Genomic DNA, 72,089 nt, shown 5'->3' on the forward strand with positions numbered 1-72,089 from the left:
TGACCTTAGTGTTGTGTAGCTCCTAATGCTGATGACACTGGCTGCTGTTTGCGGCGACTATGGACATTCACATTTGACAGGACAGGAACATTTGTCTTGTTTCAGGGGATTGTTAACGTTGTCACCCTAAACCCTCTAATTTGGGTGTGTATGATCCATGGGGACGTTACTGCCATTGGCTACTTGAGCTGCACACACAGCGGAGGTGGTAGTGGCAACTGTTGTCAATGTTAAATTCCAGCTGTCGGTATGGCTAGAGGTTGTTAATTGGGCCCTAGTTAATGTAGGGGGTATAGTGGCTGACGTGTGACGGGATGTCAGTTTGACGTTGCGCCCTTCCCTCCTGGCGTGGCTTTACCTTTGCTACATCGTTGTCATGGCAGCATACCCCCATGGAACTGTTGTTGGTGTTGTGTTATGGTGTGCCCCAGCTTTTCTCTGTACAAGCCATGCCCCCGTGCCGTACCCCTTTACCCCTTTACCCATGCCACTCCGTGTATAGGATGACTTCCATGCATTGTGTAGTCAGTATTCCCCCCCCCGGTTGCAATTAACATTAGTGCATTTTAGTTTCCCATGCGACTTACCCTGCATGTGCATTGTCTCCTGGTAGTCTGCGCTGTCCTGTCCTTGAATCCCTGTGGCAATCTCCTCAGGGATGACGGCTGCGACCATCTCCTCCATGTGGTCCAGGGGCTCCTGGTGTGCTGGACTCCCACCTCCAGTCTGCAGTGCTGCCTTCCTGTTCCTGGCCATCTTTTCCTTGGTCCTGCGCTTGCAGTCATGCAAGCGTTTCTTGCACTCGATGACTGTTCTGCGTACTTCTGCCACATTGTTAATCTTGTCAACAACTTGTTGCCATATAGCCTCTCTCCCACTGATTCGCAACTTTGAGGTGACAAACAGTTGGTGCTGGTGTTCCGTCACCTCTTTTACCAGGATTTTCTGCTCCTCTGCACTGAAATGACACTTTATTTTCTTCTTCTCCCTGTCCTGGTTCTTGTGTGGGTCCTCCTTTATGGTTCCTGGTGTGTTGTCATCTGCCTGGGGTCTGTACAGACATCTGGAATCTATTTTGGCTCTCCTATCCTCAAATGGCTGTGTTTGCGGGGAATTTTGACGCTATTGCGTCAAAAAACGCTGCACATCCGGTTTGCGGTGTCATAAATCGTCTCACAGTCATTTACGCCACGTTAACGTCATTTTCCTTTACGACGTGACGCTGCGGTGTGCTTAAAAAAAAAGACTTACACCTGTGGTTTGCGCTGCCGGGCGTCAAAGTATAAATTTGATGCCTGCACGGCGCACAGTAATGGCGTTGGCCGGCGGTAATATTTTTGACGCGAAACTTCGTCAGCGCAGTTTTGCATCAAAAAGTATAAATATGGGCCCAAGTGCCTTGAGTAGGGAATGCCAATAAATAATGTATAGATTTCAGATGGAATCTAGTGAGTAAAAACCTATGCCGCTCAGAAATTATCATACTAAGATATATCGTTGGAAGTATTAGCACTGGAGACAAACCCAGCTGAGCCCCAGGCAGGTTGCCAGTTGAATCTGGGTTATAGTTAACGTGCCAGTACAAGTCCTTGGTTTGCTGTATAACCCCTCCCAGTAAGGAGTTAGGGTCCTGAAAATATTCCTCCATCCCAAGACGTGAAAACGTGGATTTTACATATCTGATCCAAGGAATATCCATAGAATGCATCAATGACAAACAGTCCATGATCACAGATCTACACAAGTGAGCTTCAGGATTTGACCATACTCTTAACCAGAGCAGCAAGGGTTGCTGTCTTATATGATCGGCTCTATCTCTCAATCCCACTTCATCATGGCAAAAAGCAGCCGCGGTGGATTGAGGGACTGCTAACAATCTTCTCAGACATTTGTTTTCCACTACCTGTAGACTAGAACAGTCCGTGAAGCCCCACACTCCAGCTCCATATAAACCGATTGAGAGACATTTACTTTTAAAAATAGTCATCATTTCCTTAACTGGTTTATGTGCCAGTTTCTTTGAAAACCTGAAAACTGCGTCAATGGCTCTTTAGAACTGCAAGATGTGAACATTTACAAAAAAATTCCAATTAAAATCAGCATCAATTGGGACCCCCAAATAGGTAAAATTAAGGACCATAAGTATTTCCACACCCTCCAGGACACATTTCTTGCTTTTTGATGACTTTGGACCACACTTCATCATGAATGATTTTGTTCTATTGATTTTAAGGATAAGATTTCCCACAAAAATATTAAAAGCATCTAAATGGGATTGCAGGCCATTTGCTGTCCTTGAAATAAGGACAGCATCATCCGCGTAAAGTAATATTGATAATGGGTGAGAATTAATAATAGGCGGGTCCTTCCCCATCTTACATAAACAATCTTCTAGGCCGTTGATATAGAGCAAAAAAATAAAAGGGGCTAGCATGCACCCCCATCAAACCCCCTTCAGGGAGGGGAATTCTTCAGTGAGGTCACCCTCCTGGCTAAAACGAACCCGAGCAATGGTGCAGGCATGAAGTCTGCTGAGTAGAGAGATCAGATCCCTATCAACTCCCATATCTGACATGACAGACTACAATTTATGTCTGTCAACTGTGTCAAAAGTGCAGGATAAGTCCATAAAGGCAAGATGGAGATGGCCTTTTTTGCCTTGCTATATTTCTGGACTATCAGAGTTAAGTTGAGGGTGTGTTCAATTGTACCCAGCCCTGGTCAAAACCCAAACTGGACCTTCAATAGACTATTGGTCTCCCTAGCCCAGTGTTCCAACCTGCTTAATAATACTCACCCTAAGATCTTAACAGAGCTATCTAAAATGGGGGAATGGGAGATAACACTGCGGATTCACTCTATCCCCCTTCTTAAAGATAGGCACGAATATCACCTCACTCCAGGCGTCTACCAAGGGGCCCATCATGGTAGCCCTGAGGACATTAGTGATGCAGCACTTGAAATATTCACTGAAGAATAACATGAAAGTATGATGATCTGAAACACAGAGAAATGAAATATTGAACATCCATTAAGCATTTTTGTGCTCAAGTGACACATCCTTACACATAATATTAATATATTTAACACTAAAACTACTGAAAACATTTGAAATACATTATTAAAGTACTAAGATGCATGCCCAATATCACAAGTGATTGCGAACTATGCCAAATGGTACACAAGGCAAGGGTGACATGTACGCCAAGGCTTTAACATGTATTGTTACTGCTACATGCAATACAGGCCTGGTGGCATGCTAAAATACTCACTCTTTGTGCATTTCCTGTTTTATAGTATGTGGTGCAGGAGGTGGCCACAAACCCAACATGGCAGTCGCACACTAACACTGATCCCATTGGTAGACCACTCAATCCTTAATTTGCTGGAGGCATTAGTCTCTTGTTTTTTCCATAGTGGGTACATCCATGCTTGGGACCCCGGGGGACTCCTTGGTGATCTGCTGTGGCTGCTGTGACCAAGGACAGGTGACCTGACCAGATATGGCTTACCTGCTGGATTGTCCAGTTACTGAGGGATATCTGAAGGGCCTCATATAATGCTTTACAGCGACCCCCTCCTTTCTTCTCCAAGCTGGCTGTACCTTTACTGGAGAGCATCTCCGTCCAATTTCAGAGCCCTTCAAAGTCTCCCACCTCATTGAGGGTGCAACAAGAGTGTGACTTCCTGGCCATTGTGTGACATATTGGAGGTGGAAGATCCTCCACCCTTCCCTGATGATTCCTCTTAGGTGGTGCTTCTCTGTGATCGCCTGTATTGTGCAAAGCCTGTAATTACACCTTATGTTCCTGCACATAGGCACAGGGGTCACATTGTCCTGCTTATAACAAGAGTAAATATAGGAATTCTCAATCTGTCCTTTGGCAGCAGATTGTGGCTCCTGAGGTAGGAAAGAGGCTGCTTCACTGTACTATTGACTACTGCCAACATACCTATCTAGAATTGGCCAGATGACCTCTCAGTGAGCTCCTGATTCTTCACAATGCTTGACTAATCAGCTAATATTTGGGGAGGTTGCCACTCCCACTAACTAACCTCTATACAAGAGCAATACTTTTCTTATGAGAGGTAGAGTTTGCCTGTGATTCGATGGGGAGCCCAAGAAGAGGACTACTCTCACTTTTCAGGGGCCCCCAAACTCAACTGGGTGCTGTGAGGCAGCAAACATTATTGTGCTTTGTAATTTACACAACTGGGTCTCTGCTGAGCTGGTTCTTGGTTTGATAACCAAGGGAATGCTCATGCTGTCCTTCTGTCCATCACGTTTGCGCAATTGGGTCCTGACTTTACTACCATATAATGCATCAATCTCCCCCCATTTCACACATTCATCATATGCAACATCCTCCCCCCTTAATGCTCCCTAAACCTTGCTGTTGACTGCTCACATCGATCCACTTTTATTTTTGTTCTAACTGCTTGACAAACATCTTTCTTCCTGAGGAAATGTGACACTACACCCATTTTTTGCCCCCTGATGATAGTTAAATGGTGAACACTACAATGGGGTAAACCCATCAAATGAAGACAGATGCCCCTCTAATACAGAAAAGACTGAGGAGTGAAATGTTGTTTACCACATTGATTGAGAGAGATAAATTGTATGAAATGTTTCAAGCAATCCAAACATCTAGAACATCCCTCAAATGAAGAGTAGATGCGATAGCTATAACTCTAAACCTACCCCGGGATGATCCTAGAAAACTGACAGAGAGGGTATGCCAGGTGGAGAAGACAATTCAAGAGCTGCACCCCAAGGCCTAGGAACATGATCAGCAATTGCAAGCCATCACTGAACTCTAAGCACAACAATATTCACATTGTCGGGATGCTGGGAGGAGTTGAGGGATACAATGCAATGGAGTTCATCTGTAAAGAAATTTACTCAAGCATATTGCTCATTATCTTTCTTTTCCATTGAGGTACCGCATCATTTCCCTCCCAAATGGCCACCTCCTGGAGTCCCTCTGTTCACTATGACTATTCTAGGAAGCCCCAGGGTATGCTATACTGGGATACCAATTTTTGCGAACATATAGGCCCTAAATATAACATTGGAGGTAAGTGCCGCCTACTGCCTCGGCAACGGCTGCGAAAAGACCATCGCCGCGGCTAACATCCGTCCGCCATAATATGACCACAGCTAGATTTCCACCACAAGAAGGGCAGAAATCCTGCTGTGGCCATGCTGGCGGATGGTGTTAAGGTGACGCTGCTACCACCAGCAGTGTCACACCAGTAGACCGCCACCAGCCGTATTATGAAAAATAATACAGCCTGGTGGTGTTCTGCTGGTGGGCGCTGCTGGTGGTAGCAGTGCCCCATCCCGTCCCAAACTGGAAGACCTCCTGGATACATGTAAGTCAGATTTCCAACAGGGGAGAGTGGTGGGGGTGTTGTGTGGGGGTGTGTGCATGAATGTGTGTGTGTACGTGAATGCGAATGTGTGTGTAGTATTGTTTGCATGTGGGTGTGCATGTGTGAGAATGCATGTATGAATGGAAATGTGAATGCATGTCTGCGTGTCAGTGTGACTGTGTGTACAGATGCATACGTGGGTTAGTGGATGCAAGCGTGTATGAATGCGTGTATGCCTGTGTGAGTGAGTGTGTGAATGCGTGTGTGTGCCTGCGAGTGTTAGTGTATGGGGAGATGGGAAGGGGGAGCATGAATGGAGGTGGTGGGGGCATCTGGGGAGTCTAAGTGGGGGTGGGGTTGCCTCCTACCATTGACAGGGAATGAGTTCCCTATCACTGGTAGGGCCTATCACCATGGTTTTTGTGGCATTACGAATCCCACAAAAACCATGGCAGTAGGCAGGGTTGTAATGCCGCCGGCGGTACAGTAGTGGCCACCAGGTTGGAGTGGAGTTTGTGTGAAGCCAACCCGCCAATGTCATAATGTGGTGGTATATATCCGCCAGCATGTTGACGGTACTACCACCACATTTACACCAACCGCCGGGGTCATAATTACCCCCATAATCTCTTGCCTCCTCAGCATCTGGACATTCCACTTTCACTCAGATATGCAAACCATATTCACAACAGAATATCCACAATTGTTCTTAGTATACTTGGTTGGGCATGTTGCTAAGTACCCCCCTAGATTTCACTGCTTCATTCTAGTTTTCCTAGTTGCAGTTGTTTTGGCTGTGCCTAGACCACTGAATCTTACTTAAGGAGGTGAGAAGTACGTTACCAAGGGTTTGTGGGAGAAAAAGTGGGGGCTTTATCATTTTTATACACCATGCCATCAACATTTTCAATGCCTCATTAAACAAATTATACCATAATTGTTTGGAATATTGGAGAGGTGATTTATGTGCTGAAAGCTACACAGTCCATTCCATCCTAAAGCACAGAGGATTGCACATAGCTTTCCTGCAAGAATCCCCTTACGACTCAGGAGGAAGCTAAGAAATTGCAACAGAGATGGCATGACCAGGTATTTAGTGCAATGTTTCCACATACAGTGGAGAGGTCATGGTTTGGATTACGGTGGGAACCCCTTTGCAGGGATCAATTCTGTGCTTGATCAAGAGGAAAGATTTGCCCTGCTGGATGGTAGACTTGATAGTGCTTCTTTAGTCATAGGTAGTATGTACTCCCCACATGTTGATCAACAAATATTCAAGTATTAATAATCCACTTATCTAGCAGATTCGATCCATATTTCTTGGCTTCTCAGGGGTGATTTCAACTGTGTATTAGATGGATTCCTAGATAGATCCCATACACCTCTCCCGTAAAAACAAACTGTCCTAAATTGAGAAATACTTTTCCAGTAGCTTCGCCATTTCTCCTTGACTGGTTCATGTATGCTGCACAATGGAAACACCCAACTCTACTACTTTTGCTTCTAGTCTACAACCTCTACATGCAACTGAATACAATGATTTGCACAAAAATACTTTGGCCCCAGGTCGTGACCTTGGACTATCTAGGCAGGGATTTTTTTGACCACAACTAAATACTATTGGATTTTGACTGAGGCATATGTGGTGACTCACTGTTGCTATGATTGAAGACAAAGAACATAGTAACATCCTACCATCCCAACCCACAGAAGTATTAGGTAAAAATAAAAGTTCAGCTTCTTTAAGAACAATACAATGGGTGTTGTGGAAGGTGGTTGCTTGGGGATGTTGTACACAGGACACAGTGAAGTCCCTTGAAAAGTTCTGCCTTGGGTTGAACAACCCTACCTTGATAATGAAAGATGAGTGGTGATTGATTCCTCAGTCCTGTGTATCATGGCTGAGCTCCATAAGGAAGAAGCTGTGTTGAACAAGAGGCTATGTTGCCGTGAATTGCCATCATACCATGCTTGCACCCATTCAGATGCTGACAAGGTGAGCCACCTTCCTGTCTGAATGCTGGCTTCTGGTGTTAAACATCTCCTTATCACTGTGTTCCATGACACGTTAGATTCTCACGTATCTACCCTCCAAGCTCTGGGTCAATTTCTCTTACACTATTAATATCAGCTATATAAAGTAAATCCATCTTACTCACTAAAAGAAGTGAGATGTTTCCTTGACTCCCTAGTGCTTTTAAAGCTCCTTGAAAACATTGATGTATCCAATACTCAGCAAGTAAAGGTGGGAAGCAATGAACTGGTGGCTGGGCAGGCCCCAGGTATTAATGTTCTATAAATAATGTACTATATACACTATATACCGAGATTCCTTGGCCCCTAAACTGTTTCAAATTCTCCAGGAAGCCCCAGAGGATGGAAGTCTACCTTCATTCTTAGAGGACGCCTTTAAAGTATCCATTCACAAAACCACACAGAGAACCTATTGATCAGGCCTCGTATCGGCTGATTGCCATTTTAAACTCAGACTATATAATCAGTGAAAAACTCTTCAGGACAGAGCTGGCTCTTTAAGGGGGCCCTTTGAAAAACTGGGGTTCTGAGCCAGAGATTTAGGGCCATATGTACCAACGCATTTTGTTACATCTGGCCCTTAGTGGGCACTGTAGATTGCCCATGGTCACACTGAGGTTCTCTGTTGATCAGGGAAATTTGGATGCTCCTAATTTTGAGGTCTATTACCTTATTGCATAGTTATAATGGCTATTTTGCTGGATCTCGGGGGTGTCTATGGATGAAACTGTTGCGGTCCATAGACCACTTCTCCTACCGAAATTATATAATTGAATGCTTCCAGAGACTGGGACTCCCTCTGACCTTCCCTGTGTGGTTCAAGTGCCACTCTGCTGTTGTGCACATCTCCACCTCCTTTACAAAATCCCTTTCTCCATATGCTCCCAATATCCTGCTACTGGGTCTTTCAAACCAACACTCTTTCTTAACCAAGAAATTCCTGATACATTGCAAAGCAGCTGGTATGAAAACCTTAAGTGACCTGTTCTGCCATGGCCTCCTACAGTCCTTTCAAACTTTACATGAACAGGACGCACTGCATGTAGGTGGTCAATGTCTGACGTATAGCCTCCTGCTTCACAAATTACACAACCAAATGAGAGATTTCAGATTCCGATCCTTGGACTCCTTTACCTATTCACAGTATTTATCCAATTGGAAGACAATGCATTAGGTGACTGTAAAAAGCACAGCAGACCCAACTGCAAGTACCTTTCCCACATCTGAGAGATATTTAGGAGCTTGAACTCGAAAGAGCCTTCATGAAAAAGAATGGGACAAGGCTACTACATATCAGACTGTTGTCTCTCCAAACGGCAGTTTCACACCAATGCAATTCTTTATCCTCCATAGAAGTTATCTCTACCTAATTGGGATAAATAGATTATTTTCTGGGCTCTTAGCCTCTTGTTTGCACTGCACCTGCCCCACCCCCTAATGGCCACTTTTATCATGTGTTTGCAGGATTGTCCATCCTTAGTAGGCTATTGGAGTAGAGTGTTCTTATCTGATCATACTCTAGTACCTCTCCCACAAATGTGTGCTGGGTTTTTTCAAACACTCGAACAAATGTAGATATGCTGTCCACTTTATAGATTTGGGTCTTCTACTGGGTAAACTTATGAACACATCCCGGCTAGACAGCACCCTTGGGCCCATATTTATACTTTTTGACGCTAAACTGCGCTAACGCAGTTTAGCGTCAAAAAATTTTGCGCCGTCTAACGCCATTCTGAAGCGCCATGCGGGCGCCGTATTTATGGAATGGCGTTAGACGGCGCAATCAGACCAGCGCTGCCTGGTGTGCGTGGAAAAAAACCACGTAGACCAGGCAGCGCCGGCGTTGGGAAAAAATGACGTTAGGGCGTCTTAAAATGGCGCAAGTCAGGTTGACGCTAAAAAATCGTCTTAACCCGATTTGCGCCATTTTTTCGATGCCCAGACGCCATTTCATGACTCCTGTCTTAGTAAAGACAGGAGTCATGCCCCCTTGCCCAATGGCCATGCCCAGGGGACTTGTGTCCCCTGGGCATGGTCATTGGGCATAGTGGCATGTAGGGGGGCACAAATAAGGCCCCCCTATGCCACAAAAAAAATAAAAAAATTATACTTACCTGAACTTACCTGTACTTCACTGGGATGGGTCCCTCCGTCCTTGGGTGTCCTCCTGGGGTGGGCAGGGGTGGCAGGGGATGTCCCTGGGGGCAGGGGAGGGCACCTGTGGGCTCATTCTGAGCCCACAGGTCCCTTAACGCCTACCCTGACCCAGGCGTTAAATTCAGGCGCAAATGCGGGTTTTTTTGACCCGCCACCTCCCGGGCGTGATTTTTGCCCGGGAGTATAAATACGACGCATTTGCGTCGCCGTCATTTTTTTAGACGGGAACGCCTTCCTTGCATCTCATTAACGCAAGGAAGGCGTTCACGCAAAAAAATGACGCTCTTTCTTCATACTTTGGCGCTAGACGCGTCTAACGCCAAAAAATAAATATGGCGTTAGTTTTGCGCCGAATTTGCGTCGAAAAAAACGACGCAAATTTCGGCGCAAACGGAGTATAAATACAGGCCTTAGTTCCTTCATTTGACTCCTGTCCCTCAACAGGATTGAATAGGGCCCAGGCTGAAAGCAGAGCTCTTCACAAAGAGGAATGCACAGGTCTCCATAAATATCCAATTGTTGATGATTAGGATGCTCTGGGGATGGCTCTGGGAGAGGAGCCAAGAGATGATACACTGCCCCCATTAACAATCCCAGTCAGTATATGGCTGGATGCTCCCCTCTTTCACACTGCAATGTCTATCAATGACCCCTCCCCAGTTTTCACTTCCCACAACCCCAGTAGTCTAACTCAAATCCACCTCCTCTGTATTGGTAGCTACCTCTCAGTTACTCCAAACCCTCTCATCAGGCGCCCCACCCACCCCACTCTTTTAATCATTGCCAGCTTTTGTTGTTCATCATTGTTGTTTTTTTTAAGAACACAGTAGTATTTCATATTGCACCAATTGTTCGTTTGCCTAAATGTTCTCTATGGTTTAGTGATTATATTACTTTATTACCTCAAGACATTCAGGTACGTATTATGCTCTATATCTCAATTACCAACGGATCTTGATTTCTGTTAGCTTCTATGGAAATTCTAAACAGAAGTAACACGAATGTACAATGTTTCAATGACTATTCAAAACTGTAATAAAACGAGTTTCACAAAAAACAGATTTATACTTTTTGACGCAAAAGTGCGCTAACGCAGTTTTGCCTCAAACTATTTAGCACTGGCTAGCGTAATTTTTTGATGCCACCTGTGCATCAAATTTATACTTTGACGCTGGGTGGCGCTAAGAATCTGTTAGAGTTATTTTTCCTGACGCTAACAATTGTTAGGCAAAGTAAGGCAAAATTACGTTAATGCAGGAAAAATGACTCTAATCCAGTTTGCAACATGAAAAAATGTCGCACAACGGATATGGCCCATTTCTCCCCACAAAAGCATCAAAAGGTGATGCAAATGGAGCAAACAGTGCTAAAGAGCCCCAAAATGGATCCCAGACGCCTGGAGAGACCCCAGACAACCAGGAACCAGCCAGGGGGATACAGACAAGACACAGGCGAGAGACAAGAAGAAGAGGAAGTGTCGCTTCAGCCCAGAGGAGCAGGAAATTCCAGTGAGAGAGGTGACGGAGCACCAGCATCAACTCTTCATCACCTCTAAATTGCCAATTGGGAGGAGAGAGGCAATTTGGCAACAGATTGTGGACACGATAACCAGTGTGGCAGAGGTCAGGAGAACTGTCACTAGTGCAAGAAATGATTGCATGACTGCAAGCGCAGGACAAAGGAAAAAATGGCAAGGAACAGGAAGACAGCACTGCAGACCAGAGGTAGGAGGTAGGAGTCCAGCACCGCAAGAGGACTTGGACGAGATGGAGGAGATGGTTGGAGCTGTCATCTCAGAAGAAATCGTCACTGGTATCGCAGGACAGGAAACAACACATATGCAGGGTAAGTTGCATGGGGACCAAAATGCCTAAATGTCAAGTGCAAGAAGGGGAAGGCACATACCTACTACACAATGCATGTCAGCCCTGCAAATCAGGCAGTAGAAAGGGCAAAGGGGCACGACACGGGACTCCCTGCACTGCCCATGCCAGGTACATGGGCTGTGCAGGGATATCCAGGGGCACAGCACAACACCAACAACCTTTGCATGGGGGTACACCGCCATGCCAAGGCTGGTGGAAATGCTGAAGTAGACCAGGAGAGTAGGTAGAACATAAAACTGGTGTGGTGTCACAGGACAGCTAGTATTGTCAGACTGTAAACTAAAGGAAGTACCCAGTCTCAGGCCATTGGCTCAAGTGGCATTTACCATTGATAACAGTTGCCACTACTACCTGTGCTCTGTGTGCTGGTCAATTAGGAAATGGCAGTTAGGTGCCCATGGCACAAACACACTCAAAATGAGGGTTCAGTAGGACTGCGTGATCAATCCCCATCAATTCCTATCCAAGTGCAACTCCTGTCAACTGTTCATGTCCATAGACTCAATAACCATCAGGCACTGTCACATACATAATGATGTACACAGAAGTAATCTCATACTCATGCCCATCCCTGGACTTACCCCTGTGCCTGTGTCACAATAGCTGTAATGCCACCATGCAACATCTCAGGTGTCATAGTGCTAAGACAACTGCATTCAGGGGGAAGACATATGTGTGAAGGAAGGCAAACACACCTGCACAGTCAAAAGAGAAACTGAACTCTGCCAGGCCCATCAATGCAATGCAATGTAGCACACATACGCAGACATCAGCATGAGGAACTACCAATGGTAACACCTATATTGTCTCATGGAAATGCCATACATGGTATAGTGCTAGTTCTCAGCACCGCATAGGTGTATGTGATGAATGATTGACTGGGACAGGGCCATATTGTTATGTGTGGTGCTGTGGCATCAGCATCCCAAAAATCATTGCAAGGTCTCACCATGATAATGGAAGCAGAGGAAGGGTTGATGAGGACAAGAAGGTGGCAAACTACAATTTGGACAGAACCCACACCTAGAAGATGTGACGCAGACAATTGCCCAAACTGCCCACACCACATGTGGCATGCAGGTGGGGCATAGGGCTGAGAGACTGCAAACATTAATGACAGGAACAATGCATGGGAACCAAGATAACAAAGTACCACCAATAAGAGGTCAGTGACATCACATTACAGCTGGCACAACACAGACACACTAATTGTACAACATCTCATTGCAGAAGACAATGGCTCTCCTGTGGATCTGCCTGTCATGGACCACCCTGATGACCTGGATGACCAGCTGACAACCATCAGACAGGATACCCTCCAAGATGTCCTGGGAAACCTCCAGACACCACCTCCAGTCAAAAAAGAGAAGCATACATGTAGCAGCCATCTCAGAGGACCCACCCACCACCCCAATAGTATGACCTGCCAGCTCAAACACAGATGAGAACTCTGATGACACAGGGACCACCTTTGAGAGGACAGAAGTGGGAGTACAGCAGAAGCTGGCCAAGGAGATGCGGGTGGGGATGCAAACTATGGCAGCCAGCCTTGATGGGATGCACATGTGTATGATGACGTCCACAGAACAGACAGCAGCCATACAAGTCACACAATCCCTACTGCAAGGAGTCTAACAGTGTGTGAGGGTCCTTACCACTGCTGTGAGGGAGTTGCCACAACACCTGCCCTCCCAATCTTGCTGCTGCATGCATGACAACAAGCTGGACTCGATGCACTGAGAACTGGCCTCCCTCAGGGCAGACATGGCTGCCTACCACAGAGATGCTGCTGCCATACTCAATAATCAGCAGCTCCTCCTTGCTGCAGGTATGCCAAATATAGTTCCACAGATGGCAGCTGCTGGGAATTTGGTGTCTACTTCTCCAACCACTGAAGTGTGTGTTGCCCCCTCAAACCCACCACCATCAACGGCAGAGGATATGACACTCACATCAGAGGATGAAGATATGGAACGGAGCATCTTCACCCATAGGAACACCCGGTAGCACCAGCCCATGCCACATGGGCCACATGGGCAATGATTTCCGTTTGTCCTGTGCTTGACAACATGCCAGTGTTGCTGCTGTTGGTGACATGCACTCTTCAACGATGCACTGTTTCCACTATGGACTGCAATTGTCTCTCACTACTCAATTGGCAATTCATGTTCCTCTGCACTGAACAACACTTCATCTCAGCATGTCAAATGACATGTCCCTCAACCTTGCACTTGTGTTGCATCACAATAGAATGCTTTACACTAATGGGGTCACATACCTGGACTATGTAAATATGGCACTACAGCTCTTTTAAATAAACATCACCTATACAACCACTTTCTGTCTGTGTAATGTGACACATCTACTTTGCTGGAGATTTGTGATGCATGTAACATGTCTATGGTCACAGAGTGTCAATATCAGCATGCTGAAATAATTTAGGAAGATATCTATGCACAAGGGCCCTGATTTTTAATTTTTCTACGCTGCATTTGCATAATTTTTTAATCAAAAGCAGCGCAAACTTAAAAAATATAATTGTATTTTGTGAGTTTGTGCTGCTTTACGTCAAAAAATGAGGCTAATGCAGTGCAAAAATAGTATAATTCAGGGCCAAGGTATCTACAGGATGAAAGTCAATGCTGACCACACCCCCTACAAGCAAGTCATTGTGCTTGAAAATATCTGCCTCACCCACCACATACAGCAGGAATGGCTGTGTAAGAGTGTTCGGGCAATAACGTCAGCTGGGGTTACAAGTAAAACACATCGGCGTGAAATTTGTATACTTGACCTCATCTAAAATTGGCACTAGTCAGTTTAGCAGTGTTCACATGATAATCAGGCTGCAGGCAGACGTCTCCAAGTGGCCAACATCACAACACAGGATCAAAACTATTACAGTTAAAAAAGCACACCTACCTGTCCAATAAATGGGAACCATAGTCACGCTGAGTGGTGGGTACAGAGGAAGCCAGATGCATTGAGATTTATATTTGTCATAGCTGTCAATGTGGCAGCTCAGTTGAAAGTGGGAATTAATATGTCAAGAGAGGGATGTGGATGCAGTACATAAAACACAGGGCAACAGACAATTGGCACTGTATGTCCCATCCTTCGGTACCCAGCTTCGACATCCAATATGTGTCTGTATCTCACTGCCCACTTCTGGAAAGTCCTGATCTCAGCTATATCCATGTTGGCAGCTGTAAAAATTAGACAGGCAATCATCAGTGTCATCATTGTGTGATGCATGTACAGATGATAATCTAACACTCTGCTCAATTTGCACATGCAGTCCAAATCACAGTTCAGATGACATAATGTCCCTGACAAATGAAATTACAGCGTTGCCTACCCATCAAGTATTTAACTCCACAGCAAAGCACAACAAGAGGTGGACCAAATAAAGTGATCTGCACATTGATGGATGTAGTGCAATTTGTCACAATGCAAAGGGAGCAACTACTTCATATGGGCTAGGCTGACTAATCTTCATCATCTGAGTCAACTTCAAGGCACCCAAAACCAGTGATTTGTAGATGTAATTGGCAGGATGGTATGCAGTTGCATAACGGGTCAGTGCTGTTTGGGACACATGCATGCTTGAATGAGATGACTGTCATCTACACTGTGACCATCACATCTAACTACATATATGTTGACATCATCACAACTGTCGAGGACAACCACAAAGCCATGTCCACTTCTACATAGATTTAGTGACTGGAAGACATGTAAGGAGGGCTGTCACCTAGGAATGAGGTATCCATAGGTCATTCACATCTACCTTCATGTGTCCAGTTGTGGACAACCATCAACACCTGATCTGCCAATACAATTCCCAAAACACCCACATTGATGACAACACACGTCTGGCCTTGACCGACATGCACACCTATTACATACCACATACGTGTCACGTAAATGGAGCTAGATGCTGGGGGACAGTTACCCATCCAGTCCTACATGTACATTAAAATACAGATATGCGCAGTTTTGTGTGGAAAAATGATGCATCACTGTCTTGTGAGAATGAGGGTATGACCCAGTGAAAATATTATGACAATGGAGCACTCCCAGGTCACATGTGGGCCTACATGTGGCTACTAATCACCTTGTTCACATCTTCAGTCTTGTGCTGCCTATTGTGCAGCACAAGACTCCCAAGATATAACTCTCTGCCTGTGAATGTCTAACCCTTGCACGGAACACTATGTCAGCATTCAGTCAATAATATATCAGATAACATGCCAGCTCATCATATCTTGCAATGAGTGCAACACACAAGAGTCACTCATACAACAGCTGCAATCACTAAACAGGACAGACATTATCACACTTACTGGATAGGTCTGGGACCTGAAATCGAGCCACTTCTCCGATGGTATAGGGGGCAGGTCCACCTGTAAGACATGGAAAGGAAATATATTCTCAATGTCGGATCACTGAACAAACGTGTGGACAACATATCACAGTGTGTAACATTTTATGAGTGAGCTGGTGATCCTGCATATAGGCACTCTAACAGATATGCCACTGCAAACTCACATTGACATTGCCACTCCGGTGAGTTATAGACACACATCTGCACACATGCACTGGGCTTAACAATCATGTGGTGCTAAACCTGACAACAAACATTTGTGGCTAATCCATTTCAGATAGTACTCTATGTCATGATTTGTATTTGGGTGACAATTGCAATGGCACTTCCTTGGTGTACTGCAATACAAGTGGCTCATGTATTGTGGCTTGTGCATCAAGGGACACTGAGTTACTGTATGATGGACATGTGGCTCAATTTTCAATCTGCAATTATAATGCATTCAGTGGTCTATAACAGATGTGGCACAGTTGTATGTAGGTAACAAATGCCCCATTGGCAGTGTCCCCTAAGCCGTGTATGCTCCTTTGCCAGCATAATGGCAGGGATCATGTGTGTGTAATGATGACAATGTTTGCTGTCCTGATACAGTGAAATGTGGTATGCTGACAGTGTCTTAGCTGATCATCACTGACAGAATGCTTGGGCACAGGTGTTGTAATTGCACCTGAAATGTGTTACTAAGGGCCACATGTACCATGATCAGGTTTTGTGAGTCACACATTGCGAGACTTAGCAACTAGCAACTTGCAAGTAGGATGATCTGAGGTACAACACCTGTCAATCACACTGTTTGCAAATGACCATTGGGGTAGCAAATTACCTACCTCATGAATTTTAAGGTCCCATTTTGCAAACCCCTTGGGAATGGGTGCATTCACAGGGATGCTGGCCTATTGGGTTCAGCAGACCACCATATCTGTGACTGTTTTCAAATAGAGATGTATCTATTTTTTTTAAATGCAGCCTTATTTTATCAAGGGTAAACAGAAAAGCATTTCAAAAACCAATATTATGACTTTCATAATTTTTTTGAAGCAGTCAGTAGTCCGTGGGACCACTTCCTGCTCTGAAACAATATTTGGGCATGCATTCACAAAGGGGAAGGGATCCCATGGGCACCCCTCCCCTTCTGCAAATGGGTTAGCAGCAACTTGAAACTGGTGGTAACTGCAATTGCTCAGTGCCAGCATTCGTGGTCACCAAACAATCAATCAGCGGACTGTGACTCGCTAATAGGAAAGCAATGGCACTTCCTAAATGCCACTAGCAAACCCTGTTGTGTGATTGGGCAATGTGATAGCAGAATGGCAAAATTGGGGATGTGCATTGTAATAAACATTTTTTTATTGATGTAAACACACAACGGTGGTCATTATGAACATGGCGGTCCGTAACGCGCCGCCGGCGGTGGAGGTAAAAACCACCAACAGAGGAGCGGTCCGGACCACCAAATAATGAACCAATCAAAACACAGGTATCCAGAAGACCACCCACTGCCAGTAGAGGAGTGCCGACAACGACGCCAGAGTCTGCCCACAGGCTGAAGGGAAGGTCCAACCCACCCATCAAATTATGAACCACTAGTCCGCAGCCAGTTGCAGGGCGGGTACCACCGACACGCAAAGCCAGGCGGAAATGAAGCAAATCCAATGAAACACTCACCGGAGGCCTACACAATGCGCCAAAGCAGACATGGATAGAGAGCTGCAGATCATGCCAGCCCTGCTCGTTGTCATATACCTCCACGACCAAGACCGCCGATGAAGACGATGACGGTAAGTACTGCAACCTATGAAACAAGGGAGGAAAGGGCACAGTTACATACCCACCCACTCCACCCACCCTGCAACGCCCCCCCAACCCTTCCCAGCAGCACAACCCATACACCCCACAGCAAGAGGTACTTACCCGACACAAGGCATATCCAACTAGACCATATTATATACAAATGCCCCACACCCACAAACAATGAAACAATAGACCACGGTGCAACAGTGTGCCGCCAAAACACAGGCCACACAGAAATATTTATTAAAGCTCACAGAGTCAACAACTCCAACAAGGCCAATGGCCAGTCCCTAGCGCTACAAGTGCAATGGGCCACAACGGACCCAACCTGACTCTCAAAAGTGCACGGTACTCCACCTAATGGGGCAACAAAGGGGCATCCAGGCACCTCACGGAACGGGGGCAGGGGGTGGTGGGGTGGGGACTTGCGACAGGGGTGGGGCTTGGACTTGCGCTTGGCAGGTGGAAGGGGTGTGGGTTTGTCCTTTGAAGGATGGGGGTTTCTTCGAGCGGTTGGTGCTAGATGGACTTGGCTCTGCACAGGGCTTCTTCTTCTCTGGGGAAGGGGCATGGGAATGAGAGGGGCGGACAAGGGTGGTCTGTGAAGTGGAAGGAGTGGAAAGGGCAAGGAGGTGTGCACGCTTAGGTACAAGATGGGGTGGGCCAGTGGGTTGGAAGAGGTCAGCACAGGAGAGGAAAAGTTTCTCCAGAGCAATTGGGGCGGTCCTGGATCAGGGTGTGGGAGTGGAGGCAGAGGGTGTGGACGTATGTGGTGTAGGGGTACGTGTAGTGGGTGCAGGTGCCTGGACAGTATGCTGTGGTGTGGTGTATGTGTGATGGGTGGGTGTCTTGGTGCGTTTGTGTGTTTTTGGAGGGGGGGTGAACACAGTGGGAGAAGACAGGCTGCCAGTGTGGATGTATGTTGTGTGGGTGTCTGCAAGTCTGGTGAGTGTGCTGCATGTGTCAACTACAGTAGTTGTGGTGAGTGCAGGTGTGGTGTCTGGGGTGCATATGTGGATGTCTGCTATTGTGGTGAGCGCAGTAAGAGGAGCAGCAACAGTGAATGAAGGTGCAGTGCATGAGGGTGTGGATGTAGAGGGGACAGACAGTGAGGCGGAAGAGGTGGGCACACTGGGGGAACTGGATGTTGTTGTGTGTGCATGTGTATGTTGGCTGTGTGAATGCTTGTGGTGGGAGGTGTGGTGCTTGTGTTTTGAAGTGTGCTTCTTGTGTGTTGATGTGCTTGACTACGTGCAAGATTGTGTGCTTTGGACGGGTGAAGGGAGTGGGGTGCTGGAAGGGGTAGAGGAGGTTGGAGGGGGGACGGAATGGCCAGGGAAACTGGCTGCCGTCCAAGAGGAGGCCAGAGCCTGAAAAGATCTCTGTAGGGCAGATACAGCACCGTGAATGCCATCCATATAGGCATTTGTCTGCTGCACCTCTGATGCTGTTGTCTGGATGGCATTGACAATGGTTGTCTGCCCTACAGAGATGGTTCTCAGGAGGTCAATAGCCTCCTCTTTGGGGGCAGCAGGGCTGACTGGGGCAGGGAAGGAAGTGCCTGGGGCGAAGGAGATGCAAACCTTTCTGGGTGAGCGGGCACGGGCAACTTGGTGGGGAGCAGAAGAGAGGGTGGTGATGGAATGGGGGGTGGCGGAAGATGTCACTGTAGTTGTGTGGCCACTAGTGTCTGCCACCGCCAGGGAGCCCCCATCGGAGGAGGTATTGGAGTCCAGTGGTAGTTGCTTCCCCCATGGTACTCCCCTCGCCCTCCCACCCAGTGTCCCCTTGGCGTCGGATGTCTCTGCCTCTGAGGATCTGTGGGCCGCTGCCTCCCCACTTGCCGGTGCCTTCGCTCCCTCGCCAGATGTTGATGCTGTACAAAACCAACACAAGAGAACAGGGATGGGGAGACAAAACAGGAGAGACACTTGTAAATAGCTGAATGGAGGTACATAGTGGCCAGACATACACCCACCCAGAAGACACACCCAACAGGCAGCACCGTTCACTATGCCCATGGCCATGTCCCTGACTACTGACCAGAACCCTGCTCTACACCCATCCCCTGACCTACCTAAGGACCCAAGGTATGGGAGACCTGACAAATACACTCCTATACCCTTTGGGGACCATCATGTAGATGGACAACAGTCAGAGTCCCTGCCTCTAAGCAGCATGAACCCTAATGCACACACAGACGTTTTTCCAGACTGAAGTTTGTGACATGAGTACTCATCCTCTTGTGACTGCTGTGCAGCCTTCAAGCGCCCATCCAGGTCTGGGTATGCCACCGCCAGGATACATTGCATGAGGGGGGTCAGTGCCCGACGGCACCCCTTCCATGTTGGGAGGACTTTCCCAGCTGGGCCTCACAGATTTTACGCGCCCAGCACTGCAGGTCCTCCCACCTCTTCCTGCAGTGGGTGCTCCGCCGGTTGTAGAACCCCATAGTCCGCACCTCCCTGGCGATGGCATGCCAAAGTGCCCTCTTCTGGTGGGTGCTGACCTAAAAGAGTGAAAAAGAAATGGAACACAGAGATCAGGCACTTGCAAGACTGGTACAGCTGGCTGTTCGTCCAATATGGGACGGACAGTACTGTCAGACTTACAGGACATGCGCACGCAGCATGCCATGCGCCATGGCCCATGCAGGCTCAGAGGTACACACAAATGTCCTTACAACACCATCCATTACACCCAAACAGTGCACCCCAAACCCAGACTCACTTATACCTCTGGCCGTCCGTAGAGTTTTGCTTTCAGGGGCAGGACCCCATCCACTAGCCTCTCCAGTTCCTCCTGGGTGAAGGCTGGGGCCCTTTCCCCTGCAACATGAGCCACATCCATGACCAGAGGCAGGACACAGCAGTACACACAGTGGAGTACCAGTCCGCACGAGATGAGGGAGTCAAGTGAAGTATAGATGATAAATTTGCGTACGTACCGCGGCGGTGTGCACCGTCTCTGCCGGCGGCAATCATGATATGCAAGGATTTCCCATTGGCATCCATGTTAACCAATGACGGCGCGAACGCAGTAAACACCGCCTTAGGCTGTTATGTCAACCGCTAGCGGTGTGAGCTCACTTCCACAGTGACAGGCCTGGATTACAGTGGGCAGACATTTTGGCAGTAACTACGCATCTATAAATAAAATCGTGCACAATGCAGGCCCTACTTGCCACATGAAGCACCTATGCATGTGAACCTTTCCTAATGTAACAAACATGCAAAACACTGTTCCCTCATTGAGATGTAGATGTAGTTCTGTCAAGAACTTGTTACTGTTGAGTCACTACAATGAAGTATGCAGTGCACAATTGATGACAATGTGTGCCTATGTATGTGTGTTCATCACACCTTTTTGATATCCCTCGTAGGTACTGACCCTTGTGGCGAGGAAGGGCACCATCGGTGTATAGACCACTTGTGGATATGAGGAACATGGTGGAGCATCAGATCATAATCAATTACAGACTCACCCGTGCAACAATTCAGGAACTTTGTGCATTACTGGATCCTGCACTAACTCCGGGAAATCGTAATCAGCATGCCATCCCTACTGAAGTACAGGTGCTCTCCTCACTCCATTTCCTGGCCACTGGATCATTTCAAGTGACTGTGGGCATGGGTGCTGGATTTTCACAGCCAATGTTCAGCATTGTACTGACCAGATTTCTAAATGTATTTGTACTACACCTGCAGTCCTATGTGAGATTTCCCCAAAACACTGACTTCCCTGCCATCAAGTCTGATTTCTATGCCTTTGCCAACATACCCCATGTGATAGGTGCCATTGATGGCACCCACATACCGATCATACCCCCAAGAGTTAGTGAACAGGTATAAAGAAACCAAGAGAACTTTCATTCCATGAACATCCAATTGGTATGTACTGCAGACCAGTACATCTCACATGTGAATGCCATGTTCCTAAGTTCAGTCCATGATTCCTTTGTGCTGAGGAACAGTAGTGTGCCACAGAAGATGGAACGACTACAAGAGGACAGAGGGTGGATCATAGGTAAGTGTTTCTGTCACTAACTGACACATAGCAGACAACCAGGCTGTCTGACTAAGGGGCTTGACAATGACTACTCTGTATTGCACCTTTTTCTAGGTGATTCTGACTATCCCAACTTGCGTTGGTTCCTGACAGCAGTGAGGAATCCTAGGATGGATGCAGAGAGGAATTACAATGAGGCCCATGGACGTACTAGGAGGGTGATAGAGCGCACAATAGGCTAGATTTTGTTGTCTACATATCTCTGCGGGTTCCCTGGCCTATGGGCCTGAAAAGGTGTGTAGAATAGTGGTGTCCTGCAGCATGCTGCACAACGTGGCAGTAAGACACTCTATCCCCCTCTTGGAGGTGGAGGGTGCTGTATGTCCTGACCAGCTACCTAAAAGAGGGGAAGAGACTGATGGTGATGATGAGGAAGGGGAAGATGTCAATTCCAGGACCCAACTGATACAACTCTACTTCCAGTAACTGTGTGGGACTAAGGGCTGACATTGTAGTTTGTGACATATACTGTCAATGTGCCTAGTCAAATAGGGGGGTTTTGAATCTGAGATGTGAAACAGGGTCCAGTTCTGCATGGTACAGATTTAAATTTAGTGCATTTACCTTGGGCCCACATTTAGGCCCACAGGACTCCTTTCATGCAACGATTTGACAATAAAGTGGTTATCAGCCAGTTGCATCCATACTTCACTTTGTTCACATTTTAACACAGGGGACAGTGTTACAGATGTGATATGTGTTTTCTTGGTGGCAGGGAGTGAATAGTGCTATTTACAGTGATGGCAAGTCGTAAGGGGTGGGTGCCCTCAATGCCAACATGGTGGCAGCCTTGTTGGTAGTATTGATGGGTCCATCATTTCTTACATTAGTTCATATTGCCTATTAGCAATGTGTGGTGGTTGATTGAGTGGGATGGTTGCTATGCAGATTGTTGCTGAGTTACATCTTGAAGGGGGCCATGTTCTGTGCTGGGGTTCCAGTGCCATATCTTGGCCTGAGGGTCCGTTTGGGCACCTACTGTTGATCTTGAGGGGATGACATGGTTGGCCCTTGGTTTTCCTGTGAGGGTAGTTCCCGGGATGTTTCTGATGATGGTGTAATTGCCAGGTCAGTGTCCGGTGCTGTAGTGGGGGCCTCCTGTCCTGTGTGGGCTTCAGACTTGGTTTGTACCAGCTGCAGCAGTGCTCCTGCTATGCTGGCCATTGTGGCGTTGTGCTGTTTCCACCGCTCCATGGCCTGTTGGTTGTGTTCCTGCTGCATCCTCTGACTGTTCTCCAGGGTGGATACTATCTGTGCCAACCTGTCATGGGTTTGCTGATAGGACCCCAATACCTCAGATATCACGTCCTGGGTTGCTGCATCCATCCTGTGGCCTCCCCCCTGGCCCACTGAGGCCCTAGCACCTACCTCAGCCCCTGTGCCTGTGTCCCTTGCACAGTCTGGCAGTGTCACTTGTACTGGGGCCATCGCCTTCTTGCATGTTGGGAGTGGGAGACTGTGGCCTCTGTACCTGTGTTCCACCAGTCTGTGGCCTGAAGATGTCAATTTAGTGGTGTGGCCACTAGGGTCTGCCACCGGATACACTGTTGTGTGGACGCTTGCGTGGGCTGCTGTTCTTGACTGTGTGGTAGGGGTGTCAGTGGTATCCTGGGTGGGGCTGCTGCATGGTGACAGTCCAGGACTGTGTGAGGGGCCTGCCTGCTCATCAGTGTCCTGGGATCCTTCATCAGTGTCCTGTGAGGTGCCTCTGTCTCCGTGGGGGGCACTGGTACTCCTTGTCCCGTTCGTGATGGTGGCATGGGTGGTGGTGCCTGTTTGTTACAAATGCATGAATGCTTGGGGTGCACAGGACTAGGCAATTTTGTGTTGGTGTTACTTTCTGTGTCCATCCAGGGTGCCTTTCTCAGGTTTACACTGCATTTTGCTTCGGGTGTGGGGTTGCATTGAGGGGGGGGGTGTAGTTCCATTGTGGATCCTTGAAGGGGTAGGTGGCTGTGCACAGGGGGAGGGATGTAGGTCTGTTAGTGGGTTTGTGGTCATGCAGGGGGAGTGGATTCAGTGGCTGTTGTCTGGGTGGGGTATTAGTCCTGGTGGGTGTGGGTGGGGTGGGGTGGTGCATGCATTAAATGTATGGTGTATATAGGGTAAGTGTGGATGACTTACCCGAGTCCACTCCTCCAGTGAGTCCAGTGAGTCCCTCAGGGTGCAGGATGGCCAGTACCTTTTCCTCCCAGTCGGTGTATTCGGGTGGTGTTGGTGGTGGTCCTCCCCCAGTCTTCTGGACTGCAATGTGGTGCCTTGATGCCATGCCCCTGACCTTCCCCAACAGGTTGTTCCATCTGTTCTGGATGTCATCCCTGGTGCGTGGATGGTGTCCCACTGCTTTGACCCTCTTCACAATGGTCTGCCATAGCTCCATCTTCCTTGCGATGGGAGTGTGCTGCACCTCGGCCCCGAATATTTGTGGCTCCACCTTCAGGATCTCGTCCACCATAGTCCTTATCTTCCTTTCTGTGAAGCGTGGATGTTTGGGAGGTGACATGTGAGTATGGTGAATGGTGTCGGGGCTGGAAACGCAGTGAGGGTGCTCTTCTGTGGGTTGGTGTGCGTCTCGTGTATGGTGGCGTTTGGTGTCTGCTTCTGGTGCTCTCCATCTTCTTTGTCCTGGTTTCGTTGCAAAGGACTTTAGGGTGTGTCTAGGAGTGATTTATGGGGTTATTGATGTGTGTCAGGTGTGTGGGTTTCACCCTTATCCAATGTTTGCACTTCTTGCTGTTTAGTCCACTTGCCGCCTGTGGCTGTCGGCACCGCCAACGGTCATTCGACTGCCATTGACCACCAGGGTGATTTGTGCATCATTATTTGGAGGGCAGGATGTGGGTGTGCTCGGTGGTGGAGGAGTGGTGAGGTCCAGCATTCCAGCTGACAAGGTCAAGGCGGGGACTGTTGGTCTGGTGATTTTTGTCGGGTGGGAATTTTCTATCATTCTATGGTGGGTTTCCATTCACCGCCAATGGCGGCCTTCTGTTCACCGATGCCACGGCGGTCGGCGGTGTTTACCGCCGTGTTCAAAATGACCACCAAAATCTGAAAAATAGGCTGTTTTGTGACAAATAAAAATAGCTTTCTACATGTGGCCCTAAGTAATAGTCGAACATGACTCAACAAAGCTCAGGACTGCATTGTTGACATGTATAGACATGTGGAATACACCTCATTACTGGGACACTGACAGTTTGTTCTGCTTTCAATCAACATGGCCACAAACATTGAATGCAGCACGTCAAGACATCTGCTACTGTCAGTCAGGAGCATTCTACTGTACACATTTGTCAATGTGCTACCCACCAACAGGGCTACCGATCACCACACCCAGGTAGTTCAGCAGATCCTGCTCTCTGGCCATCAGGTCAGCCCAGCGATGCTTCAGCTGATGCTCATTCCTGCTCATATGGAATATTCGTTTGAGTTGGTAGGGCACCTTGCCCCAGCACAGCCGCCTTGCCTCTGTGTGATACCCCAGTATCACACGCTCACCCATCTCCAGCATCAGTGGCAGAAAGTGGCAGACAAGCCACACAAAGCCCCCAAGCTCCTCCTCCTCCATGAGGTTCAGCCTCACCCTTCACGAGCTGTCCTTGCACAACAATGAAAAACAGAAAAAGTGTAAAAAGGAAGGAAAATAAATGTAAAAAAAGGAAACTTACAGCCAAAACTAGGAATCCCAACTAACCCAACTAATGTAACCCCCAAACAGATAACCGACAGTACAAATATAATCCAAAAGACACTAAACTACACAAAAGCACATAAACAGGTACAATATACAAATAGAATATACAAAAGACACAAGGGAGACACCACAAGATACAAGAAATGCAATCCAGACACCAGCAACACCGAGACACAGACACACAGTCAAGAAAAAGCACAGACTGTAAAGTGAAAGTGAAGTACACCCACTGTACCATGCCTGTAAACAGGATTTCCTATCACATCACTTCCTGTCCCCTTTGCGACCTGTTGTCCGTCATGCATGTATTTTTTTTACGCATATGATGTTTGCGTGAATATTTTTGATGCATAACCTACATGTGCGGCAAAATACCCAGCATTACCTGTAAACTTCTATTTCAATGGATATTCACGTGCGTGTGGTGCACTGGTGGAATTAATGCTAAGGGCCCATGTATATTTAGTTAGAGTTTGCGTGATTTTTCAACACATTTGTGTCAAATGTTCGACTCAAACTGTGTTCGCGTGATTTTCAATTATTTAACATGCATGCACCCTGGATCAAGATGGAGATTGGATGGTATGGCCTGCAGTGTGTGGTATAGTGGTTGGACACATGTGGTAGAGCATGCAACTGTGTGATTTGTGTGTTAATGATCTGTAACAACAATATGTGTGCTTCTGAAGGAACGGCATGAAATGCATTGGACCTAATGCTCATGTATGAATGTGTTACAAATGGGTATCTACATCAGATGGCAATCAGTGATGTCCAACAGTGATGATATGAGTTTGTAATATGTGTTGACTCATTTGATGTGTGTAGTTGTTTGACTTTGGGGACATTACATTTCACATGACAAACAAAACTCAGGGATGATTGAGGATGGCTGATGAGCGCTAGGTCGGTTATGTCACCCCTCATATGTCATTAATTGTTGACTACAACTTCATGGTAACTTGTGTGTGAACTACCCATATGTCGGCCATGTGTACATGTTTGGTATGTACAGTGTTTGGGACACTGTGCCTTAATTCCACTCATAAATATGTTATGTACATGTCAGTTTGACTCATAAGAATTACCTATGTTACTTATGTTGCTGTGGTGGACCTGCTGCCCTGGCTGCATGTGTTCGCATATTTTCAGATGTGCATTCCACAGAAATGTCCAGTTCAAGTGTGTGGGCATGTGTACCCTGTGTCAGGATTGGTCTCCATGGTGTTACGGTTTAGTGCGGGTCTAGTCAGGAGTCCCTTAGGGCCAACCCTTGAGTTCACAGAGTATCTCGCAAGCAAGTAGTGTACCAAAGAAGAAGAGCAGCCAAAGGCATGCAAGGGGAAAGGCCGGCTATGGTAAGGCAGAGAAAACAGAAAAGTGAAGGCAGAGCAACCTTAATGTGAACAAATATTGGACGGGTCAGTAATGGCAAACACGCAGGGCTTATCACTAAGATTGTACACATGGTAGGGCTCAGAAATTCCCACAGCAACAGGGAACATCAGTGCCTCTGTGCATGTTAATCTTACAGCAAGTCACCACGCAAGCCCCATAGAAATGAGGTATCAGAAGTGAATTGGTGTCTGGACCCTTAGGGCACAAACAGGGATTGTACTTACATACACAAGACTAGCCCTTATTGGTCCGGCTGGAGGCACAGTGGCAACTCCTGGAATACAGCCATAGCACACTGTCACTGTTAGGCACTAATGACTACATGCAACACTAGACAAAGGATGGGGGCTGGATTTGCCTCCTGGAAACCAGGTGCCAGACCAAATACAAAGGAAAACACTTCTAGACATGTGAGGACTGACAGGACACTTAACAGACAGATGACCCAAGAGGAAACAGAAAGCGAGGGAACCAACTAGGAGGCAAAGCAAGGGATAGGGAACAGGTTCAGGTTGTCGCAAAGTCTAGAACAGATGTTTGTAACAAAAAGCAGGCACTGACAGAAACAAACATGAACAAGGCTGAGAAACAGGGAGAAGACTCTGATTGGAAGAAGGAACAGGACTGGGTAAATAAAGAGCAGGTTCAGGCATAATCAGGACTGTAACACAATCCAACAATGGGTCTGGAACACAAATGAATCATACTCCAATGCACAATGAGGTGCTTAAGGGAATGGCAGCTTCTAAGCAGTTCCAGGCAGCAGCAATGCCAGGGCAGAGTAACATGGCTGGGCTGCACAAGAGAGGTCACAGGTGTGTGCAGCTTCAGTCTCTCACAAGACCTGGAGAAGAAAATCCAGTATAAGGGGACAACCAGACTTTTCCCTTAGGAAGCAATAGACAGAAGATGACAGGACTTACCGACTACCAGGCAGTGCATTTTGGGACCTGAAGTCCATGCAAGCTAATGTAGTTCTTCTATAGCATGCCATATAAAAAAGGGAAGCAAACAGGAGTCAGAAAGGTACTCTGGGTGAGTGTTAATGACGATTCCCAGGGAACAGATGGTCCATTTACAACACCCCCTAGAGATGGGAGGGCAGAGACTAAACACATGGCAGTGGCAGGACTTGTTTCCAGGGATGGACTGTGCAGGGCATGTGTTGTGAACATTGCTTGTCATACCTGGGACACTCATGCTATACATTCTCACATAAGCCCCTTGCAGAGAGTGCAAATGTCACACTTACTAATGTCAAGGGTCTGTTCATACATTCCTGTTTCCACTGATATTTCAGATCCACTGCCTCATGTATGGTGCGCTTATTTACCTTATGATTGGTGATGTCACAGTTGTGTGTCATGTGCTACAGTAGACTATGTTGGCAACGTGGATGTGTGTCATATTCTGTAATCCATTGATTTTGTCCTTCATATGTGAAATTCAAAAGATTAGTATTTTTTATATGTGTGTGATGTTCGCTGTACAATCAAACGCATCACATGTGATGTTGCATCAGAAGTAGTCAGATTGTCTTTGTAACCTGCTCCCTGAGGTAATACTCACATTACCAAAGAACATGTGATGGAGAAAGAAGAAACCAGAGCAGGATTGTGTAGTCAAGTAAGGGGTTTAGACACATATACTAACAGGGTGTGCAGAGTGACTATTGGTTAAAAATATTTTGAGCAATCTGCTTTCTGTGGTGCATTCCTGCAGCTGTGTTTTGATGTTCCCCCTATTTTTCCCTGGCACCATCTTCCTCCTCAGGCAGTTCTTGCTCGGGCTCATATAGGGGGATGTTCCTCCTCACACAAATGTTGTGCAGGATAGCACATGTAGGTATGATTTTGCAAACAATGTGTGGGGCATTTAGGAGGCTGCCTCCTGTGATGTCCAGGCACCTGAATATGGACTTCAGGATGCCAAAGGTCCTTTCTACAATAGTGCATGTCCTCCAATGTGCCTCATTATAGGAACCCTCTGCTGCTGTGCTTGGGTTGGGGAATGGGGTCACGATCCATGGCTGGATCCCATAACCCTGATCCGCTGAAAAAGATAATTGGAGTGAGTATTTTGTTAGTGCTTGCAACAGGAATGTCATGTAGCATGGCAGTTGATATTTGTGTTGTCTGTGACTCATATGTGTTTGCGGTATTGTGTGAGATTCTGGTCTTCTTTGAGGTTTTTTCTGCAGTGGATTATTTGACTTCACAACTTGTGTTTGGCTCATTGACCTGGGATCTATGATTTTCTTTCCAAACTGCTGGTCAGTGAGTATGTGCCTTGCTTTTTGTAGTGTCCAACATGTTTTAGTGTGCTTTCACTGGAGGGGACATGATACTTCCACACACATAATAGATTCTGATGTGGTGGTAACATGGTTGCACTACATGGCCTGGACATCCTATCCAATTAGACATATGTCATTGCAGATGAAATGCAACAGTGAGGCACTTTGATTTGGCTTGGTGACAATGCACAACACATCTCCATAAGTTGGCAGTACTGAGGTGTTCAGTTTTGCACAAATGTCCCATGTGTGACTTGGTTCTAGGCAAACCTTTGTTGTTCCCTCTGCCAGTGGCTCATGTGAAACCGTGCACCTGCACTATCAATCTTGTTCCAGGTTGTACGAGGCTGGCCAGGTTTATAGTGGCTACCAGAGGGTACTCACACCTTGTGCGAGGTCCAGTTATCCCTTATTAGTAGATTAGTAGTGTTCTAGCAGCTTAGGCTAATAGAGGAAGCTATAGCAGAGTAGCTTAGGCTGAACTAGGAGACATGCAAAGCTCCTACTATACCACTTGTATCATATAGGTAATATATCATAAGAAAGACAATACTCAGAGTTACTAAAAATAAAGACACTTTATTTTAGTGACAATGCGCCAAAAATATCCCTTAGGAGGTAAGTAAAATACACAAAATATACACACAAACCAAAATCAGGTAAGTAAAACAGTCGGAAAGTAGTGCAAACACTGTAGAATACAATAGGATGCAATAGGCCTAGGGGCAACACAAACCATACACTAAGAAAGTGGAATGTGAACCAAAAATGGACCCCTACGCTAGTGTAGTGTGTAGAGGGTCACTGGGAGTGTAAGAAAACACTAAGGGTGTCCAAGATACCTCACCCCAAAGACCCTGGAAAGTAGGAGTAAAGTGTTACTATTTCCCCAGAAACACACTAAATTCGTGATAGAGGTTTTGCAAAGACCACAACAGACTGCAAAACACTGAAGACGGATTCCTGCACCTGAGGACCTGCAAAGGAAGGGGACCAAGTCCAAGAGTCGTAAAAGTGTCCGGGGGGGCAGGAGCCCACTAAACCCCGGATGAAGGTGCAAAATGGCTGCCTTTGGATGGAAGAAGCTGAAGATTCTGCAACAACAAAAGGTGCTAGGAACTTATGCCCCACGGAGTGCTGGAGGATACAGAGCTTTTTCTTTGGCAAAATACCACAATCAAGCCTTGCTAGCTGCAAGAGTCGCAGTTGAAGAGAAAGGGTGCTGCCTGGGCCCAGGAAGGACCAGGATGTCGCCACTTGGGAGAGGAGACAGAGGAGGCCCTCAGCAATGTATAGAGCCCACGGACAAGAAGGTAGCACCTGCAGAAGTCCTTGAACACGGGTTCAAGATGACTTAACATGCTGTCATCTCAACATTACAAAAGAGGGTCACACAAAGCTTGAGACCAACTCAGGGAGTTGAGCAATGCAGGACGGAGTGCTGGGGACCTGAGCTTGGTAGTGCACAAAGGATTCCTTGGAAAGGTGCACAGAAGCCCTAGTAGCTACTGTTCACGTGGTGCACAGGATTACTGTCTGGAGAGAGGAGGCAAGGACTTACCTCCTCCAGATTTGTACAGTTGAACCACTGGACAGTCTAGGTCACTTGGGTCCAGCACCTGTGTTCCAGGGGCCACGCTCATCAGGATGAGAGGGGTCCCAGAGTACCGGTGACGCTGAAGTTTGGTGCCTGCTGGAGCAGGGGGAACATTCTGTCAACCCACTGGAGATTTCTTCATGGCTTCCAGTGCAGGATGAAGGCAGGCAGCCCCCAAAGCATGCACCACCAGGAAACAATTGAGAAAGACAGGATTAGGCACTACAATGTCACTGGTAGTCTTCTTGCTACTTTGTTGCAGTTTGGCAGGCGTCCTGGAACAGTCAGTGGTCGACCCTTGGCAGAAGTCAAAGAGACAGGTGCAGAGGAACTCTGGTGAATTTTTGCAAGTCGTTATCTGAGGAAAAGCCCACTGGAGAGACCCTAAATAGCCCTCAGAGGAGGATTGGCCACCTAGTCAGGTAAGAACCAGGAGGGGTCTCTGACGTCACCTGCTGGCCCTGGCCACTCAGAGTCCTCCAGGAAGCCCTCACACCTCTGGATTCAAGATGGCTGCAGTCTGGAACACACTGGAAGAGCTACGGGTACCACCCCTGGGATGGTGATGGACAGGGGAGTTGTCACTCCCCTTTCCTTTGTCCAGTTTCACACCAGAGCAGGGACTGGGGGTTCCCTAAACCAGTGTAGACTGGCTTATGCAAGGAGGGCACCATCTGTGTCCTTCAAAGCATTTCCAGAGGCTGGGAGAGGATACCCCTGCCCAGCCTTTAACACCTATTTTCCAAAGGGAGAAGGTGTAACACCCTCTCTTAGAGGAACCCCTTTGTTCTTCATTCCTGGGACTGAGCTGCCCAGACCCCAGGAAGGCAGAACCCTGTGTGGTAGCAGCAGCAGTAGCTGCAGAGAAAACCCCAGAGAGCTGGTTTGGCAGTACCCTTGGTCCATAGTGGAGCCTAGGGGATGCATGGGATTGGCACCCCAATACCAGATTTGACATGGGGGGGACAATTCCATGATTTTAGACATGTTACATGGCCATATTCAGAGTTACCATTGTGAAGCTACATATAGGTATTGACCTATATGCAGTGCACATGTGTAATGGTGTCCCCGCACTCACAAAGTCCAGGGAAATTGCCCTGAACTATGTGGGGGCACCTTTGCTAGTGCAAGGGTGCCCTCACACTTAGTAACTTTGCACCTAACCTTCAGCAAGTGAGGGTTAGACATATAGGTGACTTATAAGTTACTTAAGTGTAGTGTAAAATGGCTGTGATATAACGTGTGCGTTATTTCACTCAGGCTGCAGTGGCAGTCCTGTGTAAGATTTGTCTAAGCTCCCTATGGGTGGCAAAAGAAATGCTGCAGCCCATAGTGATCTCCTGGAACCCCAATACCCTGGGTACCTAGGTACCATATACTAGGGCATTATAAGGGTGTTCCAGTGTGCCAATTAGAATTGGAAAAAATAGTCACTAGCCTATAGTGACAATTTTAAAGGCAGAGAGAGTATAGCACTGATGTTCTGATTAGCAGAGCATAATTGACACAGTAAGTCACTACACAGGTACACACATTCAGGCCACAAACTATGAGCACTGGGGTCCTGGCTAGCAGGATCCCAGTGAGACAGGCAAAAACAAACTTACATACATGTAAAAATGGGGGTAACATGCCAGACAAGATGGTACTTTCCTACACAGGTAACCTGGCTAACTGGCTTGTGGAGGTGGATGTATCTGTGTAGGAAGTGTCACCTCCCTGTACATATGTTATTTTGATGGACAATTGGCTCTTTCAGTGTGTGCAGCAGTGTGCAGTTTGCATTAGTGGCACATCAATATGTGTTCACTGCACAGTCCACTACCTTATTGATACCTGGCAATGGCACCCCAGGAGTGATGTATGATATTGGGACTGCCTCAGTATTTCGGTGTTACCAACATGTGAGTCAGCATCATCATGCTATGTGTCTCATGGTGTTAGACCTACAGCAACACACATTGCACCTATTGCTACATATTGCTTGGGAGGGTGTCGGATTGACTATGTGGCCTAATGTAATTGTAAATGGTTCATCTTCCAAGAAACTAAAAAGAGACAGAGCAGAGCAAGCTCATAGACAGCGCACCAATCCCTATGTGTTTCCGGCTGTATTCTCAATGGGACGTTCAGATGCCCTTTGTGTGCAACTTAGCCAATGCACCTGCTTCGAAGGTGCTAATCTTTTTGTGAAAAAAAAGGTTAAAAAAAAACAATGATAAGACTATGTATTATGTATTGTATTGTATTGTATTGTATTGTCAAGAATAAATGGAAGAATAAGAAAATAAAAGAAGAATTACCATATCCCTATGACAAGAGGACTGAACTCTTTGAACTGATATTGTTGATGAGTGGTGCACCATTATTATGTTTCTTATGGTTCATCTTCCAAGTTGTACTTCAAGTGCAGGCATGTCATTGTCACTGTGTGCTTTGACATTGGTCCCCTGTAGCTCTAGAGCGGCAGCTAATGTTTGTGGCAGCTGTCATTTATCCATAGATGTGTATCCCATTGTGTCATGGTGTACAACATAACTACCTGTGTCACACCTCAGTGTCTTCCTGCCCACGTGTCAGTGTGGTGGTGTATGTATTGTGTTTCCTACAGGGTTGCTGTGCTGTGTGTGTATTGCTAGGTTTATGGACTTACCGACAAGAAGGCCATTGGTGTATTGTCCATCCTGGAAGTGCTGATTGATCGTGCTATGGCGGAATATGAAGGAATCATGTACACTCCCAGGATAGTTGGCCAAGATGTTGGTAAACAAACCCTGGTGGTCAACCATGGCCTGCACATTGATGGAGTGGATGTGCTTTCTGTTCCGGAATAGATGCTCTGTTGCTGCAGGTGGTATGATCCGGACATTGGTGCAGTCAATTGCACCAAGCACATGCAAGAAGACATGAATTTGGTAAAACCCCGGTTTGATCTCCTGCTAATTCTGCTGGGTGTTGGGGAAGCTGATGTGGCGGGTGTGAGGGAGATGATGACAACCAAGACCTTGGGCAGAAAGGCGGAGAATGAGGGCTGTGAAACCCCAGCAACCAGGGCACACATTGTTTGGAAGGAGACACTTGCCAACATATGCAGGACATCTAGCAGCTTGGTCACCGGTGGTATATTGTGTGATGTCTGCAGACTGGCTGTTATTTGTGGCTCAATTTGTCGTAGCAGCTGCTGCATGGCTACCCAGTTGAGTCTATACCTCCAGATGATGTCCTGTTCCCAGAGGCCATGGAGGGTTGCCCTGTTCCTGAAGACCCTCTCCTTCCCTTCTGTGTTGCCTTTGGGGGCCACATTGTGGTGGTGGTGGCTGCTGCTTTTGGTCCTGTGCTCTGCGTTGTCTAACAAGCTGCTTCAGTAGCACCTCCATGTTGTCCTGTTGGGCTATGATGTTACTTATGTGTGTTTTCCGTAAGTAGTGGTGTGTTTGCCTCATTTTAATGCCTGCCCTGACCCAGGCATTAAAATTTGACACAAATCGGTCTTTGCGTAATTTTTCGGGTCCTCTTCTTCCCACCCGTGCATCATTTTTGCCCTGTTAGATAAATATGGCGCTAAGGTGTTTGAGTCGTTTTTTTGGACAGGAGCGTCTGCCTTGGATCTCATTGACGCAAGGCGTTTTCTCGCATCCTTAAAATGACGCAGACTACATATTGTTTACGCCAGACAGGTCTAGCGTCAAATATAAATGTGGAGTTAAGTTTGCGCTGGATTTGCGTAAATAAATAACACAAATCTGGTGCAAACAGAGAATAAATATGGGCCTTAGTGTCCATTAAAATAATGATCTTGTTGAAGAGGTTTCCAATGTGTTTTTAGATAATTTTGCTTCATTGGTTTTGTTTTTAATAATTATATATTAGCACTGGATGTTCTTTAATATAAAAACCCCCATAAAATCAATGATATCATTGTTTGAATAGCTCTCAGTAATTAGGTTCATAGACTACCACAAAGTACTACATTACTAGTGGCCGTATGGATAGTGCGCTGCCTTGACTCTTGACAACTGATGTTTTATATTGGGAATAACAGGTTCCCTGAAGATGAAGTGGACTGCCATCTTCCAAAACATATTCAAGCTTTTGGGGTGGCTGAAATGCAGAGGAAAAAAAGAGTGGGCAAAAAAATGGAGCTACCCCACCAATACAGGGATGGACTCGTGTACCACATAGCATGATTTTAATAAGTTGGAGACAATAATGCTGGAGTTGCAGACACAACCTTCATCTGCAAAGAGTGTTTCAAGACAATGTGCAGATCTCATGATAATAACAAATGGAAAGTGGGAACATTGATTTTGTTGCTTCATAATTTTTAAATTGCTCTGGTGTACATGTGACAGCTAACATATAGGTTTAAGTGTGCTGATTGGGGCATGCTGACATAAATGATCAGACAAAGGCAATGGAAGCACTTTAACATCATTGTGTCAACTAAATTGATATATTTTAATTAAATAGACAGTGTACATTGTTGCATATTGTTTTATTACTTCTAGCTTAAAAAATATATTTAAAGTTGATTTATATTTCTGTTTTACATATTAATATCATTAAAATTGTTTCATTGCCTTTGAAAAATTGCCATGATAGCCAAAATCCACACCTTGAGACTTGGAACTTTTTTGGCTAAAAATAGCTCTGAGAACTAAGAGAAGAAAAGCCCTGGACCAAACTGCTCAAAAATTCTTTCCAAGATGCATCACCAGTTAACCAGACTGGGTAGCTCCCACTAAGCTCTTTTCCGCAGCAGCAAATCCTATTCAGCGCCCTTCGACAATGGGGCATCTGGGGATATCAACTTGTAAAAAAGTGACTAAGTCGAAACACAGATATCTTCACTGCAACTTTGCCCAGTGACCCTCGACAATGACACTCCCTTTTTCTGCAGCACTTGACCCCTTGACAAAGTTAAGCATCAATGGGGCTCAATGCACTTCTTGTATACGACTCAGACACTATCATGGTTGGCCATGTTTTTATACTTTGACCTGGTCTAACACAACTAGAGGCCCCCGGTTGGCACTCTGATGTTTTAAGTGCTACTTATGACTAAAAACCTTAAAAATCCATAGCTCATTTTCTACTGATTGAATTGTTGTCGTTTTGGTTGGAAATCATTAAATTAAATATACTGTTTTTTCCAAATTGGTGTGTGATTTTTTTTTTAGTTTTTTCACTTTATTGCTGTTGGTATCCTCATAAATACTTTACACACGGCCTCTAACAAAAACATTACTGCTATTTGTGCCAAGCTACCCAGGGTTAACACAGGTTAATTTAGTGACTTTTTTTGGTTCACCCGTAACAGGAACTATGGGTGTTGCTTGAGCATGGGTCACCCCCATTCAACCAACAACCCACTTTCTATCAGTAAGCAATGTTTGAAAGGATTAGAATGTGAAATGCACAGATATTTCTTCTGATAATAAGGGGTTCTAACATTCAGTTCTAATCAAAGGGGGTTCAAACAAGACAGCTATAGAATGACATTATTGCTGATTGATAGGGCCACCATTTTGTGTAATGAACATCTGACAGGAGTCAAGGAAATCATTGAATTGAAGATGATACCATACTGCCCATTGTGTAACACGCAAAGTGGTAACTTATACTGAATACAATCAACATCAAGAGCAGGGATAAACTTGAGTCAAATGCTTGAATTAGCTCTGGGAATTGTCTCAAGGAAATGAGGGGGGCATACCTATTGCTAAAAGAAACATACACTAGCACAACAATCAATGCTTCAGAATACCTATCATCATGTTCAAAATAACTGTCCCTTGTTGTTAGACTTGGCATCATTGGCATGGTATCCCCTAACTTTTTGCCTCTATTTCCCAGGTTTTTCCTGTGTGCTGGACTCTGTTTTTGCTATTTTGTTTGCTCTGGACAATTTTACCAATGCTGACCACTGCTACAGTGCTAGTGTTCCCTGTATAAATTGTATGTGTACATTGGCTATCCATGATTGGCATATTTGATTTACCAGTAAGTCCCTAGTAAACTGCACTAGAAGTTCTTAGGGCCTGTAAATCAAATGCTACTAGCGGGCATGCAGCACCAGTTGTGCCACCCACATTAGTAGCCCTGTAAACATGGCTCAGACCTGCCACTGCAGTGTCCGTGAGTGCAGTTTTAAGGTGCCAATTGGACTTGGAATGTGTACCCACTTGCCAAGCCTAAACCTTCCCTTTTTATACATGTAAGGCACCCCTTAGGTAGGCCCTAGGTAGCCCCATGGGCAGGGTGCGATGTATGTTAAAGGTGGGACATGTACTTATATGTTTTACATGTCCTGACAGGGAAATACTGCCCAATTTGGTTTTCACTGTTGCAAGGCATATCTCTCTCATAGGTTAACATGGGGGCTGCTTTTAAATATGATTAAAGAGCAGATTCCCTTTGGGGATAGATAGACATGTGGAGTTTGGGATCTCTGAACTCACAATTTAAAAATACATCTTTTAGTGAAGTTGGTTTTTAAATTGTGTGTTTGAAAATTCCACATTTAGATAGTAGGGGGCATATTTATACTCTCTTTGCGCCGAATGTGCGTCAAAAATTTTGACGCACATTCGGCGCAAACACTGCCCCATATTTATACTTTGACGTCCGACCCCGCGGGCGTCAAAGTTCCACCATGTGCGTCATTTTTTAGAAGGAGGAACCGGCCTTGCGTTAATTATATGCAAGGTAGGCGTTCCCTTCCAAAAAATGACTTTAAGGCCTGTGCCCCATATTTATACTGTTATGTCATTTTGATGCACAGGAGGGGGCAGGCCTTAGAAAACGGCGCCCAGTCTGATGGGCGCCGTTTTTTAACGCCTGGGTCAGGGCAGGTGTTAAGGGACCTGTGGGCTCAGAAGGAGCCCAGAGGTGCCCTCCCATGCCCCCAGGGACACCCCCTGCCACCCTTGCCCACCCCAGGAGGACACCCAAGGACGGAGGGACCCATCCCAGGGAAGTTAAGGTAAGTTCAGGTAAGTATTTGTTTTCGTATTTCTTTTGTGGCATAGGGGGGCCTGATTTGTGCCCCCCTACATGCCACTATGCCCAATGACCATGCCCAGGGGACATAAGTCCCCTGGGCATGGCTATTGGGCAAGGGGGCATTAATCCTGTCTTTGCTAAGACTGGAGTCATTTTAATGGGGGTTGGGCATCCAAAAAATGGCGCAAATCGGGTTGAGGCCAAAATTTTGCCTCAGACCTGACTTGCCCCATTTTTTGATGCCCAAGCTCCATTTTCCCCTACGCCGGCGCTGCCTGGTGTGAGTCATTTTTTTTTACGCACACCAGTCAGCTGCGCGGCTAACGTCATTCAATAAATAAGGCGCCCGCATGGCGCTTTGGAATGGCGTTAGCCGGCGTTAAAATTTTTGACGCACAACTGCGTTGGCGCAGTTGTGCGTAAAAAAGTATAAATATGGGCCTAGGTCTTTTCTTGCTTCTACCATTCTGTGGCTCTGCTTGTTTGTGGCTTCCCTGTGTGGGCCAGTTTGACAGTTGGGCTGTTTGCACTTCTCCTCTAGACAGTGACAAAAAGTGAGCTGGGGTGTAGCCTCCATATACTGATGGGCCACCTGGGCTGAGGGGAGGGAAGACATAGTCAATTACACCTGAAAGGACTGTGCCTGCCCTCACACAATGAAATCCCTAACCCCCTGGTGTGTGTCTGGGGCCTGGTCAGGGCAAGGCAGGATTTTGAAAACAACTGAGACTTTCCTTTGAAGTAGGCCTACTTCAAAGGCAGAAAGGGGTATAAGAAGAGCACCCAGAACCCCCAAAAATCAGATTATTTCTGGAACCAAGCGGAAACTCTGCCAAGGAAAAGAGCTGGAGAAGCTGGAGGAGGAGTACTGTCCCTTTGCCTGTGACTGTGCTCTGTTGGGTTGGCCTTCAGTGGCTGGTTCTGCCTGAGAGAGGGCAAAGACTGATTTTTGTGTGACTTCCTCCCACTGCTGAAGAATTTCCAAGGGCTTAAATTGAGCTTGCCTTCTGTTGTTGAAGTCTCAAGGACAACAAAGACTTCTCTGAGCCAGCACTTGGGCTTTCTGCTGAGAGTCCTGCCTGCCAAGTAGTGCCCTAACCTGTTTCTGGGCCCTTGAAAGGTGCAGCTGGTAGAAAAGGACAGAACTCCATGCAAAGACCGTCTAGGGGGGAAACTTTCGATGCACCACTGCCTCGCAGCTGAAAACAACACACCTCCGGCCTCGTGACTAGAATCAACAGTCCAACTGCATCGCGGTTGGGAGATTGACCCTATGTGGCTGTAGAAATGATACACAACACATGCAGTGGATGCTGTGAACGACACATGCTCCCACGCAGGGCTATTCCTTGACCCTGTGCGACCGGATATTGACACAACATCGTTGGGCGCCGAAAATCAATGCAAAGTCTGCCGTGACCCGAAGTGCCTGTCTGGATCGACGCATTGCTCTCTTGTGGGAGAGAAGAAACAAAGCACAGCGACCCGACCAGAGGAGGAACAACACACGCTCTTGCTTAGCCTTTTCAGACGCACATTTGTACGTGCAGCTTTATTTTGATGCTACTCAGGTACTGTTGTACGCTAAGAATTCATAACTTGTCTTGTGTGTGTTGGATTGTTGTCATTTTTTCTTTGTTTTGTTTAGATAAATATTATCCATTTTTTCTAAACCTGTGTTGTGTCATTTTGTAGTGTTTTAGTTGAGTTACTGTGTGTGTTGGTACAAATGCTTTACACCTTGCTTCTGAAGTTAAGCCTGCTTGCTCGTGCCAATCTACCAAGAGGGTGAGTGGGGGTTAACTGAGGGTGATCCTCCGTTACCCTGACTAGAGTGAAGGTCCTTGACAGGAGGTAACCTGACTGCCAACTAAAGACCCCATTTCTAACAACATTTCTGGACTTATTGCTATTATAGAGCTAAATAGGTAACAATAAATGGTTTAGACCTTAGCTAGATTGTCTCGTTTAAATGATTTCAGGATATGCACTTTAAACGTTTACCTTCATATTCTCTCAACATTGCTCCCGGTACTAAAAACTAACAAAATAATGCCAAATGTCCACTTGCACTAAACGGTATTCACAACATGGAAGAGCGACTCAGGCCTTTCAAAATCTATTTCTTAAGTGCGTGCAATATTGTGCTCTCTTGCTGTTTTGAAACGTATACAGTTTAATTTAGCCAACATAGGCTCACTTATTTACCTTGCCCAAGATTCTTATTTTCAGAGTCCCATTTCGCACTGATTACAAAGTTATTCTCAATATGGGTCATTATTTCGTTTGGCTCCAGCAACCCACTTGGGGCAAAATGAAAAAATTGCAGGACCACCACAACCAGCATGCACTGCTCACTTGAGAGGCCCACTGGGGTGGACTAGTATTTAAAGAGACTAATCAGGTGCCTGTAATTAGACAAGCTGAAGCCATGCCGGTCTTTTCAGTAAGAAAAAGATGCCTGGAACACCTCCAGCACTGGCTGCACCTATGAGGGTGAAACACTTTTATATTTTTCTCTGCTGAAGAAAGGATTGACCTTGAAACACGTGTCCAGAGATGATTTTATAACTTAAGGCCTGGAATAATGAAACTGCTTAAAGAATTCACTGTGAGTTGCTGGCTTTGCTTTTTCTTCCCGTTTATATTAACCTGTTGGGAGTGCGCTTTCACATGAGGACAACTTAGTTTTTGATATATATATATATATATATGTATATGTATGTATATGTGTATATATATATATGTGTGTGTATATATATAAATATATATATATATATTTATATATATATATATATATATGTGTGTGTGTGTGTATATATATAAATATATATATTAGGGTTGCCAGCATATAGTTATAGTTGGAACTTAGTTTCCATAGAGAAAGTGTTTTTCGACTTACCTTTATCTTTGGTGCCATTTGATGAATCTTCACCAAATTTTCTAAAAAAGGTGTTCCAGAGAATCTTGTGGTGCATGAAACGTTTTGGGGGGATTTGTCAAACGGGGGTTGAGAAAAAGGTGCATTTTCAATTTTTATTCCTATAGGGATTTTGAACACGACTAGAGCCTGAACAGCTGGACGGAATTGCACCAAATGTATCAGAAAGGCAGCCTTTGGTCGAGAAAGAAGCCTTTTTCTTATTTGGTGTAAATCCATTCAGTAGTTTTCCAAATATTTTTTAAAAAAATCTGAAGGTGTGAAGGCTTTGCAAATGCTCTCCAACTCATGCTGATTAGCTGCCAACACTTAAACCAGGAAGTGTTGGCAGCCATTTTGAGACTCAGCTTCAGCCAACTCCAAAAAAAAAGAACAACAACAAAAGGGGGTATGGCACTGTTAGCAGCAATTGATATAGTAAAATCTAATGAATGAATAATGGTGATAAAGGGAACCTCTGCATTGTTTAAATGCCCCAAGATACTGAGTTTAAGAATAGTTACTTTTTGCACAATTCTGAATTTGGTAGTATCATATTATCTTGTGATTAAGAGGGCATTTAAAAAAATAATATAACAAATATACTATTTTGGGTTCCGACACTTCTCCTGATATAGACTGTTCCTCACTTGTGTGGCTGGGTCTGTCATCCACTAGAGAAATTGTCCCAAATGCAACATCAAAAAATATAGCCTTGCAAATTGAACCATTGTGGTGATGTCCATAGCTTTGCCTTTGGACCGAAGCTCAGTCAGCACTCAAGGAAACCTGGCAAACACAAAACTGGACATTCAGGGAAGTCCAGCATTGAGTCAATTCAATTAATCCAGCTTGATTTTCTTACTAAAAATGGTCTGGAAAAGTCAAACTTCATCTATTATCACACATTTCTGAGAGCGAAAGTTCAGGAATCTTTAGTGAACCATACAATTTCTGTCACCGCAGCATGACCACCCTTCTCCTGAATAAAAAAGATCACCCACTTGTGTGAGTGGGCCTATTGCCTGAATTAAGAAAGGCCCAAAAAGCAAAATGGACTTTTCATCTTTAATATCAACCCATTTGGTAATATGAGTATGTCCTTTATTTAGACCAGGTGTCATCTACCACCCTGGGAAACCTTAGAATAACAACCATTTCAGACTAGATACCCAGAGGTGTCCACAGACTTGCACGAATCCCATCACATGCTCTTACAAGGAAACATTGGCCTAAATCATTTTTTTTTGTCACGTCTTTGAGGGATAGGTAAGGAATCATCAGACAGCTACTTGTGTAGGAGGGCTTATAGTCTATGACAGGAAAAGCTACCAAAACACAACTTGGACACATGACGTTTTCCCCTTGCAAATGTACCCATCTTGGCAACAGGGTTAGCTGCAGTATTTGGACCAGGCTTGCCCACCACCAAGAGCATCTTACTGAACACAGACATATCTGAAACCTAGTCTCCCTTGGGAGTCCATTGTGGTCTGATTTGTTGAATGCCACTATGTTTTTGTTTTTACCCAGAATGCCCTGTAATCTAAAATCATGCATTTTCCACACATTTTTCAGAAGGGCAGTTATGGAATCTGTGGGGATCCACACACTACCTACTAGCCAGAATTACCACACTTATCCCTAGAAAAAAAAACATTTGGTTTTCTATGTTTCAGAAATACCTAAGATGAGTAGGGTTCCCTGCTTGCCAGCTGAAGAAGAGCCCAAAGAGTGTGGTCGTTCAGCATGGCAAGTGAAAGAAAATAGGAACATACCCCTTCTCTGAGCACAGAGATTTGAAATATCTTCTCATTTGCCATGGCGATAGGGATGGTCTAGTCACCACAGTTGGCTGAAATACTGGTAGGGCTTTAGGGATGGGCTCCATTCTTTTAAAACTATACTTGGCATCCAGTGAACTCTCGTCCTCCCACTACTCCGAGGGCAGACTGACCATAATGTGAGAGTCCTGGGCTTTCTGTAAAGCTCTATGTCTGCCGGCTAGTTGGGGCAAAAGGACTGCTGAGCCTGTTATGGGCAGGGCATCGGCCTGATGGGTCACTCCCATCTCTTCTTTAAAAAATGAGTACCCCTGTGTCTTATAAGCTTTCTGCCCCCATCCCTCAGGGCAGGTTGGGACAGAAATACTGTTGGAAACATTATGGAGAGGGTGTGCAGCATGATGTGTCGGTGGGCCTCACCATCTGTGTTCCCTCTGAGGTACACGTTCAGGCAGCCACCCAGCTTTTTTTTTAACACAGCGCAGAGAAAAATTGGGATCACACACACAAACCAGGGAACTACATCTGCATATAACCATGAAACCTGTTGTGAAACAAAGCAGGTGTCTTTGGCACATTCTGTACACTGTCATGCATACAGTGGCCTTATGCTGTGAAATCGATCTCAGTGAGGGGCAAGACTTATGACGATAATTGGACTTGCGTGCTACAGCACTGAAGTTTAAACTATTCTGATGCTATTGAGCAGAAAGGTGGCATGGAGGGAAGATGCCATAAACCAGCATAGGAGCGCTCTAAATTTTCTGACTCAACTACTGGATCAGGCATCACTAAGCTAGGTAAAATGACCAGTCTGCCCTTGCATCACTGCAAAGGCCCTATTCAAAAATGTTTAGGGTACTACAGCAGTGTGGTAAATAACACCTTAGCATAGTGCTTAATACTGTACCCCTTCCATTTTCTAGAAACTGTAAATAAAAAGTGTTACTGATGTAAAACAAAAATGACCAACCTCTGAAGTATGTGACACTTCTTTGCCGGGATTTGAACTGGTGACCTATAAATCACTGCCTTTGTCAGTAGCAAGTGCTTAACAAACTGAGCCAACCTCTTTACTTAATCCATTGTGAAGGAAGCAAAAAAAAAAAAAACTTCTGCTAAAAACTGCATACTGGTTGCTTGTCATACACTCATATGACAGACGTAACAGTTGAAGACTTAAAAGTACATTTGTGTCATCAGCTAAGCAACCAGGGAAATCTGTGTTTGAGGTGAATTTACAAATTCTGCAGGGGTCATGGTCACAGTAGAAGTCTCACTGTTCTATTGAGAATAGCTGAGCTTCACCCTCTTTCACCACTCATCTTCATCAGCCACAGGTCCATGTACAGAGAGCTTAGTGTTGGAAGCATTTTCTGATCAAATAAACATTTTAATGAGAGCCTAATCAGTGCTATAAAATGTGCAAACAATTTCTCTGGAAATTAAAAAACTGGGAGGGCAGAAGCAGAAGGAAGAGAGAGTTAGAAAGGGTGACGTCATGAAGGGTGGAGCGAGGGCAAGTGAGCTAACAGGCAATTAACTTATGGTCTGCTAGTACTTTACATTACTTTCAAAAAAACAATAACAACATGTTTTTCTTTGTATAGTGTTTCCTTCCTCCTCTAATAAAGGTCCTAAACAGTGTAATTAGCTGGTGTTAGTATTACTCAATATATTAGTACTCAATTTACTGAATTTGGGAGGATGGAAAGCTGAGTATATATTAGTTTAGTCACATTTGAGACCTGTGCTCACTCCATATGCTGGGTAGCAAGCATTTAACACATTGAGTCATCTGAAATAGCAAACGTAGGGGCATATTTAAAAGAAAGTAGCGTATCAGCATTGTGCATTACTTTTCTTGCCCCCCCCCATGGCACCATGAGTGCATCATATTTACAATACAGCACGTCATGGTGCACAATACCTCAGTAGAGTCAAAATATTTGGTGTTATAGTGGCGCTTTGCTGCACTAGTGCCAACATTTTTTACGCTAGTCCAGCAAACCACAGGGAGGCCCATAGGTGATTATGGGTGCATTATTTTAATGCCTGCCCTGAACAAGCATTAAAAATGAAGCCAAAAATGGCACATTGAAATCTAGTAAATTTCACTCTGCCATTATTTTGGGTGTCCCTGCATGGTAACACCCGCCCTTGCATACCTTATGCCTGATTACTGACACTATTTGCGAAGGCTTCCGGCAGCCTGAGCTGATCTTTGCTGTGCTGAAGGAGTCACAGCCCTGTAGGCGTGACCTTTCAGCCTAGCATTGATTGCTTCAGACCTAGGATCTTCAGTTTTAGGCACTGTAGTGCCCAGGGCCGAGTGTCAATCAGTGACACCTTTTCACAGAGTGGGGTGGGGTCAGCAGTCAGACTGACCCCATCCCACTCTTTAATTAGTTGAGACTGCTGTCTTCCCTCATTGGCTGACCTTAGGTTAGCCAGTGAGGGAAGGCAGCAGGCCCAACTCTCCTGCGACCTCCAAGGCAGACCTGAAGGTAAGTGTGTTGGTGTTTTTTAAATTAATGTTTGATGCGTGCATCCGTGTCTGTTTGAATATTTGATAATGAGTGTTGTGAATTGATGTGTGTGCGCATGTGTGAATGAATGAGTGTGAGTGTGTGCCTGTGTCCCACCCGCCCCCTCCCTCCTAAAATGAATGGCCGCCGATTTTTTTAATACATTAGCTCAGAGTGTCACTCAGACACATGGAGAAAACTGCATGTTACCTGTAAGTCATTGGTTTGTACCTTAAGAAGATACCACAGTTGCTAAATATGTTAGTTGTAGTAACCCTTATGTAGCCTACAGGTCACATGTCCTGGTAAAATTGTTTGGTGGACTTTACCCCTGCATCCAACAGCTGCATGTAACTTGTAAAGGGACAGATTTGAATATTTAATTCTGGTAAGGCAGATTAAATGGGCATGTTGATATAGTTAGTAATTAATCCCAGTATTTAAGTGACAAAACAATTCACTTTGTATTTTAACAGTGCATTTACATCTACATTCATGAATGTGCATACCTTACATACATACAGTACAGAGCTTAAGAGAGTAAAACTGATCCTGTGACATGCAGAGAGAATATTATTGTTATAGCTAAACAATTATAGTTGGACACAGCTCTATCAAAAATGTTTCAGCGCTCAATAAGGTGTTGGTAAGCATTAATTATTAACTTCAAAGTATGGTAATTTCATTAAAAATGAAATTGTAAATTGTACAATTGGATCCCTTTTACACCCATACATTGGGGAGGGCATACTTATCACTCAGTTTGTAAACAATTGGTAGAGTAATGCTGTATTAATTCCTGTATCCCCAATACACCACACGCAGAAAAGACAGGTTGCTCACTTTGAGCACTCAAACAATAGCTCGCAGCCGGAATCAATTCTGTACACAACTTAAGAAAGTGTGCACAAGTACAGTGTGATGAAGCACGCAGAGGTAAAATATTATTGCGAATACTGCTTACCACCCTGTTTTGGTGCCCCCAGGAGGTCTGAAGAGCTGTTTCTTTTTTCACTTCTGGAAAATCACTTGTCCATGCCTGTGGGGGCAATTGTGTACTCTAGGGTGACTCGAGGGTGACTCACTGGTAATTAGTGGGTTGATCCCTGCTTAGGGATTGCAGTCTTACAGCTATCCCTAAGGAGGCTTACTGTAGGGATGGGTACATATGGTAAGGGGACCTATTTCAGTCCCTTGAGCATGATCAAAGAGAAACTAATAATGCCAACTGGTTTCATTTTCATTCAGTGTGATGTCAGCATCACACTGATTAGAAACAATTAATCCCTTTATCTAACAGAGGCTCTTCCTTTTTGTTACAACATTATTCTTTGAAAATAAAGTTATTCTGGCCCTTCTACCATAGTGTTTCTTCTGCAATATTGTGGTACAACTGTCCACTGTGAAGGAAGTGTAGTAAACATGGACAGTTTGTCCATGGTTAATCCATGTCCCCTGTTTCCAAACTAGTATGGCATGTATTTATGGGCATTTTCTTTCATGTGCAGTATTTTCAATCTTCACTGACAACCAGTGTTTGGGAATAAAAGGTTAGTAAAGTGTGCCATCTTGCATTACTTTTAAAGAAAATTGAAGTATCCATTGCAAATTTAAAGGCCATTGTTCCCTGCAAAGTCTTTAGTGGACCCTAGTTGGGGAAACATGGGGGCTGTGCCCTAGTCGACCATGAGCTCCCACCGGAAAGGCCTCAAACTATGCTGCAGCCTAAATGATGCTCCTCTCCTCCTTGACCCCTCGTATCTCCCCAAGCTACCCTAAATTTAAGTTGAAAGAAAAAGTGAGATCTTACCCTCTAGCATTCTCTGCGAATGTCCCAAGAGCGTTCTCCCACTGCCACTGTTTCTGCTTGGCTCCCCCACCGGGAAGATGCAGTGTGGGAGATATGTATGGGAGGGAAGTGCTCGCCCAGGTCCCTTGTGGTTGGTTCAACACAGGCCCTGAAATTCAGGACCCAGGAATAGTTTTAAGAAACCTAGGAGCTTGCCCCCTCCAGATTCCCCAGACCTGATCTGATTGACTGCGGGAGAGGTAGTTAGCACTCTATAATTAAAGCATACATTTTCGAGCCCAAAGGACAGTGACTCCCACATTGCAACATGCATTTCTCAGGGCCAACTGAATGGGACAGACCGGGCACCAGAATGACACTCCCCGTATTTACTGCACATTCACTCTATTACACCTGCTATTGCCACTATAGGTCCCCAGAAAAAATGGTAATTGTTCCCTAACAGACCCAGAAAGCATTTTATAAGAAATATATTAGTTTAGGAAAGGGTGTAGGATAGATACATTTAAATCTCCTGTAGGGGGAAGAATCCCAGCAAGTCAAAAAGATCTAAAGTAATTGAAGGCAAAAATAGAAAGAAAACCCCTGCGAAACTTAGTCACTGTGTCATTAAGCTCTTTTTTTAAGACTATGGCCTTTTCTTCTACCCAGAGTATAGAGAGGGGCCTTCCTAATGGAACCTAAGAAAACAGAGAGTAAACAACCCCTGAGCTGTGAGATCACTTTCAGCTAGGGGTGCTAATGGGGAAGGTGTATCAGTGATTATGCAGGCCGATCCCTCTGTGGCAGTCATCAATCAGACGACTCCCCGAATAACCACAGACAATAGATTTGAGATCCTTGGTTCCCTTTCAGAAAGCGGAAGTGAGAGTGGGAGTGAGCTTGGCTCTTGGGGTGCACAACAGTTTGATGTAACACTTGATACCAAAATTACCAGCATGACGGCTGGAGAATCAGAAGGGTTTGTGCATTCAGACAGGCCCCTTACATTGATTTTGCAGAGCCTTAAAGCTGAAATACAGAAGAGATTAGAGGTTTCTGGAGCTAATCAGATGGGAATCCAAGCTTTCTGTCAAGCGCTCGGTAAAAGGTTGGGTGAGGTCACTGAAGGCACCTAAGTATTGGAAGACACAATCCTCCAGATCAATCTATCAAGGCAAAATCAAACTTTGGGGGATGATATGGAAAGATTTTAAACAAATGAGAAATAATCTCAGAAATGTGAATGCTTCAGAAGCAGAGGCAAAGGGGGATATGAAGTGTTTGATAACAGCACTACTTAAAGAAACTGTCCTTAAAGATCAGCCTGATATGAATTTTGAGACTCAGATACACAGAGCCCATAGAGATCCCTTTATGAGGAATTCTAACCACCAAAAGCATAGGAAGATCCCAATAATTTTTTGGGCTTATGTGGTGAAACAGCTTATTTTAGGCTTAGCATTATAAAATAACCCCTATTCCAGTGATGGGTTCACTTTCATCATATGTTTAGATATTTTCAAGGCCACAGAACAGTACCACTGGGAAATGGGCAGGAAAGTTGATGAACTTCATAAATCAGGAGCTAAAACACAACAAAGATTCCCAGATATAGTCCCAAAAATGCGAAACAATATGATGTACAATTATTAAAAAGTGGAGGATAATGACACCTTAATTGAGTCTATTAAAAGACAGAGTAGCGAGAGTCAGCCTTTAGGATCATGGCCTACAACTGAAGGGGGAAAGGGGAACACTCCTTATCAGCTCATATTTTCTCCGGTGGGAATCTCTAAGTCATCCATGTAATGTCAGCTAATGCTGGGAGGGTTCACCAGGGGTGGGCCCTAGGTGGGGCACTGGATGGGGAACATTTGGAAAAAAATTAAAATACAGTCCTCATGCTCACTTTTTGATCTCCATGCAATCCATTTATTTCAACAACTCCAACAGTTTCCACTTAGGCAAGATCTAGGGTTAAATGGGGTTGGGTAAGGTAATACCATTTTTAATTTGGAATGTAATTGGTCTTGAATCTTAGGGGAGGCAGAAATGCGTTCTACAGTATTTAAAGGAGAGTGGGACCCACATTTTGATCCTCCAGGAGACTTACCTGACAACAATTGAGGATAGGTCCTTATTTTCAAAACAAAAGTGGATTGATCAGTGTGTTTTTTCAGACCAGGCAGAGTATTCTAAGTGGGAGGCTATTATTTTAAGGAGAGATATGGGTGATATTGTTGGATTTCAGGACTGACTCCTCTGAAAGATGGGTTATGGGGAAAATGGAATGTCTTGACTGTAGTTTTGCTTGTGTGGACTTCTATGGCCCTAATTCAGATGATCCATCATACCTCTCAACCCTCGAGAAACTTCCATTTCTCATAATTATTGGGTTCAGTGAGTTCAGTACTTTGTTGGATACTAACCTAGATAGATCCACCAAGAGATACTGTGTCAATAACCCTAAGGTCAGGCAAGTTTTTCAAAAATGTGTTGCAGGTTTTACTGATGTTTGACACTAGCAGGACACCCAGCAAAGGGGAGATACATTTCATAGTAAGAAATAAAGACATTAATCCAGACCAGGTTATTTCCTAGTAGATAACAGCATTTAAGGGAAGGTTTATAGAAGTCAAGCACATGCCAGGGCATATTTCTGATCACTCTAACATTATTATGGCGTTTGAGTTTTGATCTGAAAGACAAAATCCGAGGTGGACCATACATTGAGCCTTGCTTCAAGATACATTAGTAGGTCATATTTTGGACAAAGAGACTAAACCTTTCAGTGATAACACTGTGTCAGCTCCCTTAGCTATTGTTTGGGATACCTGCATGACCTTCATCCAAGTGATCAGATGCAATCAGACCCCTATTAAGAACAAAAGAGCTAGAGAAGAGCTAAGCTCCAAAACCGAGAAATTGGGATCACTTTAAAATTGCACGACCCACAGGTATATATGAATCAAATCCTAAAGAGACTTGAAGATTTACAGGTGAGATCTAAAACCAGGGTCAAATTAAAATTAAAGGAGAGGTGGCAGCACAATTTCTCAAGGCTTTTTTAATACAAGTAGAGGTGAGGGGCTCTGCTGGCCTGTAAGGACAAATCTGACATATCAAAGAATTGATAGTAAATAAGGAGGGGACCATTTCTAATAAAATGGGGAAATGGAGGAGCAATTAATGAACTTGTTCACAACTCTTTATACTGATGAAACAACCCCTGATATACCAAATTAAGGGGCTGGTTGAAGGTTAGGGGTCTCCCTATACTAGCTTAACTAATGTAGGAAACAATCTCCAGCTGCCCAGATTACAGAAAAGGAAATCAGGGATCATCTAAAAAAGGACAGGAATGGAAAAGTGGCTTGTTCACATGTCATGTCTGTAGAGCTCCATAAGCTATTAAAAGTGTCAATTATCCCTGTATGGAGAGACTTGTTTAACTCAATGTACCTTGGGAATGCCCAGATTCCATACACGTTGAAATATTATTCTTCAAACCCACAATGGACCACACAAATGCAGATTCATGCAGATCAACCTCACTATTGAATAGTGACAAAAAATTCTTCACCATCATCCTTGCTAGTAGATTTTCTAAACTAGCACCACAACTCATTCATCCTGACCAAAATGGTTTTGTGCCAGAAATGCAAATACACAAGTTCACCCACCTCTTAATAGGTTCAATATTTCTTGCATTCACTTACTCAGATCCTTTTGGCAGTTGTGACAATCAATGCCATCAATGCTTTCAATAGAGTCTGCTGGGCATATTTATTTGAGGTTTTGACTGCAATGGAGTTTAGCCCCAACTTTATTAGGATCATTTCAAAGCCTGCATGGATCCTCCTCTGCTAAAAGTTGACTCAATGGGATTCAAACCCATAAATAAATGTGGTATATCTAGAGTCACTAGGCAAGGGTGTCCACTCTCCCTCTCTTCTTTTAAATACATACATGGAGCAAATTACCCAATACCTTAGGATGGACCCACAAGAAATGCCCTTCGTCTCCCAGAGATTAGGGAGCAAAATAGTGCTGTATGCAAGTAACATTATAGTCTATACTACCAATCCAGCCAAGACCATCCCCAGGCTGAAGGAATTTATCAAGGAGTTTGGTTTCTTTTCTGGGTATAGCATTAATAAAGTCAAATCTGAGATCATGTAATGGACTGTTCAATACATTGACAGGGAAGTTAAGAAGATATCTCAATGGTAAACTCCATGGAATGATTCCTAAAACATAATCTAGGGATGGTGGCTAAAAGTATCGACCAATTATTGGTTAAATGAAGGAACTTACCATTAACAATCTATTGGTGTATTCATTTAGCCAGAATGTCTATCTTGCCAAAGACATCTTTTCAACAATAGCCTCATTCTTTCCCTAAAAAACCTAGATCGAAAATCCAAGGATAGAGAGCAACTTTTATTTGGGCCTCCAGGGCTGTTAGACTATCTTGGAAGTAGTTAAGGCAGACCTTGTAAAAAAGAGGGATTAGTAGTGTCCAATCGAAGGATATACTATGGCTCTTTAAGAACTGCAGGATATTTTTGACCTCCCCTGACACTTCGACCTGGAGCAGGTTGTTGAATGCAAGGACAAGTAACTTGGGGACCGCCGGGTTTCTTTACAAGTTTCCGGAGTGGGTCATACTGCCTAGGCAGCTTTCATTGCTCCGTATTGGTCTCTCCAAAAAGAACGATTAACAAATGCAGTCAGATCAGCCATTTGCAGAGAAATGGCTTAAATATTTGCTCTTGACTTGGTACTTAATTTGGTTATTGCAATGTAATCATGGTCATGTTCATCATCATCATCTTTGTCACTCTCTTCACAGCGTTTGCTTGTGCAGGGTTAAGTGTGGTAGTAAATACTTTTTTTCAGCTCTGAGGCCATAAAAGTACATATCATAAAAAATTAATAAAATACATTTAAATCTCATTCGTACTAAGATCAATTAGAATTTGTACAATTTGCCATGTCAAATATTTGCAACAGTCAACTCACAATTAATTCAACAATCACTTGGCATATTATACCAAAGTTGTACATAGATTGTGTCTATTTAGGCCTTCATAATTAATGGGTCTTTTGAGTACGAGTTCAGTCTCAATTTCCATTACCAGTGTAAATAACGAAAAACTGCAGATCATGTACATACTAAAAATCATGTATAATTCACCCAATTTACCATGTTGAATATTTACATCAGACAACCCACAATAAATTCAACAATCACATAAATTGCTATACCAGAGTCATCAATAGATTTTATCTGTTTGGGTCCACATGGTTACTAGGTCTTTTAAGTACTAAATCTCAGTCTTAGGGGGTCATTCCGACCCCGGCGGTCAAGGACCGCCGGGGCCGGGGTTGGCGGGAGCACCGCCAACAGGCTGGCAGTGCCCCGCAGGGCATTCTGACCGCGGCGGTTTGGCCGCGGTCAGAACAGGAAAACCGGCGGTGTCCCGCCGGTTTTCCGATTCCCTGAGGAATCCCCCATGGCGGCGCAGCTTGCTGCGCCGCCATGGGGGATTCCGACCCCCTCACTGCCATCCTGTTCCTGACGGTTCCGACCGCCAGGAACAGGATGGCGGTGAGGGGTGTTGTGGGGCCCCTGGGGGCCCCTGCAGTGCCCATGCCAATGGCATGGGCACTGCAGGGGCCCCCGTAAGTGGGCCCCACATAGAATTTCAGTGTCTGCATTGCAGACACTGAAATTCGCGACGGGTGCAACTGCACCCGTCGCACCCTTCCCACTACGCCGGCTCCATTCAGAGCCGGCGTCCTCGTGGGAAGGGGTTTCCCGCTGGGCTGGCGGGCGACCTTCTGGCGGTCGCCCGCCAGCCCAGCGGGGAACACAGAATGGCCGCCGCGGTCTTTTGACCGCGGTGCGGTCATTCGGCGGTTCCCGCCAGGCGGGCGGCTCACGCTGCCCGCCGGGGTCTGAATGACCCCCTTAGTCCCCAGGCCCAATACAAATAGCGAGAAACTGCAAACACGATTGTTTCTTGGGTTTCACTTTTAAGATTTGTAACATTATCTTGTATTGTCTCACACCCATTAATTTATATAGTGGAATTATCCATTTTTTTCCATGCCTGGGTGTATTGTGGACAAAAAAAAAAAGAAAAAAATAGCCTTGGATTCGTTGAGCACTAAGCAGTGTGGGCAGGTAGATTGGTCGCTGAATTTTTTCCCCAACTTGCAGTGAAGAACTTTAGGGGAAGAACCCCACATCTGAACAAAATATGTTGTCCTTTTGCGTTGTAGGTGAGTGGTTCTGTCAACATATGGTTCAAATTTGGGACTACACTTATCTAACAAAAATTGCATAGTTATACTCCCATTTTTCTGCTCAACCCAGGCTCTTAACAGAATGTTATCCCAATGTTCTGTTTTCAAGTTCTGTACAGTGTCTTTCCCCATTGACCAAGGCCTGCTCCACAATTCCCTCATTTTTAACATATCTGTTAATTATTTTACATGTTTTAGCCAGGGTATGTGTACTTGTCAGTGTAAGGATACCAATTTGACCAGTGATTTCCTATATAGATAGTATTCCACAGATGACCACAATTTTACCCACTACACAAAGGGACTCATGGTAGTGAAATGGTGAATCCTATTTACGGGCAGGTCATAAATTAGTGGTAGAAGGAGTACACTCATTGGGAGATCAAACAAAGCTCTGAAAAACGTATTTTCTGTCTGTGACAATGGTGTTACATTTGCATATCCCCAAACCTCAGCCTCATATATGGCTGCTGGTAGAGCAGCGGCCCCATAAACTTTTAGAACTGGCGAGACCGAGCCTCCCTCTAGCTTTATATCTTCTCCGTATAGCCATTGCCCTCTGAAATAGGATAGAATTCCTTTTGTCTAGTTGAGGTGCCCAGTGCATGTTATCCACCAGCCTTACCCCCAGGTAGTAAAAAAATTTTACTTGTTCAAGTGGGGCTTCACAAATTATTGGCTTCTTTCTGGAGGACCAATGTGTGTTGATCATTGTAAACTTGGACTTTGACAGATTTAATTCTAAACCTCTTCATAGCAGAAAGCAGCAAAATGGTATCCAGCTCACATTGTAGTCCCATAGGTAATCTTGATATTAAAAGCGTATAATCCGCAAACATAAGGAGTGGAACAGATACCCCAGCATTGTTCCCACATTATAACAGCCTTTTCACTGCACCACTGCACTGTATTTATGTACAGGCTAAACAATGTTGGCACAAGCATGCACCCTTGCCTAACGCCTTGCCTAATGTGGATTTTAGATGTAAGGTCCCCTCCTCTGCTCCATCTGACTTTTGCATATGTATCTTGGTGCACTACTCTCAGGATCCACAAGAGATCACCAGGAATCCCATATGCTTCCAATCCTCCCATAAGGTGTCTCTTGGTACCAGATAAAATGCTGCTCGTAAGTCTGTAAATGTGACATACAGGTGGTCCTGCCTCAAAGATATTTCCAGAGTATAGTCATGAAACGAAAAACCTGGTAGAGCATACTAGTTTTGGCCCTAAAGCCAGCCTGTTTCGCTGCAAGGATCGAGTTGTTATCAAACCAAGACTGGAGTCTAGCCACGACCTGCCTACAGAAGATATTCAGGCTTGTGTCAATTAGGATTATGGGTCTACAACTGGCCAGCTCATCTCTATTTCCCTTTTTGTAAAATGGAATTATGACTGCCCCTTGCATGAGGAAGGAATACCCTCACCCCTCAAGACAGCAGTACCGAGAGAGTTGAGATAAGAAATCCATACGTCAGGTTGGGAAAGATACATATCACACGGGTTGCCATCAAGACCAGGGGCCTTTTCCCTTTTAATTTGTTTTATGGTGATAGCTGTTTCATTTAGGGTAAACGCCATTGCCTCCCCCTCTCTGCCACTCAGTAGGTAACGTTTACATGTAAGAACACTATGGTTGCTTGCTAAACCCCAGTCTTGTTTCTGTGGCCTACGCTTTATATTGCACCACTGTGCATAAAGGCCCTCAGAGTGTGTCATCCATTTCTCAGGAGGAATTACTAGATATAAATGCCTATCCACTGTATGTGTTCCATCCGAGATACCTTTCCAGAAGGTTTTCGCATCGCCTGGTGTAAGGGTTTCTGCTAGATCATATCACTGGGTAATTTCCCTTTGTTTCTTTGCCTCTGTCAGGGGAGCTTTGTAAGCCTTCCTGGCTACTGCAATCTGAGCCTGGCAGGCTGACTTAATGGCTTCCAAGATACTATTCTTGGCAATCTGATACTTTCTGGTAAACCACGTAGAGGGCAATTTGGGACAAATATCTCTCTTCACTGTCTTTATCTCTCATCAGTTGAGTATGCAGGTCCAGGAGATTTATGCTGCCTTTGTTTCCATACACTTGTGGAGAAAGCTTTGCATGAAAGAGTCTATAAATTTGGTCCAGGATCATACTATTGTTCATAACAGCTGGCATTTGAAAACACAAAAATCCAACATGACGCTTAATGCGTGATGGTCACTATCTACTCTAGCAATAATTTCCATATCCAATAAAAAGGGCCACAAGTTATTACCCAAGAAGATATCATTTATATGAGTTTTTATTGTTGCTCTTTTGAAGGTTGGGTCCGATCTTGTATTTCCATTTCCTATTTTCATACCATGTGCCATACCTAGGTCCATTAATTGTATAGCAACATTGGATGACTTTTTCCCAGAAACATCTAGGAGCCCCAGTCTAGAAAATGACTCAGTAGACTCAGTCTTGTCCATCTTCATAAGCTCCATTATGTAGTTCACCATGCATGTCAGAAAGTTGGTCAACCGTGGTAGAAAAACAGCTTGATAGAACAGATCTTACATATATGTTCATTATTACCACATACGTAAAGCCTTGGGTGAGGGATATACATATTTCTATGCCTAAGAGATCACTACTTTCTGAGCGAACAACCTTTACTGAGGGGAAAGGTCCAGCCGTAAATAGATCAAGAGACCCCCTGAGGCCTTTCCTGCGAGCGAGGGGATGGCATTTTTGATAAAGGTCATAAAGCCAGGCCTATGGACCTGATTGGTAGCCCATGTCTTCTGTAGGCGTATTATATGATGTGAATAAATTAAGTTCCCCATTCAGGATTTGCGAGCTTAGCCTTTATCCCAGCAGCATTCCAGGACAGTAGTCTTATGCAATCGGCTTCTACCATGGGAATTCCCTTATCGTCAGCATCTTTATCTTTGATCTGGTTCTCCAAGTTTACTAGGCCAATCTGCTTGAAGATTTGGGATAACCTCTGGGGGAACTTCACCCTGGCTTATGGTTTCAAGCTTACCATACTTCCCTGCTCTCTTCCCAAGATTTCCCTGTGGCAGGCCCTACATTACTTGTAATTACCTCTTGTCAATCAAATTCCTGTTGTCCAGCAATCCAGCCTTGTGAATGATTGGTGGCATTTAGGGGCCCAATTTCATTTGAGTCACTAAGTTTGAGTCTTTTTTGTGACATTTTTGGTGGCCGGAATCTCAGTTCAAGCACTGTTAGTCCCTCCACCAAAAACTGGGACTTTAGTTTTATCCCTATTGTGTCATGGGAACTATTTGTATTGTTAAGGTGCCTTGCATACAGAGGGCCTGATTACAACTTTGGAGGAGGTGTTAATCCGTCCCAAATGTGACGGATATTCCACCAGCCGCATTACGAGTTCCATAGGATATAATGGAATTGTAATACGGCTGGTGGTATATCCGTCACTTTACCGTCACTTTTGGGACGGATTAACACCTCCTCCAAAGTTGTAATCAGGCCCAGAATGTCTTCTCTGATAACAGACCTGCAACGTCTAGAATGTCTTATCCAGTGGATCACTTTATAGGTATGTAATTCTTGTGATTCCCTTCCATCCAGTGGCAATTTGGGAACATTAATCATATCAATATCACATTTATCTTTAAGTCCATTATTCTTTCCCAATCCTCTGTTTGCTATGTGGATATTTTCTGAGCACGTTTTCCTGCGGTCATGCTGGGTTGCTTTTTGTTAATTCCCTATGTGAATTGACGTGACACATGGATATATTGCCCCTTATATTCCTAGTTTCAGTCAAATATTCTTTTACTGTACTACTGTGGTCAACATGAGGAGCTAAGTCCTCATGTTGGTAAGATCTAGGGTATGGGGATTGTTTTACAAATATTGGTCTCATCCCATCACACAGATCTTCCCTTGGCTTATTTGTTTCCAGTGTTGTTAACTTATTCAAATTTGTATGTAAATTGTCAGACAATTAACTTATGCAATACCGTAACTACGTAATTTCATTATTTTGGGATTGCAACTGATCGATGAGGATGAGGATGATACTATCTCTATTGGGGGATGCCTAAACACCATAGTTTCTACCTCAATGGGCTCCGTGGTATCCAATACCACATATCTATTGGAGCATTCCACTGTGTTAATTATAGATGATAAAGTTGGGATTTGCTCAGACACACAGTCCGAGTCTATCATTTCAGGGGCTATCGAGTTCGGTAGGGGGGAGATATTCCTACTTGATGTAATCTTACTGTTAGGGTTAGGGCACTGTGCCTTTTTAGTTTGTTGGAGAAAGGGCCTAATCCACTTGTGGAGTAACCCTTTGGGTTTAACCTTAGGAGCAGACCCATTACCTAACTTGCTATGGTGTTTGTCTTTATGAACAGGTACCTCCTCCACCTCCTCAATTACCTCATTAATCTTTGCCAAAGTACAATTCTCTGCCGCGTGTCTAGGGTTTTACTTCATGCACCCTCACCCCAGGGTCCGTCCATTGCTTTCTGTTTTACCATGGTAATACCCTTCTCTTTTTCCCCTGCACTCTGGTTATTGGTATGGCATACGTAATTGAATACAGATAAAGTCTTGATTTGACTATATAAATTTGGGCAATAGAGTTCTAGATACCGGCAAAAGATCTATATTGCATTACCTTGTTTCAATGGCACTGGACACTCCAGATCAGTGGTAAGAACTTTAAATTAAATGTTGAGCTCAGCATATAATTCTAGTGTGATAAGGACAGAGAAATTAGCTGGCATGAAAAATAGGCACCTGGGGTCGTGCAGTCCCCATAACTCAGGTAGGGCCTCTTGGGGACCAACCAACCAAGGAGGGTGGCCCTGCCTTGGCTTTTCTTTGCACTGACGGGAGAAGGACGGGCCCGCCCTTGGCCCGGGCTTTACCCTGGAGTGTCCCGTGCTGCTGGAGTGAAGAGCTTGCTATACAGCACCAGTAACCCAGCACAGGTGAGGTAGAGCTTTGGGCCACCTCCAGCGACACAAGAAGAATGATGGGACCTGTAGTCTTCTTGCCTCCCGATGTCTCACTGTCTTGCTGCAGGGTTAAGTGAATTACATCTTTTAAATTAGATGTACCTTGCTTCCAGCATGTCCTGTTCATATCTGGTCAATTAACTGTATATCATGTGCTGAGTTCATACACCTGTCAAAAGCATCACAACTCAGTGTGTAACATATACAATAAAGTTATGGCCAATCAATGTTTCTTCTCTTTGACACCAATTTCACATAGCCAAGAAGAATTATAGCTACTTGATCAAATATAACTGACAGTGAAGCTACTGGTCTTATAACCCCACCACAAGTCTAAGTAAGTATTGAGAATGCACACCTACCTTTTTCTTGACAGTATAAAAAGAAAGTCAAATTATATACAAACTTTTCTTGATCTCACTGTGAATCAACCTATTAAGAGTTTTACAATACAAGACAAGTTTGGTAGTAGCCACCAATTTCTAGGAGCATACTTACCGCTCTCTGGTGGTGGGAGGATTCATTTTCAGTATTGCAGAAACATAGGTGGTCATTACAACCCTGGCGGATGGTGTTAAAGATGCGGTAATACCGCAGTCAGACGGACAAAAAAAGGGAATTATGACCCTGGCGGAAACCGCCAACAAAGACAGCCAGTTTAACACACCGCCCGCCATGGCGGTACAGACAAGCAGCGCGGCGGTCACCGCCAACAGACAGGCGGAAGACAATGTACCGCCCACAGTATAACAACAGGACAATCTGCCACCTTTTCCGGGGCGGATTCACCGTGGATAAAAACACGGCGGAAACAGCTTTTGCTATGGGAAAACGCTCACCTTCTACACATCCCACGAGGAACGACGACTCCATTGACCCGGAACTGCAAATACTACCTGCCCTTGTCTTTCTGCTCCTTCACGACCAACAGCGACGTAGGCACAGAAGATACCGGTGAGTACTGCACCTACAACACGGGGAGGGGGGAGGCAAAAGTTAGGGGGACACCCACCAAACACCCCCACCCTCGCATATTACAACATACACACTAATGCAGTCACAAACATAACAGTAACAACCCACAATCCCCCCCGGAAGAATGCAAAGACAATGCGAATTTCGGGCAAACTTTGTAATGTGCCACTATACATGTCATACAAAAATATACAAATATATGCATTCCAAAATCACTCATATTTACATATACAATCCGAGAAGTATTGCAGATATGTACACAACAATGTCCGTGCACAAACAGTCCAAAAATGCATGAGCGAGGCCCACAATAGATACCTGACCAAAATCGGAGAGAACACTGCCGGGGCATCAGATAGAAACACTACAGGCACCTCAGGGGGAAGGGAAGGGGGGCACCTCAGCCAGATGAATGCAAAGCCAGATCCACGACGGGGCTCCATGCCCATTGATGTATCCTGGGGAGTGCAAAGCCACAGTCTCTCAAGTCTCTACAGTGGGTGGGTTGCACACTGTGCCATCCTGGGGAGTGCAAAGCCACAGTCTCTCAAGTCTCTACAGTGGGTGGGTTGCCCACTGTGCCATCCTGGGGAGTGCAAAGCCACAGTCTCTCAAGTTGATGCAGGTCCATACTGGTACTGGGGGGTGACTGGTGCCCAGACTGGATGATCTCCCCGTGAAAGGTAGTGTCCTGTCACTGTCCCAGCTGCACATGGGATAAGGATGCCTGATGTGGTGGGCCATTCATTCCTACCCGGTGCATTGCCCTGTTCAGCGGTGCTTTGCCATGGCGGTCTTTGCCCTGTTCAGCAGTGCTTTACCATGGCGGTCTTTGCCCTGTTCAGCAGTGCTTTGCCATAGCGGTCTTTGCCCTGTTCAGCGGTGCTTTGACATGGCGGTTCTGGACTGTTCAGCAGTGCTTTGACATGGCAGTTCTGGACTGTTCAGCAGTGCTTTGACATGGGGGTTCAGGACTGTTCAGCGGTGCTTTGCCATGGCGGTCTTTGCCCTGTTCAGCTGTGCTTTGACATGGCAGTTCTGGACTGTTCAGCAGTGCTTTGCCATGGCGGTCTTTGCCCTGTTCATCTGTGCTTTGACATGGCGGTTCTGATACGGACATTGGTGTGTGGCATGACGATTTCCACACTGGACATTGGTGTGTGGCATGACGATCTCCATACTGGACATTGGTGTGTGGCATGACGATTTCCACACTGGACATTGGTGCGTGGCATGACGATCTCCATACTGGACATTGGTGTGCGGCATGACGATCTCCACACTGGACATTGGTGTGTGGCATGACAATCTCCACACTGGACATTGGTGTGCGGCATGACGATCTCCACACTGGACATTGGTGTGTGGCATGACGATCTCCACACTGGACATTGGTGTGTGGCATGACGATTTACACACTGGACATTGGTGTGTGGCATGACGTTCCATCATTGCCCAGCGGGGCTGTGGCATCCTGGCCCCGCCTGGGCTGTGACTGCGGCGGTGGTCTCTGGACCAGTGACGATACTTCGGCCCTCCTGGGCTGTGTCTTGTGCGGTGGTCTCAGGACTAGTGACGATACTTGGGCCCTCCTGTGTTGTGTCTTGTGGGTGGTCTCAGGACCAGTGACGATACTTGGGCCCTCCTGGGCACTGACTCTGGCGGTGGTCTCTGGACCAGTGACGATACTTGGGCCCTCCTGGGCACTGACTCTGGCGGTGGTCTCTGGACCAGTGACGATACTTGGGCCCTCCTGGGCACTGACTATGGCGGTGGTCTCTGGACCAGTTACGATACTTGGGCCCTCCTGGGCACTGACTCTGGCGGTGGTCTCTGGACCAGTGACGACGGTGCTGGCGGTTGTGTCTGGACCGCCGGAAATGATGGTGCACTTCTCCGCCGTGACACTCACAACAGGCTGGGCAGACTTCCTCTGGACCTTCCCCACCTTTTTTGGAGTTACAGCTGACTCACTAATCGCCTTCGATCCCATTTCACTTGTTGTCCCACCAGGAGTCTTGACAAGGTTCCGTTGTCCACTCTCCAATTTCGGAGCCTTTACAGGGGGTGGGCTGCCAGTGCCTTGGCTCCGGGTCCTACTGCCTGCCCTGGTGGACGGTGCACTCTAAAAACCTGGAACACGCACCACTGGTACTGGAGGCTTTTTGGCTGAGGCGCTACGACGGGACTGATGAATTGGAGGGAGGATGGGGGCAAAAAGGTCAATTTGACAGAGGGACAGTTTCTGACGAACACTGGGATGGGTAGCTGGAGGGGGTCTGGGAGTGGAGGAAGAGGAGGTGGTTGTAGGAGGTGTCACTTTAGCTGTTTTGGGTGCAGGTGCAGGTACTGGAGGCTGTTGTGAGGTGGATGGATTTTGGGTGAGTGATTGCCGGCGTTTGGGTACTTTGGGAGGGGGAGTCACAGACACACTGGGAGAGGACACAGGGGACGTGTAAATGGCAGTGGAGGTGGTGAGTGCTGGTGAGCGGCGTGTGGTGCTGGGTGTCCTGGTGCGAGTCCTAGTGCCTGTAGATGTGGTGCATGCAGGTGTGTGTGTAGACGACACTGGGAGGGAGGAGGGAGAAGAGGAGGAGGGGGACACAGTGGAGACAGTGGATGTTACTGTGTCTGTATGGGTGTGATGCTTGTGTGAGTGCCTGTGGGATGTGTGGTGCCTATGTTTGCCTGAGCTACTTTTGTTTGTTGACTTGTGTGCATGCTGGTCTGTAGGTATTCTTGGGATGGGCTGGGGTACAGGGGATTGGGTCTGGGTGGAGAAAGTTGGAGGGGGGAGGCTGGACACAGAGACAATTGCTGCCATCAGTGCTGAGGCCAGAGATTGCAGGATTCGCTGAAGGAAAGCCTGACCAGAATGAATGCCCTCCAGGAATGCATTACTGTGTTGCAACACCCTTTCTACACCCTGGATGGCATTCACAATGGTAGACTGCCCAACAGTGAGTGACCTGAGGAGGTCAATGGCCTCCTCACTGACGGCAGCAGGGGTGACTGGGGCAGGGCCTGAGGTGCCTGGGGCGAAGGTGATGCCCACCCTCCTGGGTGAGCAGGCACGGGGCGAACGCTGAGGGGCTGCTGGGAGGGCGGTGCTGGTAGGGGGGGGTGGCGGCTGTACCTGTAGAAGTGGGGCGCACAGATGGTGCCGCCACCACAGGGGAGCTCACATCGGCGGACAAGTCTGTGTCGCTGGTTGGTGATCCAGTGGCCGACGTGAAGCTCCCCTCGCCCTCCGTCCCACTGGTGTATTTAGAGTCTGTGGTGTGGCCCTCCATGGCCATGTGGGATGCAGCTCCCTCGTGCTCTGGTGCCACTGTACCTCCGCCTGATGATGCTGATGTACAAAAGAATAGGGAGAGCAGGAAAAGGGGGGAGACAGGAGAAAGAGAGTTTTAGTGCATGGCATACCGCTACCGTTGGCGGACAAGACAGACGCAGCAGCCCCATGCACAACGCCGCGCTCCTGCCCTCTGCACATGCAATTTCTGGGATATGGCCTACATGGCAATGGTGGAAATCTGCACACATGGATGCCACAGGGGCAATTATACCTCAACTTGCTAATTTACTGAGGTGGGGTAGAGTGCCACATGGCCTACATTACGGAGGGGCCTTGCCTACCTAACTCGCCCTGGCCTAGGGACACCCACAGCCCACCACCCCCACCCAGACACCTCCACTGCACGCAAAGTCCGCAGAATCAGGTTGTACTCACCCCCTTGTGTCTGCTGTGATGTCCTTAAGCGCCCATCCAACTCCGGGTAGGCCACCGCCAGGATCCAGAACATCAGGGGGGTCATGGTACAATGGGCACCCCTCCCACGTTGGGAGGCCATCCCCAGTTGAGCCTCCGCCGGCTTCTTGCTGCAGCAGCGAATGTCCTCCCATCTCTTCCGGCAGTGGGTGCCCCGTCTCTGGTGGGCCCCCAGGGTCCGGACCTCCTAGGCGATGGCACGCCAAATGTCCCTCTTCTGGTGGGCGCTGACCTACATGACATGCACAAGGCAAGAGGAACAGTCATTACCAATTGCACCATCAATGTGTGTGGCCCCCTCATACTCTGACCATGTGGCCCATTTATTCCCATGCTTTACTGTAGTATGACTTCTGCCCCCTTCCCTCTCCACCCAGCCCTGTCCACCCAGGCCTAACCCCTACAACGTGCTTCCTGTGTACTAACCTGTTGGTCTGGAGGACCGTAGAGTAGCATGTACTGGGGGAGGACCCCATCCACAAGTTTCTCCAACTCCTGTGCAGTGAAGTCAGGGGCCCTTTCCCCAGACGCAGCAGCCATCGTCGCTTCCAGACCGAGGTCACAGCAGCACTAGCAGTGTAGGTCCTCTCCTGTCAAAGGTCAGGTATCTAGTGATTGCACAGATAGAAAATGGTGATGACGTCCGCGGCAGTGACATCCGCGGCGGGGCGCATCATCACCGCCGGCGCACCTGTTCATTGGCTCCTGGGACCCATAGGGTCCAATGTTAACCAATGCAGCACTGCGCCGCGCTCTACGACCGCCTACCGCGATGGTGTGCAACGCCAGCGCTGTTACCCCACAATCCCATTGTCCCAGTTTAGAGGTCAGGCAGCCGCCATTTCAGGGGCCCACATGGATTCTTTTTCAACTGCGTCACACATACTGAGGCCTACACTCAACACACATACAGGAAGGGTTTTGTGTCTGGTGTAGTCTTGTGTGTAACTGTGGGTACATACCTGGAGGAATAGTGACTGTTTCTTCACTGTTGTCTTTCTTAGGCACCGTCAGCTGGGACATATGAGAAGATGGCGGAATCCTCCGGTGTACCGACTGCTGGTGGACCTGTTGACAATGGAGGAGAGACATTTAATCGTGACCTACCGGTTTGACCGTGCTACAATCCAGGAACTATGTACCCAGTTGGAGCCAGAGCTGATGTCACCAATCCACCATCCGATTGGAATCCCCCCTGACGTGCAGGTGCTGTCAGTGCTCCATTTCCTTGCAAGTGGGTCTTTTCAAACAACAGTGGCCATGGCATCAGGGATGTCCCAGCCTATGTTTTCCAACGTGTTGTCCAGAGTGTTGTCTGCCCTGCTGAAACACGTAAGGAGATACATCATTTTCCCTGAGGTGGAGGATTTGCCTACAGTGAAAGGTGACTTCTATGCCCTTGGACATATCCCCAACGTCATAGGTGCCATTGATGGGACCTATGTAGCTCTGGTCCCCCCCCTGCAGGAGTGAACAGGTGTACAGGAACAGGAAGAGTTATCATTCAATGAATGTCCAGATGGTCTGTTTGGCAGACCAGTACATCTCGCAGGTAAATGCTATGTTCCCTGGCTCTGTGCATGACGCCTACATCCTGCGGAATAGCAGCATCCCTGATGTGATGGGTCAACTCCAGAGGCACTGTGTATGGCTATTGGGGGACTCTGGTTACCCCAATCTTTCCTGGCTATTGACCCCAGTGAGGAATCCCAGGACCAGGGCAGAGGAACGCTACAATGAGGCCCATGGGCGGACTTGGAGGGTTATCGAGCGCACATTCGGCCTCCTGAAGGCCAGGTTCAGGTGCTTCCATATGCCAGGTGGATCCCTATTTTACTCACCGAAGAAGGTGTGCGACATCATCATCGCCTGCTCCATGCTCCATAACTTGCCATTGCGACGCCAGGTGCCTTTTCTACAGGAGGATGATCCAGATGACGGTGTTGTGGCAGCTGTGGAGCCTGTGGACAGTGATGAGGATGAAGCTGAGGAAGACGAAAACGACAACAGGGAGTCAGTCATACAGCAATATTTCCAGTGAGACACAGGTGAGAAAATTTTCATTTTTACCATTACATTAACTTTCACACATCTACCTCTATCCTGTACCGACATTTCACTCACTATTTGTTAACTGAGTTGTCCCCTTCCATTTCAGTTTCAAAAATGTGGTAACCTACGTGTCAACTGTTTGCATCCTTGAAGGGCTTGTGATGTGTGACATAGGTATGTTAGCCTTCCAATGGGTAACCCATTATGAAACTGTAATTGATAATACAGATTTACAAATCATAGACTGACTCCATTTGTTTTTAGTGTTTCAAGGGTGTTTATTTAAGTGTAAAAAAATGAAGGGGGGTTGTAAAATGGTGATGGGTGATGGTGGAGGAATGTCCATGGCAGAGTCCAGTCTATTAGTCTCACAGGTACATTGCACATCTGGGCATTGGAAGTGGAGCTAGGTCAGTTCCGATTTGGGCAGGGTAACAAAGTGGGACAGTGGGGGGACAAACAGAGTGGTCTTATTTCCTGGCGGGGGTCTTGCCATCTTGCTCTGTCCTGTTCCTGGATCTCAGGGCCCGCTTGCGTGGTGGTTGTCCGTCTGCAGGGGATGGGGTGCTGGTGTGGTGGTCCTGTGGCGGGGTGTCCTGTCCACTAGCGCCGGCAGAGGTGGTGGGCATTTCATCATCGTGGCTAGTGTCAGGGGCCCCTTGGAGTGCCACAGTGTCCCTCAAGGTCTTTTGAATGTCCGTCAGCACCCCTACGATGGTGCCCAGGGTGGAGCCGATGGTCCTGAGCTCCTCCCTGAACCCCAAATATTGTTCCTCCTGCAGACGCAGGGTCTCCTGCAACTTGTCCAGGACCGTGGCCATCTTCTCCTGGGAGTGGTGGTATGCTCCCATGATGGAGGAGAGGGCCTCGTTGAGAGTTGGTTCCCTTGGCCTGTCCTCCCTTTGTCGCACAGCAGCCCTCCCAGTTCCCCTGTGTTCCTGTGCCTCTGTCCCCTGGACCGTGTGCCCACTACCACTGCCCCCAGGTCCCTGTTGTTGTTGGGGTGGTGGGTTAGCCTGGGTGCCCTGTAGTGGTGGACACACCGCTGATTGACCTGTCCTGGGTAGGGAGGTTTGGGCCCGCTGGGTGGGTGCTGTGCTGGTGTTACCAGAGGGTGTGAGCTCGGTGTTGGGCTGTGGCTGGGCAAGGGGAACCGACTGTCCTGAGGCCCACGATGGTCCGGGCTGGTCATCAAGATCCAGTGGGGCAGAGCTGCTGTCATCACTGTGGGCCTCTTCTGGGGGTGGAGTGGTGTTGTCTGGACCCTCTGGTGTGGTGACGTTCCTTCGGGTTCCTGCGGGGGTATAAGTACATGATTATTGCATGTGTGTGTTTCATGGTGTGCAATGGTTGGGTGTTCGTGAACCCCAGTGCAGGCATTCCTGTGTGGGGGCTTGTGGGCTGATGGTTGGGGGGTGTTGTGGGTCTGTGCAGTGGGCATGCTTTGGTGATGGGTGTCCATGCTCAGTTATGTCATTTATGTCTTGGGGTTGGGATGGGTGGTTGGTGTCATGGGTAGATAGGTGAGGATTTGGGGTGATAGGGGAGGGTGTGATGGTGGGGGGGTGTGATATCATGCAGGTAGGGTGGGGGTTATGATGGTTAAGATTAGACTTACCAGTGTCCGTTCCTCCAACGACTCCTCCGAGGCCCTCAGGATGCAAGATGGACAAGACTTGCTCCTCCGATGTTGTTAGTTGAGGGGGAGGAGGTGGGGGTCCGCCGCCAGTCCGCTGTACCACGATGTGGTGCCTGGATACCGTGGAACGCACCTTCCCCCGTAGGTCGTTCCACCTCTTCCTGATGTCCTCCCTATTTCTTGGGTGCTGTCCCACAGCGTTGACCCTCTCCACTATTCTTTGCCATAGCTCCATCTTCCTGGCTATGGATGTGTGCTGTATCTGGGAGACAAATAGCTGTGGCTCTACCCGGATGATTTCCTCCACCATGACCCTGAGCTCCTCCCCGGAGAAGCGGGGGTGTCTTTGGCGTGACATGGGGTGGTGTGTGTGATGTGTGGGGTGGTGTATGTGTTGATGAGTGTGGTGAGTGTAGTGGTATGTGGTGTTTTGTGCTTGGATGTTGCATGGGGGATGGTGTTGTGTGCCTCTGTGTGATGGGGTTGTCTGTTCTGTGCTATCTCTCTGGCCTTCATTCGTGAATTGTGGTCGTAGGGGTTTGTGGGTTATGTGGGTGTGTGTTTTATATAGTATTGGGTGTGTGGGAGTGGTGTGTGTATGTGTATCAGGTGTGTGTATTTGGAATTGTCCAATGTGGCGGTGTTTTGTAGATGAGTGTGTATTTTGAGCGAAGCGGTGTGTACCCCAATGGAATACCGCTGTTGAAAGACCGCCGCATGGATTCGTGGGTAGTAATGGCATGGGAGTGTTTCTGTTGGCGTGGAGGTGGAGGATGTGTTTCCGCCAGTTTATCGCTGACCTTTGGTGTGGCGGTGTCGTGTGGGTGTCTGAATTTCGGCGGATTCCGTGATGTGTGTCATGATAGCTGTGGCGGTCTACCGCCGCCGCCGCTGTGTATTGCCGGTCTTCTGCACGGCGGTAAGCGCCTTATACCGCCAATGTTGTAATGACCCCCATATTCTTTTGAGGCTTTCCATGTACTTTGTTTGATGAGATGACCCATTATTTCCTTTTTACAGTACTGCAATTTTGTTGGTTAAACCTTGTGACTACCATCAGCTAAGTGATTCAGCAAAGCAACTGTGTTAAGTTTACTGTTCTCATTTGTCTTTAGTGTGAACAATAGGGTCTTCAATATACTGCACCAACACTGAATTACAAACCATCTAATTGTCTGGATTTTTCTTCAAGATTTGACCAAAGTTTGAAGGACTTTCATTATACCTTTGTGGAGTTCTACACCAAATAAGAACTCTATTTTAGCACTGAAATTCAATCACATACTGTTAATGACTGAATACCAAGTACTTCCTGAAGAATTCACTGATCAGTCATTTTTTCATTGACTGGTTTCATCCTCTCTTCTCCCTCTTTTGAAAGTTTGTATTGTTTAATTCTGAGATAAAACAACTTCAGGCTTTACTCTAATCTTAACTGGTTCAGAACATGTTATCACCTTAGGTGGCTTTTCATGGCCTTATAAATATGTACCCCTTTCATGAATAATACTGCGTGAAGGGGTGTTCCATGGGTGTTGCTTGGGGTGTTCCCATGGAACACCAAATGAACCCAAAGAAATTTAACGCATTCCCAGATTTACAAGTCTGGGAATGCATCAGATTCCTACACCACCTCAGTGGTGGATTAAGAATGATGCAACAGGGAGAAATGTCTTTATTTCTCCACATTTTTCCTCTTTCTCAATGTGCTGCATTCTGCAGCACACATAGTAAGAGGGCATCACCTCTTGTGATTGTTGTGAGTGTAGGAAGGTGTCCCTTCCTGCAGAAAAACAGTCATCCCCTCAATGCAGGCATCCTTGCACCATAATGCAAGGATACCTGAAATGGAGCTAGGTAGCAATTTGTGCACCACGCGGGGGGAGAGGACAAAAATGTGCCATATCTTGTAGATACGAGCCATTTCTGCCCTTTCTAAGTAGTACATGGCAGGGAACAAACAGTAGAATTGGAAGCCCGCCTATCAATCATAATTAAATGGGGTGGCCATTAACTTCACCTTGTCACGGGGCACCAAATCCTTGGGTATACAAACCCTTTTTTCTCCATCAGGTACTGCATGTGTGCTGCTGTCATTGCTGGACTCTGATTTCTTTGCCCTCAGTTTTCGCTCTTTCAGGCTCCTCTCATGTGCCAGTGTTACCAATGCAGGTTTCTCCTCCATTTTTAAACTTGCCATCTGTAGCCTGAATTCTCTCTCCTCCATCCCTTCTGCCAGTTCCTCTGGGGAGAGGTCATGGGAAGAAACACTGTTCCCTGCCCTTTGCAGGAAGCTCCAATTCTGGGGTAACTTCTTCCCCCTCTGCTACAGGTGGTTCCTCTGAAGGGACCCCCTCAGGCCATCCCTCTCCTCATCATTTCCTAGGGTCACATTCAAAGCAGCACAAGCTTCTGCCCAGGCCCTCACCACCCTTTGTTATCCTACTTACTTATTGGAGCTATTTTCAGGCAGCCCAACTCCCTTGTGGAAATCCTTGAACTGGGCAACAGTATAGCCCTCCAGGTTTGCCACCTCAAATTCCATTTATGCAGGTGCAGATGTAGATCCTCCAGTTACTGAAATGACTTAGGAAAAAAATCAAATCAGGTAGAATTGAGGGAGAATTGAGAAGAATTTGCATTGATCTTTTGGAATGGATTGGTAGTGTACACCAAGTTGCTGTATATCACTTCACAACCACAATTCCTATCCACACAGCTGATTACCAGTGTTAGAAATTTGGGGCCATTTTTATACTTTTTGATGCAAAACTGCGCCGGCGCAGTTTTGCGTCAAAAATATTACTGCCGGCTAACGCCATTTCGGTGCGCCGTGTGAGTGTCAAATTTATACTTTGACGCACGGCGGCGCAAACCACAGGTGTAAGTCATTTTATTTTACGTACACCGCAGCATCAAGTCGTAAAGCAAAATGACGTAAACGCAGCGGAAATGACTGTGGGTCGATTTACGACACCACAAACTGGATATGCAGCGTTTTTTGATGCAATAGCATCAAAATTCCCTGAAAACACAGCCATTTCAGCAGAGGAGAGCCAAAATGGATCCCAGATGCCTGTACAGACCCCAGGAAGATGACAACAGACCAGGAACCAGCCAGGAGGACCCTGTCAACACCAGGACAGTGCGCGCTCTACGGGCATCTAGAATGCAAAAACCCAACACTCGCAAGATAATGTAATTTATGCATTGTGATGATATGTTATTGTTTAACCTTTTGCATTGCAGAATTCCATCCAAAAGATTCATTTTTAAGGTGCTTATAAATACTGTACATATTGCTGCAGACATTCAGAGTGTGCTAGGGTGTGGTCCCTTTCTAGGGCCTTCTAGAGACTTTCCCTGCAACATGCCTGGGCGTGGTTCTAGGCTGGGCCAAGACTCTATAAAAGAGAGTCAGCCCAACTTCCAGTGCTCACTATTCAGAGGTCCCGGTGCAGAGCAGCAGCTTCTTCCTGAGCTCCTGTCCCGGCAGCCTATTTGGATTTTCCAGTCTTCTGCACTCATCTCTCATTGGTGATCACTGTTTCCAGGCGGTAAGATGGTGTTTGGACATTTCCCAACACCGTAATTGAGAATTTTCATATTCTTGATTTTAATTCTTAAATGAATAACAGATTACTTGTGTGCTGCCAGTTTTTGACATTTGTATGGTGGTTTGCAAATAGGGAGGACGCGCAATTTATTCCATAAAGATTTGACTTCGTTATTACATTGTTGTTCATTGCGCGCTGATATTTCTTGACATTTACATGATGTTTTACGAGTTGGCAAGACGTGCAACTCGTTTCATGAGCATTTAACTTTGTTGTTCATTGCGCGCTACCTTTTCTTGACATTTACATGGTGGCATTCGAATCGGCGAAACGCACAATTCACTTCTCGTGTGTAACTCATGCTGTTCATTGTGCGCTACCATTTTCTGGCATTTACATGGTGGCATTCGAATCAGCAACACGCGCAATTCTTTCCTTGAGTGTTTTTTCATGTTATTCATTGTGCGTTACCATTTCGTGGCATTTGCATGGTGGCATTTGAATCGACAAGACGCGCAATTCTTTCCCTGAGTGCTTTTCATGTTGTTCATTGTGCGCTAACATTTCTTGGCATTTGTATGGTGGCATTTGAATCGGCAAGACGCGCAATTCTTTCCTCGTTTATAAATAATGTAAATTACTGTGCGCTTCTATTCTAAGACATTTTCTTGGTAGCATTTCAAGTTGACACGTTGCGTGATTTATTCCTTGAATCTACGTTGTGTGATTTCATGGTGCACAATCCTTTATGGTGTTTAATACTCATATAAAAATCTGAAATGTGCGCAATTCACTTCCCAATGTTTTTTCTGAGATGAACACAACAATACCAGAGTTCTAGATGTAATGCTGTGTATTCCTGATATGTATTCTTAAAAGGAGATTCATATGGTTGTTTAGAAATTGCTCAGAGTGTTTCCTGATTCTCATGCTAAAGAAAGTACTCGAGTCTGAAAGTCCTATTTAACTTTTCCTGTTTCCTCCTCAGGCATTCAATCATCTAAAGCCTAGTCAGTTTTAGGACTATTTTAGGGTTGTTCATGTTTTTTCGTATAAGACGAAGCTTAGAGTTGTAGCATGGTACTGATTTCATGAGATATAATTTTGATGTTGTTTTTTAACCTTTTGCTTCCTACAGGTCTCCTTCCCAGCTGTTCCCGTCCTAATCCCCTTTTCCCCACTTGGACCGTCTTAGACTCTGTGATAAATCTAATCAGAGTATTGGAGCTGTCTTGTGGTGGAAGTGTTGGGAACGTGCACAGACCCCGAGGATCTGGTGACTCTGATAGAAAAGTGAGCCCACGAATTATTATCCTCCTGGTTTGTGCATGTTCTCAGCATGGCCACACTGGACGAACTAGTCAAGGCTATCACCCAGCTCTAGTCAGAAGTGGTATCATCAAAGGATTTGACAAATAGTCTAGCTGAGAGGGTGAGTCAGTTACAGAATAAGGTTGAGAAGAAAGAACAAAGTCCCACAGGTGTGTCTTGGCCAGGTACTTCTTCTCAGACTTCTGGAGGTAATCCGACTAACATTTCGCTCAATGTTCCTTCAGCCATTCCTTTAGCTCCCCCAGAACGCTTCTCAGGTGATCCCTTGTAAGCGCAATCTTTTCTGGTTCAAGAGGAACTTCACTTCACCTTCAGACCACATACTTTCCCCGATGCCCAGTCTAAAGTAGCTTTCTTGTTGTCATATCTGTCTGGAGATGCAGCTACCTGGGCTATTCCTCTTGTGCGTAAAAATAGTCCCCTGTTGTACAACTGGAAAAATTTTGTTTGTGAATTTGAGAGAGTTTTAGATCGTAGAACTGTAACCAAGTCAGCAGATCGTGAATTATTAGACTTACGCCAAGGGAATCAGGACTTAGGCCCTCATTCCTACTTTGGCTGGCGGCGGTCGCCGCCCGCCAAGCGGGAACCGCCAGCAGACCGTACCGCGGTCAAAAGACCGCAGCGGTCATTCTGACTTTCCCACTGGGCTGGCGGGCGACCGCCAAAAGTCCGCCCGCCCGCCCAGCGGGAAAGCACCAACAACGAGGATGCCGGCTCCGAATGGAGCCGGCGG

The sequence above is a fragment of the Pleurodeles waltl genome, chromosome 2_2, assembly GCF_031143425.1.
Source record: "Pleurodeles waltl isolate 20211129_DDA chromosome 2_2, aPleWal1.hap1.20221129, whole genome shotgun sequence".
NCBI lineage: Eukaryota > Metazoa > Chordata > Amphibia > Caudata > Salamandridae > Pleurodeles > Pleurodeles waltl.